The sequence below is a fragment of the Rhynchophorus ferrugineus genome, unplaced genomic scaffold (genome assembly GCF_030347505.1).
Source record: "Rhynchophorus ferrugineus isolate W39M unplaced genomic scaffold, kcgeb_rfMv2 rfM6, whole genome shotgun sequence".
Lineage (NCBI taxonomy): Eukaryota > Metazoa > Arthropoda > Insecta > Coleoptera > Curculionidae > Rhynchophorus > Rhynchophorus ferrugineus.
This window is the reverse complement of record NW_027472585.1, coordinates 13,195,274-13,267,362: the sequence shown is the minus strand read 5'-3', so window position 1 is coordinate 13,267,362 and position 72,089 is coordinate 13,195,274. Positions and strand designations below refer to the sequence as shown.

The 72,089-nt window shown below is 31.7% G+C and overlaps 1 non-coding gene across 1 annotated transcript; it reads right to left on the bottom strand.

Annotated features, from left to right (window-relative positions):
- Positions 1–1,500: 1,500 nt before the first annotated feature.
- LOC143199217 (U6 spliceosomal RNA) lies at positions 1,501–1,606 on the bottom strand. Its single transcript, XR_013006390.1, has one exon. It is a non-coding gene; the product is annotated as a U6 spliceosomal RNA (small nuclear RNA).
- Positions 1,607–72,089: the final 70,483 nt, after the last annotated feature.

Below are 72,089 nucleotides of genomic sequence, written 5' to 3'. Positions count from 1 at the left end.
ATAATAAGGCTCTGATATATTTTCAGTCATATATATATATATATATATATATATATATATATATATATATATATATATATATATATATAGCATTGGGAACTATCGACCGAAAACAGTTGAAACAGTCGATAGACAAAAAGATAGTAATTACTATTTTACGGACAAATGCACGGTTCGACTGTTTTTGTCAATTCGTGATGTCAGATGAAAATAACCCTTTCCTATATAAATTGAGAGAGAGAGGAAACGACGGAGATAATTGACGGATTGACTGAGACGGAGATGTACATATTAATTCACGTACCAACTTTAGAAAAGAAAAGGAAAAAATAATTACTGAATACTATTAACATGCAATTAATAATTTCATATTAAAAGAAATAGAATTACCTTTATATTTGAATGTTTTGTGGATGTAGAAAGCAATGGAATTCCTTATTTAATAAACTAGTATAACGGCCGCATTCTACGAATTTTTTAAATATTTTTCTGCAATAATGGAAAAATGGAGATTTTTCTAAGCAAACTGAATAAAAGCAAGTTTTTTTGTCCTTTGTTATATCTCACAGCAGCCAACAGACATCATTATTATTAAGTTGCTTTCGACTTCTGATATCAAAGAAGACAATAAATCTCGACAATGTATCGCAGCAATTGTTACAAAACTTTCTTATCGATTGCGAGGCAACTTTAAAAACTTTTTTCCCTACTACTTTGGAAAACTGTAATTGTATAAATTATAGTCGAAGTTTTGTCACGATTTTACTGAAAACTTTGGACCTTATTGATTAAACTGCTTAATCTGGCAGGGCAGGGGAAACAAAACGAGATAATTTTGATAGTCAATAGGGGCGATTGCCTCGCTGGTGGGGGTCGGGGAACTATTATTCAGATTGGAAAGAAAAAGCAACTTTTCCTGTTTGGGTATTTATGAGGGAGAATGTAGGTTGACGGAAATAAGGAAATTCCGTTCGCAACAATCAGGCCAAAAACCTTTGGGAATCCCGCCATATCATCGTCAGCTCATATTTCAGCATATACGATGTTTTTATCATGCTCGGTGTAACTGAGAACTTTTGCTAACTGAGATTTTTTGATTTCCATATTATTTTTCGCCCTCTATTTTGAATATTCTTCCACTGTGATTATTAATCTTTTATAAATAGAGGTAGAGAAATTGTAATAAGCCAAATGGCGTTTTCACATCTGCCGGCACCGACACGACACCGACACGGCACCGTATTTTGTTTTTATCATTGACAGCCTTGATTTAACTCTCAAGGAGCTCGCATATTTAATCAAAAGCAGTTTACGTCTGGTCTCCAGGGAAGGGGCTTCTATTTCGCAGAGTAAGCTGTCTACTGAACTAGTGTAAAAGGCTCCCAGGGCGATTCAAAGAGTTGTGGATTGGGTTCAATCTAGTTAAGTATGAGGGGGCAGCGGAGATGAAGCGTTGGCCGCCATACTCCAGTTTGCGTAGCGTCATTGCTTTATAAATATAAAAATGTGGAACGCTCCACGATTTTTCGGATCATCCTTGCGCAAAGGCCATGCTAATCTTCCCTGTATCGTTCCAATTTTAATATATGTACCGCCGTAGTAATACTTCTAATATGTCATAGTAGGTTTTAACTGAATAATTGAATAGTTTATATTTTTACATATCTCTTACATATGTGATGTAACTGGCGTTGTATACTAATTTCTGCGACTATTTTATATTTATAGACACTTGTCCCTTTAAAAAGAGCGAAACCTCAAGCAAATCCAAACAGTTAATGAGTCTATAAACGTTACACTTAAATATCTAACAATACGTAGTCAATGAAGCCATGCTGTGTTGGTAATTATAGTAAGTTTTTATGCTTTGACAATATTCATAAGATTATTTTCGTATTATTGTATATTATTTAAATAGTTTTTTTATTAAGTTTGATAGTATAAGTTTTCGTATTTAGATTAAAATGAAGTTTTAAATTGTTATATAACATTTCTAATATTTTAGTGTAATTATAGACCCTATTTGTTAGTTGGCTTGCTTGCTGTTATGTAATTAAATAATATTAGCAGTTGAGTTGATAGTTGCCATGTGAGATACAAAACAAAAGTAGCTATGAGTAGACAAATAAAAGCCATAGAAAACAAATTAAGGATGAGTTTCCTCAAAGACCGAGGATTCTAGAATGCTATATAAAAGATAGCTGCTTTAACTCAATGTTTAACGTAAATTTACTGGCACGGAAGAATATACAGGTACTATTATAAAGATCGAAGACCAAATTAAATAAGCAAAGAACGTATTGCTTTTAAATATATATTTTAAGTGAGAAATATATAGATAAAATATAAAGATTTTATGAATAAGTAAATAAAGTAATGAAAATACGCAGTTAAAATTAAACCAAAAATATAATTTGCATATATGGAACACATGACAAATAGAAGAAATCACTAACATTAATTAGGTAAACATTTTAAAGTGTTGATAAATATTAAAGGTCTTAATAATTAATAATCATTAATGCAATAAAATGTGACTATATGAAAATGGATTCTTTGAACTTTTTATCAATTATATTAATTACTGATTTTATAGACCTAAGCTTTGAAAACTCAGTAGTTCATTTGATTATTGAGTTTTCCATTACTGGGTTGAAAAAAATTATAATAATGCCTAATTGTTTTTATTATTGTTTTAATATATATGTTAGAGTCAAATAATAATTTTATAATTATTTTATTAATTTATTCCTGTTTTAGTATGCATGTATTAAAGCATTTATTACTCCAATTTATTTTTATAACACAAAAGTAAAGAAAACTCATATATACCTACAGCTCTGAAGTTGTTACAGTTCTGAAAATAATCTTACTTATGATACTTTGTTATAATGTTCCGTGGTGTAATAATTTACACTTACTTTGTTGATTATTGAAACTCCATGAAAATCATATTTAATTAAATGCCATTTGAAAATGTTTAGTGAGTGTTAGTTTTAGAGATAGTTTACATATATGTTAATATGTTTTAATATACAGACTTATACTTGTTTTGCTTTATAAATATTAAATATCTAATATATTTAAGATCTAATGTTAAAATATTGTCAAAACAAATTTTATTGGAAAACATATAATTTTTTAAATTACTTTGTTTACTCTATATGAGAAACATGATTAACTTGTGATCGAATTTCGACCAATGGGGGATCACTAGTATATATAAATATTGAATATTTTTGTTGTACTCGTACTGAAATCCTTGTGTTTTGTAAGCGTAATCTGAAATCGGTTATTTAATTTTCGTAAAAGATCAAAATTGGATACGATAACAGGTCAATTGAAAAGTCCCCGGCCTGACACATAGATGGCGCTACTAGAATTAAACCCATATGTTTTAGTTAGCCATAACCCTCAAAAGATACTCAAAACTTGACAGCTCTCGGATCATTAGTTTGTGAATTAAAGCATTTTGAGTAAAGCAACTTTTACTATTGTGAGAAACGCTCAACCAACCAACAACCAATGAAAATATTTTAAAAATCCACAAAGTGATTTTGGATTACCGTAAATTGAAATTATGTGAAATAGCAGACACTTTAAAAATAACAACTGAACGTGTACATCATATTATTCAGGAATATTTGGGTATGAAATAGCTCTATGCAAAGTGGATGCCGTGGGAGGTCACTTTTGACTAAAAAGAACGATGAGCTGATGATTCGGATCAGTGTTTGAAGATGATCAAGCGTAATAAACCCGAGTTTTTGCATGGATATGTGACAATGGATGAAACATGGCTCCACCATTACATTCTGAAGTCCATTCGACAGTTATCCGAGCGGATTGCACAGGACGAACCCGCTCCAAAGCGTAGGAAAACGCAACAGTAGGCTGGCAAGTTTATGGCGTCTGTGTTTTGGGATGCGCATAGAATAATTTTCATTGACAACCTTGAAAAAGAAAGGACCATCAACAGCGACTATTACATAGCCTTATTGGACTGTTAGAAGAACGAAGTCGCCGAAAAACGGCCGCATTTGAAGAAAAAGAAAGTGCTGCATCACCAAGACAATACACCGTGTCACAAGTCAGTGAAAACGATGGCAAACATCCATGAATTGGGCTTCCAGTTGCTTCCTCGTCCACCGTATTCTCCAGATCTGGCCCAGATCGGCTATTTCCTGTTCTCAGATATCAAAAGAAAGCTCGCTGGGAAGGAACTTTCGTCGAATGAAGAGGTGCTTGCCGAAACTGAGGCCTATTTTGAAGCAAAGGATAAATCGTACTACAAAAATGGCATAAAAAAATTTAAGGGTTGCTATAATCAGTGGATTTTGGCCACCCTTGAAGCGAATTATATTGAATTAAAGAAAAACAATTTTGCTAAAAAAATTTGATTTACTATAGTAGGCCGGTGACTTTTCAAATGACCTGTTATATAAAAATGAACATATCCAGTTATTTTTACATATTCATTCAATGAAAAACTTATTCAGTAAAAAATCAATGAAGTACTTTTGAAAACAGAGCAACGAACGACCAGTCGAAAAACTCAGACCGAGTGTGTCGAGGCGATATACATCGCCAACATAAAATTGTACAAGTTCATGCAGCGGCAACGGTATTATATTTCGGGAGCATAATTACATTATTCGGGAACACGTAGCCCTCTCCGGAGGATCGATTGGCAATTGTGTCGGTAGTCTGGTCGTTGTTGCACCCTCGCCGCTCCGGTCCCAGCGAGAGCCGTGCCGGTCTCTTCTCGCCTCTTTAGGGTCGCCTTGGGCCCTGCCCGTTGCCCACATTTGCGAATGTACGCAGGAATCTTGACGCGTTTTGTTTTGGCACGCACGCAGATTCGTGATTAGACGGGGCTGGGGACGGCCCGTGGAATAGTAAACGTCAGATGTGAATGGTTTAGTTATGTTCCTCGCTGATACGGGGTGGGTTTTATTCGAATATGTACAGGGTGGTGGAATAGAATGAATAATTTTTATATACATTGTAGGAATGTTCGTCGGGTCGGTCAGTCGGTCGAAATGTGTGGCTGCCGCTGCGATTATTTATCAGAACACTCACTACTATTTTTGGAAGGAATTTGCACGGAAACTAAAAACATTGGTTAAATCAAAGTTGTTTATTTTAACTTATGATTGATACATGTGGTCGATGGGAGAATTGACAGGATATTAGGTTAAGTAGAGGAAGTACGGTAGCGCTGTGGAAGTGGTACTGTTACAGGGGGAAGGTGATAAGAAAAGAGAGCGAGACGTCGACGTGATGGTCTTTTATACCCTGGAACTTGCATGGTACCAATCCACCGGCGTTGCCAACCTTTATAGTTGTTGATGGTGAATTGGTGGTGGCCTAAAGGGTCGTGGCGGTCGCCACATAACTCCCCTCCTAGTGGAACAGCCGTGGAACGTACCTATATGAGGTGCAAGTTCCGGAATGCACCCGCAATCACGCAAACAAACGCCCGGGGACTGCTGATGAGATAGGGATCCCAACCTGAGCGAGGAGTTTTACGGGATCAGCTGCCATCGGAGTTGTAGCAGGACGTCGTTCGTCTTGGGGCGTTTAGCTTTGTTTGAGAGGACCTATAAGTGGGTTACGTGTCCCGTTTCGCGATGCCAGGGTGTTCATGTGTTGCTGGTATACATGATGGGCTTCTGTGGTTTTCGTCCATCAGGCTAGTCTCGTGGGATGTCGTCGACCACGTGATGTTGATGGGTTCCGTTCCTCGTGCTATCCTTCCATGTATGTGTCAAGCACCTGTCGAGTGGCTTATGTTGAGTTGATTTACCTGTTAGGCACTTTGATCACGTCGGGGTCACCAATTGTAGGAATGTTCGTCCGGTCGGTCAGTCGGTCAAAATGCGTGGCTGCCGCTGCGATTATTTATCAGAACACTCACTACTATTTTTGGAAGGAATTTGCACGGGAACTAAAAACATTGGTTAAATCAAAGTTGTTTATTTTAACTTACGATTGATACATGTGGTCGATGGGAGAATTGGCAGGATATTAGGTTAAGTAGAGGAAGTACGGTAGCGCTGTGGAAGTGGTACTGTTACAGGGGGAAGGTGATAAGAAAAGAGAGCGAGACGTTGACGTGATGGTCTTTTATACCCTGGAACTTGCATGGTACCAATCCACCGGCGTTGCCAACCTTTGTAGTTGTTGATGGTGAATTGGTGGTGGCCTAAAGGGTCGTGGCGGTCGCCACAACATTATAGTTAGGAAATAGAGATTGCGAATATGTAGTAAAACTAACATTTGTAAAGCTAGGGCTAACATTAAACAATATTCACAAACAACAATATTTATTAGCTTTAGATTTTGTTACATAATCTATTTATTATTTTATATTACACATTGTTACTACAATCTTAATTCACAAACTAATTTATTTCTATTGCATTGTTATACTTTCTCTAGTAAACAAGCAATTCGAGTGCGGCATATCAGTATTCCCAAATTAAAATTAAATAATAACACTAAATATTAACATACACTACATAAAATCATGCAACATCGTACATTATACAAGTCTGTTTGATCTGAAGGTTTCCTGGCACTTCTTGGTTGGTTACGTAACAATAAATATTGATAATTACCGTTTATTTTATCTAAGGCCAATATTTTTTATTTATCTGAGCTGGGCTTTAAGTTTGTAATTTTGAATCTGATATGATCTACTTCTTGTCTGACATGATAATATAAAGATATTTATTGGTATTCACCTAAAATATTTAAGTATAACATAGCAATTAATTTAGTAATATTTATATTCTAAATTGTTCAAAAAAGGCCGCTCATGTAGTTTATGGTGCTTGAATATTTAAGAAATCAGTTTATTTTCGTAATATAATTATTCCATATTTTATATTTATACTTCTGATAATAATTATTAAATACAAAAAATGCAGAAAACCTCTTCAATAAGTAACGTCCTGTGTATAATGTCTTATTCTATTCTATATCTTACTATAAAGTATGTATCTGTCAACTGACCAGACTTTTCTTTCACTTCTACTTATAAATTATATGATATGTTTTCACACCCAATTTCATGTAACTAGTTTTATTCTTTAAAATGTTACTAAAGAAGTTAAGGTGCACCAACTGCTACACAAAACTTTTAAATTCATAGTTGTAACCATAATACCAAGACTTATAACTTAAAAGGAGCTAGTTTATTTATATTTTGACCGTTAAATAAAACAAACCGAAAATATCAACATGAAATAATCCTAAAATATATCTCTGAAACTAAAGCTACTGTATCCTTTTTTTGAGAAATAAAAATTTATTTACTGGGATATAGTAATGAAAAATAGTTATAATACTAAGAAGTTCAGTAATATTGGTATTAAAGAGGTTTCAAACGCTAAGAAAATAAATATCATTAAAAGCAATTATTCTTCAATGTCCGGTTCAACATTTGCTATTTCAACATATTCTAATTGGGTTCTTTTCTGACTCCAGTTACAATAAAATGTAAATGTAGCATACAGAGGGCTTTAAGTAAATCCATCAAATTTGAAGGAAGAATGAAATATATAGACAATTTATATTTCGTTAAATATTTAGTAGTTTTAAATATTCATAATTTTAAAACACACTATTTGTTTCGAATATGTATCAGCCTAATTAGATTATAATTAAATGAAGGCGATCTTTGTATTTAGATAATATTTTTTTAACCAAATAAATTATATGTAATTTTTTTATAGCCAATCAATATGTTAAAATACTTGTCGTAATGAGATATTGTCATAGTTATCATTAATCCATAAGCAGAATTAGGGAATAATTTCACCAGTGTTGATCAATCTTTATAGTTTTGACCGCTTTTAAAAACTTACGGTGATACAGCTTCATCATGTCCCAATTTTCGATTTTCATTTCAATATAATTAAAGTAATAACTTTATTGTAAATAATAAGGACTGACCTGGAGGAACAAACAAGTTTGACGACAATGAAATGCAAAACATATTTGATGAAAATCCAGCTGAATCTTTCGAAGAACTTTCAAATAGCAGAAGAGTGAATACATGATTTCCATAGGGCTAGTTTCATTGTTTTCTAGACCAAAAATGAAAAGATTTTTGTGGCGCATTGTGACTGGGGATGAAAAATGGATTAGTTATGACAACCTCAAGTGAAAAAACCATGGGTTAGCCCAGAAGATCCATCAAAATTGATACCAAAATGCAATAGTTATGGTCTGAAAATCTCGCTATATATATGGTAGGGTCAACAAGGTGTGTAGTATCCTATGAGGTATTAAAGCTGAATAGAAATGATATTGAAGATGTATATGGACGTCGATTCAACAAACTGCAGTAACAAACGCTATCATCCTTTTGCGGCTTGGCTTGACAGATATGCAGTGCAACATTAATTGATGATTGTATTGTTGTCAAAGCAACATCGTTCTTTCGATGATGGGCAAAAGTTGTAGAATATTACGGGCCAGTATTTCTCAATAAATGTCTTTTTAAAATGAAAAAAAATGTGAGAAATATAATATAATATATAAAATATTTTCAGTTCTGACAGATTTCTGTTTAAACAACTTGATCGGTAATTATGTACTAATATCAATTATTAGCACTGTTAAAATGAAATGATATTTGATAAATCGTCTCTTAATCTAATTTAAACCATCTCCCAGTAAATCTTATCGTATTTTAATCAACGCGGAGCGTTTAGCAAAAGCGTAAAAACATCATTCCCTTTGATAAATATTAACTCTTCAATTAAATTAACGTTTTCGAAAAAAAAATCGTCAAACACGAGACCTGTGAACCGAGCATTCATTAAATCTTCGGACGCCTTTTTTCAGCGTGGCACGGGCAAAACGAATGCTATTTTGCATGCGAAAAATTTAGGCTCGCACAACGGGAAAACTGTAAATGCTAACAGTGGGTTTTTATAAACTCATCGTAAAGTTAATGGCGGAAAAATGTCACGGCATTTTAAACGAAGCGACCGACAAAAATATATTTAATTATGTTTCATTTTTGGCCGCGATGGCGATGGCGACGATGGCCCCTAACATAAATGACATAATTGTCTCGTTAATTTTTTTGTTTGTATTCTATTTTATACTATCAATTACCCCTGGTCCGTCGCTTAATATGATGATATTATGTCGTTACTTTTATGTAATATTTTTTTCTATTTTTCATCCGATATTTTTTATTCTTAAATACTACTTTTATAAGCTCTTTTCTATGTAATTTGGAAAATAGCTAGTTTCTAGCTTTTCTAATAGTTTAATAAAATAAGACAGTAATTATATATGAGTATGATCAGGAGATTCAATTGACAAAATATATATGTATTTATATATATATAAAATATAACTACAATATTGTAATAATTTCCTTCTATTTTTCATCCGACATTTTTTATTCTTAAATATTACTTTTAAAAGGTCAGGAGATTCAATTGCCAAAATATTTATATAATTATATATAGACATAAAATTGCACATAAATTAGACATGCATGGCGAAGGAGACTACGAAAAATTTTGTAAGTGGATCTAGCTCTATGTCTACAAAATATTTACAAAAATAAACAACGTTGTTTTTCCACAAAATGTATCTCAAGTTGAAAACTAATCGGATATCAAAAGAATTAAATACATTATAAATGGTATAATGAAAGTTTTTGTTTTACATTGTGTTTATATTTCCATAGAATGTAAAAACAACAAACTGAAATGTTACAACCCTTTGTTGCTTCATCAGTTGATATGTTTGACTTTCCAGTAATATACCTGATAAAATTTTGGTACTGAGAGAGTTGCATACCCAACGAAAGCACCATACATGACCTGATTTTGATACTATTTCAACAAGAGATAGGAGGGCAGGAGTCGATCTAACACTTGGGTTACGAATGATCAAAAAAGTGCACCGAGCTGAAAAACACCAAAATTATTATTTGAAGTAAAATATTGTGTTAAGGACTTGCTTTTTAAAAGAAATATTATTATTTTATTATGTTCATGATCCGTATTTTAAACTTCGTTATCTGTAAACTAACTTTGTTGCTAACAAACAAACTTTTAAGGTTTTATGCAGTAATATGGATTACATGAAATCACATTAAATTATTTTTAGCAATACTATAATGAGTGTCGTAAAAATCAATATATACCTGTATGAGCAATGAGTCATGTTTAATAACGGTTATATAACTACTGTTGATTCTATAGTTTTAAACCATCCTAACAGGCTTTAAGTTTTACTTCTCTGCACTTTGCAGGTTTTTCTTAATGCGTTTTTGCTAATGCAACTAAAGTAACGCATTCACTGTTTCAATAACTGCACGTGTATTTTAAAATGTTAATATAAGTGGTGTTCAAATAGATTTTCTGTTTGTTTCGGCAACATTGACAATTTGTGTCTGCATAAACACAAATTTATTCAAAATATAACTTATATAGTTAATAGGGGCGATTTTGTATATCAGACTGTCTTAAATTAATTAATTAGTCAAGTCCTTTTTGTGCAAGGTCAAGGACGTAACACTATTATTTTTTAATGGGTTAAGCTGTATGACTTAATGCCACATATCCTGATTAAACATTATTAAACGTTATGACATACTTTTTTAGTCTAAATAAAACAAACAAAACTACGCTGGTATAATTCACAAAATTGAATAAACTAATCTGCAATGCTCGGATATCTGCATTATGCTATGGCTAGTTGTAATTGCAGCGATCGGTAACAGAGATGGGATATATCAAAGTTACACGGTTCAACTGTTTCAGCTTTATGCATGCTCGTTATAGTCTAATTTGTATTAGGCAGAAATCACCATTTGTAAACAATTCAGTATATATATATATATATATATATATATATATATATATATATATATATATATATATATACCATCATTTATGTTTCATAATGTTGTAGATCTCTAAAAATATTTTCATTTCTATGAACAAGAACTGGAAAATACCCAGAAAATTTAAGATAAACTATCTAATTATCCGATTTTAAAAGCTAATTATGAGCTGTTACTGTTACAATTATTTTAACAGGTTATTATTTTCCAATAGCATTACATATTAATGTAATAGTAATGTATTATTAATGTAAAGATAATATACATTAATTAAGAGAATATTTTCTGAAGTTATGAGCAACAATAAAAAACAATATTCTGTACCTATACAAGAACCAAAAATATTAAGTGAAAAATACAGTATTAACATATATAAGCATATAATTACAACAGTTACATCTATTGGTCACAATTCCAATATTCTTTCTTCACATAAATGCGCAATAATTCAATATATATACTTATAGATCCCTTATTTTAGACCATGATTTATATTTCATACAAATGTAGGTATTTTTTGACTGACTCATCTGTTCGGTAACGTAAATTGTTTAAAATAAAGATATATAAATCAAATAGGATATAATTATGTGCTTTTGGTTTTCGAATAGTATTCTAATAGCAAGAATAGGATTGAAATATGTAGTGAGTGTTTATTTATTAAAGAAATTTAGTGCGTTAGAGCTTTCTTTACATATCTATTAACAGTTGTAAGGAGAAAACCACTTCAATTAGTTCGTCAAAATCAGACTGACTTGTCATGAAATGCATAATCCTAGAATGCAACAAATCAGTACATCAAATACAACAGCGAGCACGATATACTGAAATTGAGCGATGATCCTAGAAGCACACACGCAATATGGGATATCGTGTCAAAAATTCAATCAGAATTGAGGAAATGGCGTTATAAATAATGGTAATATTGTAAGGCATTGAAGTGTATCTTTGGTGAGGTCATCAGTCACGTATGTTCCCAAATGTGCCTCCGAGGCTGGGTATTCAGATGAATGCAATGTTACCCATACCATATAGAAACTACCAAGGAAGATTAGGTAGAACTAATGCAATTCAGAAGATGATCAAAGAAAAACTGGTGGACGAAAATACAGTTGAACTTTCAGCCGCCACTTCATTCCCTTAAAATAAAACAATTCTCAATGCATTTAAAATTTTGCTTCAAGTTCTACTCGTTCTAACAAAACGAAGAAAGTAGTTTACGAATACACCGCGTATACCGGCAGCTATTTTACATTTTTAATGGCTTCGTTCTTAATTCCAATAAGGAATATTTTATATGGGGTATAAGGCATTTCCAATTTTAAGTTATTCATTACAGTGTCAGAAATAATTCCAAGGCGAATTTCTATCTGAAGGGTAGGTTTTTATTGCGCCGTTCCAGATTAACTTTTAAATCGAGCTTGGCAATAAATTCAAATTTGTAATTGGTGTGGATAACTAAAACATTCGTCAAGCTTTTTCTATTAAGTTGACCCTTCATGTTACATAAAGAAAGATATCTTTTGAATGCTCTCAAACTTGATCACCGGTCAAGCACTTCTGTCATTTTTATATCATATTATATAAATATATGACATACTGTGATTCTCAAAATATTTATATTTATAGTTATTTATACTGACTGTAGCTCTCTAAAGATCTTTTGAGTTTTACGAACAAGAACTGGAGAATAACCAGAAAATATAAGATAAACTATCTAACTTTCTTATTTGGAATGCTAATTTTGAGCTGTTAATGGTGACGTACGAACAATGATTTTAACAGGTTATTATTTATGAGCAACAAAACAAAAACAAAATTTTGTACCTATATAATAACCAAAAATATCAAGTGAATAATACAGTGTTAACATATATAGGTATATAATTACAACAGTTACTTCTATTGATCATAATTCCAATAGTCTTTCTTCACATATATGCACAACAATTGAAATTAAGGGTTTATTCAAAGGAAAATATTCAGATAACATACTACCCATAAGGTTGTCATTAAAAAAACCCTCAATACATCAAAATCCGCATATTGAACTTAGAACTTATTTAATATTCAGCGTACTCGCCAGATTTAAATTCCTGTGACTATTTCCTCTTCCTACACATCAACGTTTCTTCTAAGTTATTTTGTAGGCGTCTTACGTTACAATTATAGATAAAATGTAATTTATGGATACCATATTTTTTAAAATGCCTGCGCGGTGCATGTATAATATATATATATATATATATATATATATATATATATATATATATATATATATATATATATTTATATATTACTTATTTAATTAAAGACAACTGAAGTCAGAAAACGTAGGAAAACAAAAAAGAGAAACGCTGATCTAGACTAATTTCGTAAAATTCATGGGTAAAATGAAGTCGAAACGCGAATTTTAAAATTTCCCTCCCTGATTAGAAACGGAGTCGGAAAAACAAAGCTGTTATTCTCTTCGCTCTAACCGTCCCGCCGCGCCCCCGCGCGACCCCGACGCCATCTTCCTGCTGATTCATTGTAAGAGCTAATTCGTGCGATCGTTGCTAATGTAATTATCTTAAGCCAATAGAGCTTTCGTTTACCGAATAAATACTGACGAAAATCGGTGTTTGGTGCAACAGTTCCCCTCATCTCCCCGAAGTGTTTTAATAATTTTCGTTTATCCGTTCATCCATATATTAATTTGATTTAATCGGATATTTTTATGAGGTTCCAATTTAGATTTGCATTTCGTTTTAGTATTAGGTACACTATGTAATTTTCAACCAGTTTTCTATCTATCAGTTTCAACCAGTGGTCTTCTAATGAACATGGTCTATTGGATTTTCCAGATAAGCCTATCCCATTTTTTACAGATTATTACAGGACCAATATCTTAGAAATTAACTTATCGAAACGTTCCGAACTAATGTATACGTACTTCAGGTATTTTTGTTGTCATAACTAAACTTGATTTAAATATACTTGCCATACAAATACCGAACACAAATATATTAAACGCTTGAGTTGATTTCTAGTATATTTTTCTTTCATTTCTCTTTTCTGCTTTGCTATTCTCTATATCTACACTCCCTTTAAATATATCCAAGGGTCGGCTTAGTAGCCACAGTGGTCTAGGAAATAGTGACAAATCCAATGAGAATTAACCACTTGAGTTATGCCAGTAACCAGACTGGGTAATATCGAATGTATTTTAGAACTATGTCTAAGTTGGTAGACCGTAGACCAAAAATCCTTGGTCGGTTAAAGGAGACTAAGATAATATAAAAAATATATATCCAAGAATTCTTTTATTCTTTATATATTTAGAATGGTGATCCCGAATGGTAATAAATCTTTGGAAACATCTTCTTTATTATCTTCATCTTCTTCTTCTTATCTATTCATCTTCTTTATTCGTTGCAATACAACATTGAATGAAAGTAATCACATTATTTGATTGATTCTCTTACTCGAGTGTTATCCAAAATACTTCGGTTTTAACATCAGAGCGGAATCTTTCATAGAGTTCTTTCATCGGCTATCCTTAACTTAAGCGTACTATATTTGAAGTATCGCAGTGTCATTAACAAATTTATCCCTGGTGATAATTTTCGTTTGTAGTATATCGCATTTTTAAGCTAGGTACATTGTCAACCCCAATACGTCTCTTTGTGGCGCACCTGCTTTATTACCTTCTAATTTTTTTGTTGCTTGCTTCCTTTATTATACAGTAAATATCCTCTTTTCTATCTCGAAACATTCTAAAGATTCCGATTCTGCAAGAGTTCGGTTTGCTGTTTTGGATATTTGACTTTGAGAAGTTTGTGTATGAGTCTCTATCTTTAGACGTAGCCTAAAAGTAGTAGTAAAATAGTAGTCTAAGATTAAAAATATATTTGGACAGACTGTTTTTATTTTTTCAGTCATTTGAATAATATCTATGCACCTAGTTAACTGTTGAATGTATATTTCTAAAGCCAAACTGATGCACAAGTATAAGTAAACTGTAAAGAGAGTATGTTCTTTTTATAATAGATAATCTTATAATTTTAGTATATTTAGCTTACAACAGGATTTTGATAAATATCTTAGCAACTACTAGTAGCGGTGATACAGGTGTATTTCGCTTGATAATTTTTCAATTTTAGGTTTAAAAGGGTTAGTTAGTTAGTTAGTATTTTAGGGCACATTAAAATTTACATTCCACAATAAACTATTATTATGCAAGCAAAACCTGAACTTAGTGTGCAATTATGGGGTCACGAGAAAAAACAAAGTCATATTAGTGATCCAAACGTACCGAGCCAAAATATTGCGGTATTGTTATATGGCATGGTACATTAAAAATGATGGCATCCACAAAGTTCTAATGGTCAGTGAAAAAATTAAATTTCTGAAGAACCATCAAGGGAAATTGCATTATCAAAAAAAAAACTAAACAACTACTTGACAATCGTTGGCTTACTCGGAGGCTGAAGATAGAAAAACCTTTTAAACTAATATAGTTACGTGTGAAAACTCTACCGCGTTTCTGCAAAAATGCACCAGTATAGTTATACTATATATTAGATACACTACCATCCATCAACTGTTAATTAAGTTTAGGTCTGAAATCCTAGATCTGGATTTGAGCAAAATTATGAAGGAAAAATTTCTAGATAGTTATAGTTAATAATTAGTTGTAACACGTGTGCTTTTATGTAGTAAATGGGTGGAGCTCTAGGAACTTCTTGAATAACTTTAGTATGTATAGCATATTTATTAAGTTCCACGCTTAGAACTCAGCACAATAGCTCCCTATTTTTCTAGGGTAGCAATAACTAAACACACCGAATTCCGCTTGTTTAATTAAAACCTTACTGTCTATTATTTATTGGAGTGTTAGCGCAGATCCGCACCAAACATCGGCCATAGATTTACGAGCATCGCGCCAAATGCGGGTGAAAAACTTTCGAAACTGAAAAGATTTTTCATTACAATGGAGTTAAAACTTAGACTGGCACCCCCAACATCCAAATCCGATTATCCAAATAAATTACCGAACTGCAAACTTTTAAAGTGAACTACGCCATGTATAGGCGGTAACACGGTAAGTGCAACTCCAAACTCGGCGCCTTGAAATATTTATTCACGAGAGTTTTCGGAATAGCTCACGGCAATTTTCCTCCACGGCCCTTACTAATTCATCCCATTTAATTGGACCATTTTCGGACCGTTCTTCTCTAACCGGCTAACTGATGTGTGCAATTTTTCGTCGAACAAACGTACGGGCAGCCGATTTTTTTTTGTTTTACATTTCGGTTCACGGAAATTTGCATTTTTAACCATGGTGATTCCATTTTTGCAATTATTGTAAAATAGGGACGGTTTCTACGCTTCCCTGTTTCAGTTTCTAATTATTGTATCGAACTGTTTGGACACAACATATGATAACTGTAATTGTAATGTGTGAGGTGTGAAAAATTGTTAAATGTTGAATATATTTTATAGTTTTGGATGTGAAGCCGAATCAACAAAACGTGATTTTTCTATTGAAATAAATTAGTTTTTAATTTAATTAAAAGTTCCCATTAATCAATGCTTTTTGGGTAAATTTGACCTATTTAATAAAATGAACACATTAAAGAGATCTGCAAAAAAACTTCTTAGTGACGTAATCTTCATGTTTTTGTGTGTTACGAATCCGAAAATGGATTCCTTTTTGTTATAGAATAATGACGTTTTTGACAATTTGGAAATATATGTAAGCATGGAACTAAAGCTTGACAGGCTTATAGAATTATTTTGACGATTTGTTTGTAGTTAGGGCGTTTATTATTGGTTAAAGAAGTCTCGTTCTCCCAAATAACCTTCTTAATAGCAAACCACCATTTTTGATGAGGATCCATCATGGCCGTGATGAATTATGGGTGAGTCATAAGGCGTCTAATGCCCGGTCGATGAAAAACATCTTCAATCCCAACTTATTTGCAGTGGTTTCATTCAAATTTAAAAAGCAATACAATTTGGTTTGGCAGCTTGTCGCTCGGGCAACATGCACAAAATTTCAAAATTGTCGCACACCTGACAATCAAATTTTATCGCTTTCATCTTTATTCGGAAGGCAAATGTATTGACGTTTCTAGAGCTACAAAATCATTAACGAAAGGATATTGAAGTGAACTCTATAGGAATGTTAGTTAAAATGTTATGTCTTCTGCCATTACGTGAGAGAAACGTTAATCAAAAGCTGAAAGATGATTAATTTCACCGATCACTTGATTTAAACGTTCAAAATTCCCACTACCATTGTGATTACGCACAATGTTGGTTATTTGATTTTTAGCTCATTTTCGCTTTAACCATTGTGTTGTGTACACGTCCAAATTTTTTTATTATGGATAAATATACGCCACAAGAACAAGCAGAAATAAAGACAATATTTATTGAAAATAATCCTTCCATTATTGACACTCAGCAGAAATTGTGTCAAAAATATCCTAATCGTCCAGTGCCTCACAAAACCACAATTTATAGTTGACATGCGAATTTTCGACAGACTGTACGACAAATTTCTGAAAGACAACGGACGTCTCGTAACGCTGAAAATGTAGCTCTGGTGCGCAATAGTGTTGCAGAGTCTCCAGAAACATCAATTCGGAGACTCGGTTCCCAGCTACACATTTCTGCATGCACTTTAAGGCCAATTTTGAAAACTGATTTGAAAATGTTCCTGATCAACGAGTTGAGTACAGTAATGCAATCCTAAGGCTGTCTGGTGAAATTAAAGATTTTTTGTTGATAATGAGCGATGAAGCCCGTTTTCTTCTCTATCGCCACGTCAATAAACAGAACAGTCGGTTTTGGGAAACACAGAATCCTCAATTAATTCATGAAACATCATTGAATTCACTAAAAACAACTCTATGGTGTGGTATTCATGCTGGAAACATCATTAGTCCCTATTTTTTTGAAATTGACCAAGGTGTGGCCAAGTTATTGGGCCTGAAAAGGAAGAGCAAGGAATAGAGGACATGTGGTTTCAGCAAGATGGGGTCGCAGCACACACAGCTCGTCCAACAATTCAATTATTGAATGACATTTTTCCACGAAGACTAATTTCGCGAAGTGGCGATTTGGCATCGCCAGCCAGATTTCCGGATTTAACACCACCATGCTTTTCTTATAGGTTTTTTTTTTTAAATCAAAAGTTCTTATTCACATATAAGCTCCAAATTATTCAGTATCTTAAATACAGTATTCTCCACGAAATTGAAGAAATTCAGCCTCAGATGTTGCAGGATGTCATAAAAGTTTCATAACGAATCGCGGTCACCACTTAGCCGATATATTTTTTTCAGTCATAATGAAAAAAAGAACTTTTTGTGAAAATCAAACTTACTTATCTTTGGGTAAAGTTATAGACATTTAAAATAATAGCGGGACTTTTGCCCCACTTTTTATAGTTTACGTGACTTGCTGCGTAAACTGAACAACATATACGTCGAATTATTTATAGGGAAGCCGTGTAGCAATAATTTAACAAATAGTAATAATCAGACCAATTCTGGATTTATATAAGAAAGCTTTATATATTTAAAGTTCTTCTTAAAACTATTTAACTAATTCTTATTAACAGCCCTCAAACCACCCACACTCACACACACACATACTAAATTAACTTTCCGAAAATCAGACCGGATTGATAACCAATCGAGATCCGAAAGTGTTTCGGTTGCTTGTTTTTTTTCTGTTCCCGCCCGTTCAATCTCGCGATAAAAAAAGGTTAAATTTTTCCTTCAAATAAAATTTGTTTGTCTAGCAATTCGACGGACAAAAAGAGCCATTTCAGCGTACGGACGAACGAGCAAAATTAAATGGCTCATTTTATTTGCTCCGCATCGCTGTATCGTTCGATGTTCGAGATCTCTTGGCCAGGGGTTTCAACAGGAAAGGGAGTTTTCGCACGTGGGGCCGAACCGAGAAAAAAAAAGAGGATAGCGGTCGACGTAACAATGCATTATACATTTTGTGCCGTAATGGTTCAGACAAAAATAAAACAATCCTTTCGGAATGCACTTGTTTTCTTTTTGTTTTGTGATTTAAACATTAAATAAAAAGTATTGTTTTAAGGTATGGATTTTTCGATTCGCAAACTTTTAAAATAGCAAAAAGTTTACTTAGTGATGGTGTACTGACCAAAGCAAATTCTAGATATCTCATTTACTAGAATATTTGAGCTACAAATTTTTGGGAACAAATCATAAAAATATACGATTGTTGATGATTGCTTAAGATGTACACTTTTACTTATTTTTATATGTTTCGGTTAAACATATAAAAATAAAAAATTAGAAAAGGGATTCATAACAAGCATTTTATGGTAAAATTTGTTTGGGATATCACGCCGAAAATTTAAATATTCTTATATCTTAAATTCTATAAATACTTATGAACTATAGTCTATACAAAACAGCAGAGAATTCACGTCATCTGAATTGATGACGCAATGTTGCCGCATCAACTCTGAATTTTAATACATTTTGACTTTGACATATAACAAAATTCTAATCTAAATAAAAAAGTTAAATAAAAATGTTATTTAATATAATTTATTTTAACATTATAGTACATTTAATTCATATGTTACCAAAGAACTTAAAACTACAGTTAATGATACAGCCACAATAATTTATAGGTTAGAGTTGTTTTATTATATTTATATCGAACTCTTTTCCACACCACCCATGAATTGAATAGACTATATAATTGTAGTTCTATGTAAACAACAGGTAGCTAATAGCTAGAAAACTAAGCTTTTCCTATCTTAATTTTGACTTTTATTAGTCTCTATTGTGACTGTTTTTTTATTATTATTTTTTATTCTTACATTGTTCCAAATTTTTATGGTTTTGAAAAACTGTCACGTTTTCAGGCACATCCTTGAGATATATTCATTGGGAGTAATTTTTATTGCAATTTTATATAAATTAAAGACATCATATTTATTTATTTACATATTTATTTCATTACATATTAGTGCAAATTATTTTAAATATTTTGACTAAACTGACATTTCATACTAACACTAGATCTGTGAGTGAATTTTGAGACATTCATTACTTATCGAAACATTCTATATCGCATGGTATACTTCTACTCATAAAGTGTAATTTTTGTTAAAGGTTATAAAAATAATATACCATTATATGCTTGTTTTCACCAGAAATATTTAATCAAAATTGTGAATTGATTGCTAATATAACCCCGTAAATAGGGGTGGGGGGGTTGTGGTTTAAATTAGGAACATATATCAAATATAAAAACCTGGCGCCTGGTATTGTATAGCTGAACAGTGTGATTATACTAATAAATAAGAATAGAAAATCGATATTACTGAACAACTATCTACAGCATTAACAAATATAGTCCTATCATATTTATAAAAAAAGCTAAGTATTATTGTAGCAATTATTGTAAAAAACCGCGCACAGAAAATGTTGTATAATTAGAAAAAATAAATTAACCAGATCCAAGATTAGAATTTCAAACCCAATATAATTACGGTGGCTATACTATTTCAAACAGTTAGCTGCTGGATTACGGTTACTATACTAATTTATAACTGTAAAGCTTAAATGTAAAATATCAAAATATCAAGTAGAAAATCGGAATAAGACGATTGCTTTATAAAAAACGTAAATGTTCGTAAAAGTAATTAATATATCTCATGGGATATAGATTTGACATCGAAACTTAAAGAAACAAAATTAAGGCGCAAACTCAAGAACCAAAACATTTGATTTTATGGTACAGTGAAATGTGTGTAACGGAAAAACAGCACATGAATACAGGAACTTTATTACTGCAGTTATTAAGAAACGAAATAAGAGCTCTACTAGATGCAAACTTAGTTTTACCTTAACTTATGTTGCAAAAACATATAGGCGGCAACTTATAAAGAAAAAATTCAGGCAAAAAGCATTTTTGTTAAAATAATTCAGGACTTGCGTGTATGTTGCAATAATAACATTGCTATATTAATATCAAAGAGAATTGGAGTGAAATAAAAATATTAAGGTTTGGAGTCTGGAACAATTCATAAAACCGATAATATAATTTAACGTATGAAAGTCCGTTATTTATTGTGGAATAAAAATTTTATTTTGCACCAATAAACATCGATCCGATGTGGTGGGGAAAGGGGTCATCATAAACGGAGATAGCATCGTTCTCGACCATTGTTTTATTTATTGTGTTATAAACAAAATAATAGAGAGAAATGTTTTATATTTTGGGAGCGCTTCGGTGGGTGTAACTTTAATACGTTGTTGTGCATATTAACCATATTTAATTTATTACTCTATACAATACGTGTGCGCTTAAAAAGAATACCAATATTATTGGAATTATATATTACTAGCGACCCGCCCCGGCTTCGCACGGGTGCAATGCTGATACTAAATTAAATACACTACAGAAAAAATATGAACGTTGTATATAAAAACATAGCGGCCCGCTCCGACTTTGCACGGGCATAAAATATATATGCCTATGTCACTCAATGAAAACATGATTAAAATCGATCCAGTATTTTTGGTTCATTCATTACTGCCCTTGGCCTGCACGCATTAAATTTGGAGTAAAACAATTCCTCTTCCCCTATACTTACTATGAAGATTTCCTGCTATCTTTGGAATATCTAAATTCATACAATTTTTATTACATTACACATTTTTAAACGCAAATTTTAAATTTGTAATATCTCCGAAAATATTTGTTTAATTTACATGCTGTACGGAACCATATTGATCTATATTAATTGCACACTGTATTTAAGGTACTTAATTCGATAAGGATTAATGCCGTATTGCTTAAAATAGCTTCGTAAATAAGCCATTTTCTCACGTAAAAAGTAAACAATAAAAATGGTTAATGTGGGTTATCCCTAAAAGATAAACATATACCATCGCGGACTTTTTTGTAGACCTTTTTATGGTGTACAATACTGTAGTACATTAATTTGATCTAACTCGTAGGGTTAGGCAGCGTTTTTGCTAATTGCTAAATAAGCCTAAAAAAATAGGTTAATTTACGACATCACGTTAGAAACCTCTAAAATTAGCAATGTTGCCTTAGTATATTATGCATGTATTATACATATAAACCTTCCTCTTGAATCACTCTATCTATTGAAAAAAACCGCATCAAAATCCGTTGCGTAGTTTTAAAGATTTAAGCGCACATAGGGATATAGGGACAGAAAAGGCGACTTTGTTTTATACTATGTAGTGATAGGAGCTGACACTAGATATATTTTGTTCTATTGGTTTGAAAATCATTTGCGACATTCACTGTAACAAAAATGCTGATGTTGTTTTTGCATTTTGGTTCATTGTGCATGAACTTTAACTATTATAATATATTTTTTACTTAGCCTATAACAGCCATTACAGGTCCATGGAATTAAACTATTACAATCTGATCTCTTAAATAGATGGTTGAGAAATTTCGTTCCAACATAGAATATGTGATGTAGGACAACCTGCACAACACTCTGCTTTACACTAACACTTATGAGTCTTCTTGTTAGGTTTGCGATTTCCAGTAGATGGATGGCCTCGACGTCCTGGTTGAGTATCCTTTGTTCATATCTACTTGTAAATGTGGCTGCATTTTGATAATTATTATACCTATGAATGTTTCTGTTTCTTTGTTCGGAAGCAAGTAGACGCATTAAAAATATTTCTTAGTACTTTATTATGTAAACATTAGATCACTTGGTATGTTACTCTTGATGGAACAAAGTTAGAGTTGAATGCAATAAGTTCAAATGGTCCTCTGTATTTCTTTCAAGTATTGATAAAACATTGATAGCGATTTTAAATTATACAGTACATCTGTTCTTATAACAACGTCTATAGATTTAGCTTAACTAGTTATTAATTAGAAACAAAAAACAAATAAAGGTGATGAAGCTGTATGCGAAACCATATCCGTAATAAGTGAATTACAAGAGACTCAATTAGAAGCCAGAAATATGATCATGATGATAGCTTAAATAATATGTTTATATTAGAAATATTGAGGTGCTACATAATATTTTAGAAACAATGGAACGATGATTGCTAATATTTCTTGCGGTTCTTCTGGCGTATATTTATCCATAATAAAATTTTAACATCTACAAAACACAATTGTTAAAGCCAAACTGAGCTAAACGTTATATAATCAAGATGGCGAGCAATCAAAATGGAAGCAGGAATTTTGCCCCTCGTAAATTGTTGAAGCATCTGAAATTGGGAAGAAATGACAACCGATATGCAAGTTTAAATGACATGTACACTGAAGAAAAATTGCTGGAAATAATTATAAAACGTTATATACATATATGTACATATATATATATATATATATATATATATATATATATATATATATATATATATATATGTAAATATATATGTAAATAAATGTACCTTTAAATCTACCTTGAGTTAAATTACAGTCATTAAATTTTGATAAACTCGGATATCGGAATTATTGACCTGAACCGTTTGTTTTTTTCTATATTGATACTAAATCAATATCACCGGCAATCAGACACTGAATTATGTACAGCAATTAGGTTTTTATTAAGGTTATTTATTTTATATATCATTTATTGAGAACATTTCCCGTTCAGTTTCATGAGTAATATTAATAAAGATATTATTGTAGGTCAGTTTATGGGTATTATTAGAACTATAATTACATTGTATTAACGTGTTTTTTAAAACTTTTTCTCTTGTTGGGCTATATATGAATTACAATATAAAATTAAATATAGGATAATTATATTAAACCTTTCATACCATAAAAGAAACCATAAAAACCATAAATAGCTGAGACTTAAAGCTGCTACTAAAACATTACCTCACAGATTGTCATTTTATTTGTCGGAACAGATTGTTAAAAAGATTTTGTTTTTTTTTGACAAGTCGATGAATATACCGAATTACACGTCTAGTACTATATCTTCTGCACATAGCAGATATGACTTCATTAAAAATAACCGCTCTGGCAGCATATACAGACGACACAGCAGTCTTTCATGAAGATCCAACCATAGCATTAATTAACCTACAAACGCACCTAAATCAAATATAAATGTGAATGAAAATATGGCGTATAAAAGCCAACAAAACAAGATCTAGTCATATAACTTTTCTGCTCCAGCCTATATCAATAATTGTCAACTCCCGCAAGCAGAGGATACTAAATATCTTGGTATACACCTAGATAGACGTCTAACTTGAAAGAAGCACATTCTCGCATCCAAAAACAAGTTGGACTTAAACTGCAAATATATTGGCTTCAAATATATCAGGCGCAAATCCAAACAATCATCAGATAACAAGATATTGTTGTTTAAATTTATATTCAAGCCTATTTGGTCGTATTAACAGTCAAATGAAAACTCCTCGGCCTACCACAGCAAAGCACATTTTTTTGGCAAAATTAGTTTTTTTTATCCAATATAATTCCTTTCGATACCATTTTTGTAGTACGATTTGCCCTTTGCTTCAAAATAGGCCTCAGTTTCGGCGATCACCTATTCATTCGACGAAAATTTCTTTTCTTTCTTTCTTTCTTTCTTGATGAGGAACCAACTCAAAGCCCAATTCATGAATTTTCGCCATCGTTTTCACTGACTTGGACACGGTGCATTGTCTTGATGAAGCAGCACTTTCTTCCTCAAGACTTTCTTCTCAAGGTAGTCAATGAAAATTATTCCATGCGCATCCTAAAATACAGACGCCATAACCAGCCAGCTTTCTGATACCCAATTTTCTAAAGGCTGTGGATATACATATATATATATATATATATATATATATAAATCTTATATAAAATACTTTATGCCCTCTGGGCAGATTGTGGAACGACTAAGAGTAATAAAAAAAATTAAAGCAAGTATACTTCCTTAAGTTGGTTCTTCGGAGTTATAGCCATATCTAATATAATTTAGGATAAAATTATGTATTTATTACTTTTAACTGCAAGGAATATTTATAGGTGAAAATAACTTAAAACAAACTCAAAAAGTTAAGACATGTTTTTATCCGGGTGTCAAACAATTATTTCTAGATATCGACAAGTTCAAAAACAATTCCCCGCACACCCGACGAATGTTCCCGATGTATATTTTACAAGCGGCAGAATTTTTTCCCGCCCACTCGAATCTCGAAACAAAATGACGGATGATTCCACTCTAAAACACAAGAAAGGGCTTTTTGCAGGCAACATTCGCGCTTCTCACTAAACGACGCATTTTTCTTTCAGAAAATTACTGCTGTCTACGGCACACATTCTAGTTTTATATCACGAACCAGATAATAACACACTTGGTGAGAATTGGAATTTATATTTCCTCATTTGAATTGGATTTATTTTTTGTTCACTCAAAAAAATAAGAAACCATTTATAATTTGGACCGGTTTGATACATTATTATAATTTCAAATATCACCACCGAATTTTTCATGCAATTTCATACAGTTTCTGAGAACCGGTTAAGGAAGTAAATTAATATTTGTGTATATAACTGCTGATGAGTTGTCAATAATAAGAGCTACAAAACTGTTCAAGATGTAACAAAACAAATTTTTAACAAAAAAATTGAGCCGACTGCGAAAAATAAATAAGGACCTCACTAAAAATTAAATTATTATGTACATTATTTTTTAAATTTTTAGTGGGTTCCTTATTGATTTGTTGAAATCCGTTAAATTCTTTTTGTTAAAAATATATTATTTTTCTCTTTTTAGGGTTATATATTTACTCAATAAATTACGCAGTTATTTAAAATATTTAATATTATAATGGGTAATATTACTAAGGTGCTGCCGGTAGGAGCACAAATAGGAATAAAGAAACAATGATTGAAAATAAAGAGGGCTTCAAGCCTCGTGGTCCGCTACCTAGCCTAGGTGATTTGACAAATATTCTAACTAAACAACAACAAAAACTTATTGTTTCCGCCGGAAATCGAACCCGCGACCTCCGTTTGTGAGCTCAATTTTCTAACCATTACATCATGGAAGCAGTTATCTACAGTATTTCTACGAGGTCTTATATGCTATAGTTAGTGCTTAAAAAGCAAACTGAATGGTTTTGCACTGAGCGACTTCCGCTTTTCTAACAGCTCACCAATAACATTGTATCCAAATATCTGATTATTTTATATAAAGAATATGTGAAAACTTTGTACGTGCCTTTGATTTCCCCCGCTTCACCTCAACAGATCCTGATTTCAATGAGACCACCTCAGAAGAGCACTCTTTCGAATAAAAAAGAATTTTGAAAATCGGCCGACATTTGGCGGAGAAATCGGCTAACATACATTAAAAAATATATACTGCCGAAGATAGAACGTTCTCCTTTTTCGAAATCGGTTAGAAATAGTCTAGCATTGTGATATATTAAAAATGAGTTTGTTTTAAACTACAAGAGTGATTTCTAATGAAAAGCGCTCTGAAATAGTGACGTCTTGTTTGTTTGCGTCAAAAGTTTTGGGTGCGCTTCAATTTGGCTTATTTGACTTATGTTTCATCGATATAGGGGAATAGAAGAAGAATTGAGCATGATACTAGTAATATCAAGTCTTTGAAGGCGTATATACAACTTGATCTAATAAAAGGACACTGAAAATATGGGGAAGTTGGACAAGGTCAGGGAGGGGAATGAAATATTGAGCCGTGGTAATAGCAATTAAGATGGAATTAATTCAAATGAGAAATCAGACTGATTACATGTATGGAGAGAAAGGAAGATGTAATGAGCATATTCAAGGATATGCTGTGAAGACGGAAAATGACAACGAATTGAAGTATGACAAGAAGACTTAGGTCGCAAAAAATGCAGAAAAATTAGATTAACAATATAAAAAATAAGTATCTGATCTTGAGGAATAAGAATAAACTAGTTAAATAGAAGAAAATGTATTATCGATGGCATGTCTAAGGAATAGAGGCAAATACAAGGAAGATAACAAATATAGGAAGAGGAGAGGGATAAAAGACTAAAAATAAAACTGTGGATAGGAAATCATACATTAATAAATTATTGGGAAGATGTAGACATGGAACATGGAAATAGATGTGTAAGAGAGAAGAATTCAACAAGGTTAGAGAGAAGTAGTACACGAAGCGTGATAAACAGGGAACATTAGAAAAGTGTGCAGGATATGGATAATGTAGAACATGGTAGAACTGACGGGTAAGAAAGAACAACTTGAGGAAGGAGTACAAAATACTATTGGGCAAGAAAATGTAAGCTCATGCTATTTAAGGAGGACCAAATAATGGCAAGATCATCAGTTACGGATTGTAATTGGTATTATTGACATCGAGTATAACTAAAATATATCAAAATATTATGGATGGAAAACTTACCGAACAATGTAATGGTGATAATTAACAGTGATATCAAAACGTTACATTTTACATAATTTATAGTATTGGGTATTACAACAGAAAAAGTTTATATTAATGATAAATATTCTTAACTACTACTAACTATTGACAAATCTGCGAAAAGAAAATGTGTATCAGTTGTTGCACGAAGATATTTTCTAATATTTGTACAACTAAAATACACAAATTGTAATTTTAGGCTTACAGCAAATTTCAAGTGACTCGGTTTAATAGAATCGCTAGTTTAGACTTGCCGTTTAGATACCACCTCACTAACACAGCTATATCTAGAACAATTACGTAATTTTTAAAAATTCTCTAAGGGCATATTCTTAAAGGGTACCCTTGCATTGACTATTTTTATTTTTCGGTATTTAAAGAGAGTTCCTTTTAATGAACCGCATTACCTTTCGTCCCACTGGAGTCTCAATCCATCCGACAACCTTCAAAACTCCTTACGACCTAACCTGTTCGAACGTGATGGGAATTAGGAAGCTCATTAGCTTAACAATAGTCGAATTTAGAAAATATAGTAAGCCCAATACGATGGCACGATGATTGGTTTGTGATTCAATTCATTTTATTTTGGTTCGTGCTTCACTGGTGGTTAAGCGGTCGATACAAATTGCTGTTATGATGGCATTCCCAGTACATTAGAGCCGATTTCAGATCGATTTTCTTACTTTAAAATAATAAATCTATTTGCTTCTGTTAGTAAAGTCAGGCCTTGTAAAATAATTGTTTTTCTGTTTGTAGTTATATGCTGTTGTGTGCAAAAATACATTTAGAATTATTTCCTGTAATTTAAATAATCTTTTTTAACATAGCAAATTTTCGAATTACTTGGGTTGACCATTTGTCGAAAAAATCATGCAAAGGACTAATATTGTGTCGAAGGGCGCTTCTAGGATTTTCCTATATTTTATGTTGTAATTTTAACGGATAGCAAAACACAGTATTACTGTAACAGTGTACGCAGTGTTCTAATTATTGTAATAACCCCTTGTGTCGTCAAACTATTACAGATTTTTAATTCTTTTAGGTTTTATAATTCATGAAAATTAAAATGTCAAAAATTTATATACAATAACAAAACATTGGCAGTGGCTTCTTTGTTGCAGGACGTTTAATATTGTAATGATTTTATGACGAATTTAAAAGTTTTTTCGGGCTTTGGTCGAAAAGTATGGTATTGCGTGTTTCGATTGTCCAATTCTCCTACTAAAACTTTGAAATGTTCAGGGTCAAACATTTGAATCTTCATTGTGTCAGATCCGATTGTTTTTATTGTGTAATTATTACATACTATCTTGAGCAAGTCATGCAGAAGTTTAGAAACACCTGCCCTATATATTGTTACTGGGGGTGGTCAGGTAATTGCTTTTAATTCTGTCTCATCTCTCAGGGCACTGAAACTGTTGTTTGTTTGGATGGGTTTTGAAGCCAATAGTTGCTGATTTTCGTCTCTTTTCTGATGACTTGTTCTTCGGTACTTCCCAAGCGTTTTGTGTTTGTAACGATGTTCCATTCGTGCATTTGAGGGGTTTGAGATATTGGCAGTTGATCGTTATTTCGAATAGCGGATGATTTAGTTGATAAATCGACAGAAAGGTGTTGTGGATTAGCCCTTATCTATTGAAATTAACCGTACAGGTCCCTTAATTGTTATTAAATGTTTAATTTAAATTTTTTCATACGCGTGTCATACCATTGCGAAAATAAGAAAGAACATTCCTATGCTTATAAAAAATAAATTTTAAATTTCACGTTCAATAGGTCACGTTTTAAATCACGTTCTCGCCCTACCAAGGTTCAGACTAGGTTTTCACTTTTTATGACCGGCACTTCTATGACACCAATAGTAACTCAAATGTTTTTTTTCAACAGAGCGTTCTGAAAGGTACGTCTGGACTCCGCGGTGGTTTGATACAGATAAGCCTCTTGTATTACACTCACTAACTTTAATTATCATTTAGACCGATAGTCTGGTCCAAAAATTTCTTGTAAATAAGATATAAATATAAAATTTTAAACAAGTTTTTAGATTTTAAATATTACAGGTAATAAGATACAATTATCAACATAGATAATTTAATAACAAATATGACTGTGTATTCAAATAGGGGACATTGCGCGTATCCAAAATTCTAATTTTCACTATTAACAAGTTAATGAGCTTTATAATTCTCATCACGTTCAAACAGTTTGGGAATTACAATGAGATAAATAATGCGAAACGTACTTTATACGAGCATTGCTACAATCCAATTAGTAATCATTGTGTTTAACGAAATTGGGGCTTAGTATGTGTAGTTTCCAAATAGCATCACATATAGTTACTCTTTCTAACCGCGGCATTGTGAATTTGCCGATCCCGTTCCATAATTGACAAATTCATTGACAAAACAGAACTATTTCTAGTGTTGTTTCCAACGGCATCAGGACTCGACAGCTCTCTATTAGTTATTCTCGTATAGCACCACGTATTTAGATAGCACACGAAACGTTTTGAAATAAACGCGAAAGACTGGTACGTAAACGCGGAGTACGTCTGTAATTTTGGCTTAAATATTTCGACGTTGTTGTTATGACTGCAATGCAATTCCACGTATTTAATAGTGTTGTTAACTACATTTATGAAATGAGCTTAAATGCTGCGAAAGCTTTATAGTGTACTGTAGAGAATAAAATCAGTTTTCATTAATAATTTTATACAAATTCGTCTGTAAATGCCCTATAATAACATTTACTTTAATCCGTGTGTCATTACTAGTTTAAGTGTTATTAGTTTTACGTGTTTATGGAGGGTTTTTCATTAATTGCACGAGTGCAAAATTATTTCTAACAAAACAGTCCGTTCAAGGTTGGAGACTATTTTGGTTTCTAATGAATATTATTAGCTAGTACGTTGTGTAGTGCGTTGGTTACTGGTGACAAGGGTCATTTTCCTTGTCGGATTTTGCATTCTTGTTAAAGAACAATCACAAATATTAAACAATCACAAGCATTAATTTGTAATGATCATGCCCCAGCAGGATTCAAATCCGCGACTATCGAAACAGCAGGAGGGCTGTCAGGAGACTTATTGCCTTCAACTAACAGAGTATCTCTTGATCTAATCTTACACACGTATTTATATATATTTTTCTTTCTACTAATGCGTATCTTCCTTCTGTGCAGTCAGCTTATTCTTCTCTTAACATTATCGTCACAGTTGCTTTTATGTTCTTCATGCTCTTCTTGATAATTTTCAACTAATGAAGCTAGGCTTGAATCTTCTTCAAATGAGTTGATTTATTTTAACCCACTAGTGATCATCAGTTTGATATTGATTATTTTCCGGTTGAAATATATTTACTGTTCCATCATCATGTCTAGTAACACAAAAAAGTTCAAGTAAGGGAAATAAGGTTTCACTATTATCTGATTTATTTTGATTAACTCTTTCGACAGAAGATGTCGCATTTTGTCGGGAGTTTTTGATTTTTCAAGCTCTTAACGTCTCCCCCAAAGTTTATCAATAACATTCCGTACAAAATATGCCACCAGAAAACCAGTGAAGTTTAAAATTGTAATTTGTAATAAACGGTAATGTTATAGGTAAATAAAATCCTGCTCAGATTATTTGATCACATTTTATTGGTGTTTTTTAGATTCGAAATTATTCAACGTTTTAAAGTTACACAAATCTAGTACTTATCGACACGGATTAATTAATCTGATGACGTGATGACAATGAGGTTTAATGTTAAAATTTCAGTCAATTTGATTCCGAAAGGCTCTTGTTGAAGTGTGAAGTTTGACCAATCAATAAGAAGTTTTTTTCAGAACAGTTTTCACCAACCAGGAAATTGTTGTGAGAGGGATTATTTATATTGAAAAGTCTGATTAGCTCCCAAGTCTTTTTTTCTGCTGGATTGGTAGCTGCATTAATAGGGGCTAGAGCACGGCCCTTCTAGAGACTACTCTCTACTTAAACAAGAGAATAAAATCCAGATTCTAAGTTAGTCACTCATCAGTCAGTTGGCTTAATGGCAAAGACTGTGCTATGGACAAGAATCTACTTACACTACGACCTCCAATCCACCACATCACATACCATCTGTATATCCGACTTTTTCCTTCTTTGGTGATTATATTCTTATTGCCCCAAATTATATATTTAAAAGGATGAAAAGAAAATGGATGTATACTTAGAACGTCTTCTTCAATAACTTACACATCTGTAACAAAAATATCCCAATGATAAACTTTTATTAATGGTTTTGTCCTCAACAAAAACAAATTAAAAATACCCATAATAACCTGGTGAGAGTAGCTATAATAACAACATTAACCGCCAATAAACCTACAATATTTAATTGAAAATAAAGACATCCATCTTATAGCTTGAAATATCAGTTTTTTATTAGTCTGGCCATTAACTTCTCTTCGATTAATATTGTGTCAAATGTATCGCTTATTGTTTATTCAGTATCGCTTATTGTTCAGATAATTCATCATGAAGTGTTTCACTAATCGTTATATATTATTCAAAAGATCGTTAAATGCTTGATATGTAATAAATAATAAATAAAACATGGCATAAATAGCTAGAATGAATCGAAGAACCTCACCAGTTAATTTATTGGTAACTATGTACTACTATATTCAAAATTATTGTGAATCATGCTACTCTTCATTAAAAACTTGCTTCACCAAGAAATAATATTTCAGTATTGTATCTTTTGGATTTTGTTTTATTGGAAATTTAGTTTTTTTTTCATCATGATATTATGACTTATACTTCGTGACTTATCTGTGTCACGTTTCTGTCCTATAGACTGTTGGTTTTGAACTGTGTGGGTGAAATAAATTTGGAAAAAAAGACCGATTGAGTTTTATTCTAATAGGCTTAACTGACATATTATTCAATAGGCCATTTAAAAAAAAGAGTAAAATGTCATCTTTACAATATTCGGTGGAGGAATAAATATATAACGGTTTTACTGGCCAAAATTGGTTGAAAATATATTTATTGACCACGATTAAATGTTAATACTATTTGTGCGCTTGCTTCTGCAATATCGTGCCCTATATTTCCTTTAAAATTCAGCGGGTATTTAGGCTTTAAAGCATAAATGTAGTTAATGATGCTTTGTTACCCGAGTAGTATTGAATAGGCGAGGTTCCTCTAGTCATAACAACAGTGTATATATACTTAAGCGAAATTTACTATAGCACTTCGAAATAATATAGTAGCTGTTTACAGCTATTTTAATATCACACATGCAATTTAATACAACAGTTAATTAAGCGGAAATAAATGTTCAGCTTTGGTAACATGTTAAGTGTATTAACCACAATTTACTATATATTTTTTGCTATTTTTATTTCTTACGATATCACTATCATAAAGCATGAAATATATGCATTTTAAAATCATAGTATGTATATATAGTCCATTAATTTTTTTTGTGTATGCATCATCAAGATGTTTAATATATTTCTTGCCGCAATTTATGAATTAGTTTTTAGAATCAGACAATATTTTCCTTCTTATTTTATTCTAGTTAAAAAGAGACACGATGTTGTCTGATCAGTTCGACCACGTAAACAAATGATCCTGTCAAAGTCCTCCAGTTTTCAGACGTTTGCAAAATTCTCGAAAGCAATAGTGATAATAGGTTATAACTCTAACCTATAAACTATTGTGGCTGTATAGTTAACTGTAGTTTTTAGAAGTACCATACTGTTAAAATAAATTATACTTGATAACATTTTTGTTCAATTATTTTATTTAAATTACAATATTGTTGTATGTCAAAGACCAACCGAACAAAAACTCAGAGTTTATGCGGCAACATTAGGACGTTTTGATGTCACAAATTTAAATGACGTATGTACAAAATAACTTTTAACAGATTATAGCTTATGTCTTTGCAAAAGTTTCAATGGAATTCTTTATCTAAATAGTTTAATGATCTTTAGTTTTTACCTATATAAAATATATGGGAAATCTGGCCTTAAGGAATAATTATAGTAGTATTTAGAGAGCTAGTTAGTTGAAGGAGAGGACACATATTTTCGTTGCCATTTTTGCAATATAAATGATATTTTGTACTGGACTGATTCTCTACCTACTTCTTCTTCTATTCCTGGTTCAATTCATATTGGAAATTTGAGGTTATTATTTGTTTTTGTAATTTATCTTGATGTGCACTTAATACTTTAGGATTACTGGTAAAACCCTATGAGAATAAACATGTTTTCACCAATTTCTCCTAATGCATTATTGGCAGCATATCATCTGTAAAAGAGTTGTTATCCATCAGGTCTTCATATATTCCAAGAACATGCTCATATATAGTCTCAACAATTACACACACATTTAACATTATTTTAACAATATCCTGTATTAATTATATACCCATCTTTAGTTGTTTCCGCTCTCATCATTGTCTTGGTAATTGTCACCATTGGGAATACATAGGTTGAACTGATTAGAGACGTAATCTATTCCTAACTCATACTAACAGCCAAGAGGCTTTGGCATGTTCACAAAGAGTAGTCACAAATGTAAATTAGTGATTTGGAATGTATCAAAACAAGAAAAGTACCAAAACAATGTTTGCGTTTTGCATTCTTTCAAGAAATTGACGGACATTAGACCGCCACACGAATTATATAGACTGTTTCGGTGACATGTTGGGACGCATCAGTCAGCATTATCCATATTTTGAACTGGAATAAAACGAGAATGAAAAATTCTATCTGATTTTAAAACAAATTTAAAAACTACAATAAGCAGTAAATTCGATGTTTGCCCGCGTGGTGGTGCAGTGGTAAATGCGATGGGACGGTCCTCCTACTCTTGCGATAGCCGCGGGTTCGATCTTGCTGGGGCATGGTCGTAAATTTATGTTTGTGATTGTTTAAAATTTGGGAATATTCTAGGCAAGAGTGTAAAATCCGACAAGGAAAATGAATATAGTCACGCCAGTAACTATAAAGTGTCTTCTGGAATGTTTTCTAAAGTTGGTCACTCGCCAGTCGGTAGGCGTAATGCTGTTCGGAGCCCAAGTTAAACTTTAGGCCCAGTCCAGATAAACCCTTAGTTCGTAAAAGGAGATTTCAGTAATTTATCTAATTTTGCTCTTAAGTCTTCAGAACTGTTGATACACATGGACGGAATATTGACGTTTTTTTAACGCGATTAATTTTCTTTTTTGAAGTTCCTTGTACTCAATCTCCTTAGTCATCATAATCTCAACATTAATCTTCATATTCCTTGTACTAAATGAAGTCCTCAAAGCTTCATTACAATTTTTAATAGACTATATTTTTGAAAAACTACCTTATTATTCCTTATTATATAAGAAAAATTGACGTTTAAAATTGTGACATTTTAAATGCATGTTTTGATCGCATTGGATGGATTGTATGGCCTTATTTATACATTATTTTAATAATTTTGTATTATAATTGGTTATTATAAGATTTACACATCGGTAAAAACTCCAAACAACTTGTGTAATTTCGTTCCAAGGCAGAAAATTGTTATGATAACTTAGATCTAGATATATAACTAGTAGGACCCATCGGCTCTATCTCAGTATCTGGTGAAATAATATTTATACATGTCACAATATATGCACCTCACTACACAACACAAAGATCAGATGATTTGATCCTTTTGAGTCTGTGTCCTATTCTGGAGGTATCTAGAAGCTGCAATACTTCAATATTCTCATGAGAATATAGTGTCTCCTCATGCCCCTTGCAATTCTCTTGATTCTTGACTGACTGTGGGTATTTGAAGGTCTCGACGTGATACCTCTCAGGACTTTGTTCTGAAAAATTTGTATTTTGTTTATGTTACTCTTTGCAGAACATCCCCAAATTGAACTCCGTATATCCATAGGGATTTTAGTATTTGCTTATATAATAGTAACTTATTATGTACTGATAATTGTGATTTTCTTTCAATTAGCCGCCAGTACATTTTCCTATATTGTAATTCCAGTTCTTTCCTTTTCTTCTTTATATGTTCCTTCCGGCGAAGTTTTGCATCAAGATCCATTCTGAGATATTTAGTGTTGTTGTTCTATGGAATGATAGTATTATTTAATGTTATTGGTGCTTGTACGGTCTGATTGTAGGTGAACTGCATAACTAGAGATTTACTCGTGAATTTTTAATTGTAATCCTAGTTTTAATTTTAAAACATATATAGCTTTAATAACCTCTCTACAGTATATTACCATTATTATAAATCAATATATTTGTGATTGTTTATTATAGTCGTCTAGCTTATTGTTAATCAAGCCGAATTATCCTTATTATATTATATGTTATATTTTCGCAATTTTCCGGTCGCTTCCCAGCCCTAAGAAATAAAACCGATATTTTACAAGAAATAATTCCGTGGGAAAACAGTGTATCTACATCATTTTTTATTTGGACCATTTGCGAAGTTACCGGTTCCAAACTTTGGCCATAATTTATGAATTAAGCTCCCCGTTTTTGAGCAATCAAAAAGCAATTAAGATACTGTTTTTCGCCCTCTCGGTTTAACGTGTTTTATTTTGTTTTATCGCTTAAAAATTAAAAACCTATTTTTCTTTATTCGCGCGTTTGTTTTTCTCTTTTGTTTCTCGAAATCGAGAATATATTTTTCAAGGTATCAATTTCCAGATTACTTCAAATGATATGAAGGCATAGATAGGTGCAGTAAGTTGAAATAGGAGTTTTATATGAGAAATAACCGTTTAAATTATATCATAGCCTTATAAATCGACAGGATGAAAAATTGACGGAAAAAAATTAATATGAATAGTATTCTGAAGCTTCGTCCGTTGTAAAACTATTTGATATGAAGACGAGGTTGTGACAATACACAAGAAGTTATTAAAAAATTACTTTTAAAACAAGTAATTCGACTGCTGTTGAAGTTGTTTTGCAGAAAGGGGAAATATACCAGTTTTATGATGTTTTTCTTTAAGAGCCAAGTGAATTAAATTATGAAGTCTACAGTACTGTTGAGTAAGGGGAATGTTTTATAGATCCCCAGAGAAATATGTGTGGTAATTTTAATACAAAATACAAAAACGTTTTCTTACTTTCCAACAGTATCGAATAAATGTTAAAGTTGTATTCCAGATACTATAGGAAATATAATCTTGACATATAGACTAAAAATTATTAGAATACATACGTGATTATTTCCATATTCATGTTTGTTAGAAAGAATTATCAGTTTTAATTAAATTGAATTATATAAGAATAAATCCATGTTCAAAAAATTATAGATTAAAAAATGCGTTTATTATATAAATTATTCAGGAGGTTTTTAAAGTTTGTGAGTCTAGTAAAGCCATGTCATTCTCACGACTTAATGTTTTCTTTCTATTCATTACTTCTATATGTTAGATGATTATTTGAAAATTTTTTATAGACATTTAATGGTGCGGAAAGCTATAACTGTCTTTTATTTCATTTTCAACAATTCATCATAGCAACAACATTCATTTAAAACATTATTCATTAAAAATTTACTTTATGAAGAAGTACTCTATTAATACAACATGAAGCTAAATTCAAAGAACATGTTTTAGTGCATACATCTATTGTGATTGTTACTAGGCTATTAAGCTCTTTGAAATCATTTTGTTTTTTTGGTTAGGATTTACAATTTTAGGATATTATGTATGTATTCTGACCACTTAGTTTAGACATTTTGGATCGAGTATATACGTCCAGAAAGAGTTGATTTATCAAGAGCTAAGTTCTATATCTGAAAGTTCTATCGGCATTTGTAATTTTAAGTTACTAAAGAGTTTTTCTACAGCAAGATTTGCAATTCACTGTTGTCGAACTATTTTGATCCCCCAGACCATTCTTTGTATTTTTTTCAACAACTCTAAATAATTGTCTCTTCATATCGTTTATAATCTCTGGATTTAAAATGTCCGACCAAATCTTTTTTAGTGTTTGTTTTGATGCTAGTACCCACCGATGCACCCCATATAGTTTTAAATCATGGTATAATTAACTATATTATTTAAAAAGATTTTTGGTTCTTCAAAGTTCGGATGTTGTCAATCTGTTATAGTAATTTAACGTTCTTTCAATCTCTCTTTTTATTATTTTTGCACACTGTGATTTCTTTGATGACTCTGCCTGGATTTTTACCAATGTCCTCGACTTTGATTTGTTATATGTAGATTTTTGTTTAATATTGCTGAATAAATTTCCTGTTCTTCAGATCTTTTCTCAATTTAATCCATATTAAGCGTATCTCATTAGTTGTCGATTGTTTAATTTTAAATCCAAATTGGCGAATGCGAATAAATTATTTGTTTTCTCATTAGTTTTAGACGTTTTAAGGAAAACCTCTGGAATAATTTGATATAGTGATATATTGATTAATATGATATTTTGCCACTGGAAGGTTTATCTGGCTTAAGCATCATAATATTGTCGGCAATCTTCCATTACATACGTGAATACGGCAATCGAAATGTAGGATTAAATAGATGTACATGTTTTCATGTACAAGATTTATAATGGGAACATTTTCTGAATTTCGCTGACAATTTTCCTTCAAGCTATTGGGTTCGGTTGAGTTAATCGTTCACATCCGTCAGCAGGGTAAGGAAAGTAACTAAACCATTTGGGTTAGTTTGACGTATCAAAGCGATAACTTTCCTCTCACTAGAAAATTATCTTTTTTTTTCTATGTTGGTAGTTACAGAAACTGAGGTTAGGGCACGGCTCTTCTGCTATTATAGTCGTGGCGGGTTTGAATCCTAGTGGGATATAGTTGTTCTTTCTAACTATGCCCGTCCTTATAAAAGAGAGTCAATTCCGACAAGAAAATAACCTAGATCATCTAGTAGGAATGTATTGGTCTCTAATTTGGTCATTTATTAGTCAATAGGTTTAATGTCAAAAACTCTGCTGTGAACTAAAAATCAATCTCTATCTATATTCCTATTTTTTCCTGCTTTGGTGATGGTAATAGATCAATTGAATAGTCCCCGGCCTACCATAGTAAAACAAATATTTTTGAATTTTTGGTGATACACTGATTATAACCACCCTCCAAATTTTCGATACGATTTCTGTAGTACGATTTGTCCTTTGCTTCAAGATAGGTTTCAGTTTCGGAAATCACCTCTTCATTCGAAAATTTCTTTCCAGCGAACATTCCTTTGAGATCTGAGAAGAGGAAATAGTCGCTGGGGGCCACATATGGAGAATATGGTGGATGAGGAAGCAATTCGAAGCCCAATTCATGGATGTTTGAAATCGTATTCATTGATCTGTGATACGGTGCATTGTCTTGTTGAAGCCGCACTTTCTTGTTGTTCAAATGCTGCAGTTTTTCGGCGTTTTTGTCTTTCATATGTTCGTGAATGATATGATGAACACCTTCAGTTGATATGTTTAGAATGTCTGCTATTTCACTCAATTTCAATTTACGGTCATTCAAAATAATTTTGTGTTTTTTTTAATGTTTTCGTCGCTAACTACCTTTTTGGGCGTCCACTGCGCTCACCGTCTTCGGCTCTCATTTTACCACGTTTAAACTTAGCATACCAATCCTTGATGGTTGATTTTCCTGGGGCAGTTCACGGAAACTCGCCATCTAGCCAAGTTTTCGTTTCAACTGTATTTTTCCCTTCAAAAGACAATATTTTATCAACAGGCGAAATCCTTTTTATCTATTTTTGTCACAATAACAAAAGTTGCTTCACTAAAAATGCTATAATTCACAAACTAATGATCCGACTGAACGAAATCGACCAAAAAACATATGGATTTAATTCTAGTAGCGCCATCTAGGTGTGAGGCCGGGAACTTTTCAATTAACCTGTTATTCTCTTAAATAACGTATATATCTATAACAAGAATTGCTCACTGACCGAGTTTAATTAATGTTAATGTCTACAGCGAAATCCAATTATAAATACTCGTATAAACCTAAAATGTATTATTAAAAATAGAGACATCTATCCTGTAACTAAAAATATTAACTTCTAGTTTATCATTTTATATTATGTTTCCATTTCCGGTAAAAATACTTAGTTTCTTATTTCTTGTAAACCTTAGTTGTGATTTTAGTCTTCGTAAAATTTGTTAGTCTAGATATTTTTAGTCAACGTCCTTAATATATTCAGAGGGTATTTCATTTTTCGTAATAAGCAATTTCTGTTTGATTTGCTTGCGAAAAATGTTTCATTGACATAAACATTGACATTTTTTATATTTTATATACTTTTACGTCGATACTTGTAGCTGATTAAAATATATGCAAGTAGCTAGTGCTTAATGATTGCGAGAATTAAACTTTATCTAAAAGGCGAACCAACAAAGCATAACCGTAGTTCCCTAAAAAGCCCGACAAAAGATCCGTTCAACTCATAACTTTTGCATCCCCGACGACTTAATGAACGGCATAAATAAAATTTCACCCAGTCTCGTTACCGACGAAATATTTCGACCGATCAAAAGCGGAACAAATTCGCCAACCGACGGTCAAAACCTCAAAGACGAAATTCGACTTTTATGTCGGGCACTATTTTAAATATACAGGCAGTTAAACTCGGCACATTTTCCGGCCGTTTTCCCGCCGCCTTCGCGCCCCTCCTACACCCCACGCCCCTCTCGGCGCGGCAGCCTCGGCAACGAGCCGACCCGCATCTTGTTAAATTAGATTTGCAGCCGCCAGAGTTCGCGACCTGCCCACGTTTTGCTTTCGACCCTCAGACGTTACCGAAAACTGAATATTACGCGCCTACTAAATTGATGATATTCAATAACCGGCTTATGTATTGGGTTATTAATGGGTAAGTGTTAATGGAATTTGCTGGAAGAAACTTACAGAGAAATGTAATCGCAATATTTTTATCGTTTTGCTTATTTTTCTGGGACAAGCAGAATATCATCAAACAAGAACAGGATTATCAGCGATGCTACCTGCTACCAGTGGACATCCCTTTCGGAGCCAAATCCTTTAAAGTTTAAAATATTATTATAGATTTGCTATATAGAAAAGATAAAATGTATATTTTCTAAAAAAAATTATGTCCATTTCAATGGAAAAAGTTACTCTAATTAAAGCGTGGAGTTCAACAGCGAAAATAAAACAAAAAACTTAAACAACCAAGATATTTATTATGAGATTTTAAAAACCAGTTTATGCCTTTTACTATAGATCAATGTATATTACATTTGATGCAAACACTGTGGATTTTTTTGTTGTAGCCTTCCAGTTTACAACGTTCAGCTTCTTTTTTCTTTATCAAATTCGGCAAAATGACTATAACCATCGAATGTGTATTCGCTCAGCTGTAGTACCTCAATGTCAGCTCTCTTTGCTCATCTATTCACTACCAGAGATGGCCGTCTACATTTTGGAGGTTCATTGTGCATGAAGATATTCAACAACTTTCTGTCGAAATGCTCGATGATCCATGTCAATTTTTTTGATCTCCAAGGGGTTAGTTTTATTTTTTATAGTCCATCCAAGGATCAACCAAAGCTACATCAAGAGCATGTATTTTCATGCGTAATGTTCACTTTGTTAATCTTACATGGGATCGATACAAGCTGACTAGAAAACTTATCGGCCAGCCTTTCGCAAACATTTTCTGGTTCCCAACGATCATCATCATCATTTGCAGTAGTTGCTCGTCAGTCAAAAGAGTTTATATCGAAGTCATCTTGCGGTAAAAGCAAAATAAATGTATCGAAAAGTAAAACCTAAAAAATATTTTCTCTCCGTCTCAATGGATATTAAAAGAATCGATTGTGTCCTGGAGGCACGGCACATTGTAGCTAATTTATATATATATATATATATATATATATATATATATATATATATATATATATATTCATTCAATTACGGAACGTGCGTCACTATGTCGAGCGGGAATAATCAAAGGTATCACTAACTATATCAATGTACTTATTACGAGTCTATCTATGTAGATAACTAGATTTCTATCGAAAGCAAATTACAGGGAGTAATTAAGCTCTATTCATCGTTTCCACTGTAGTGGACGCTGTGCCCTAGAAAGGTTTACTAACGAATTGCAATAATTTTGTTTCATAGATATATATATATATATATATATATATATATATATATATATATATATATTTCTTATAGCCCTAAAGTTGCAATAGAGATTTTGCAATGATGCGGTGCGGAGGTTACACTTCTGGAGGTTGCAAATCAACCCACAGAAAATTTAGGCCATCTCCTTCCACAAGAAATATTTTGCACCGAGAATTATTATTCCCGTCTTATAATTGAGAACACCAAAATACCATGGTCAGCAGAAGCCACCTATCTCGGTCCCCATTTTCACCAAAACTTTATGTACAATTCTCAAATTCAAACGTACCTCCAGAGAGGACTAGTGTTGGTCAATCTGCCGTTCCTTCTTATCAATCGAGTCAGCTAGCTTCCACTTTGAATAATATCTCTCCTGCACAAAATGCTACCAGATACTATAGTGTCTCTTTTAATCATGTTACACGTCACTAGGTAGAAAGTTCAAGACTTTTGGAATAAAATTATCAGGAGAATACTCAACGCCTCCTGGTTCAGCAATCCGATTCACAGAGAAAAAAATATCTCCCAAATTCACGACTTTCAACTATTCCTTCACTCTCTGTCTGTCGGATAATAGATGTATTATTGATCTGGTCGATACTTTAGGCCATTATCTAATCCCGCTTTTTGCTGCGTTATCATAGCAGCCGTGACCTGTCGACCTCTTACTCCCAATAGTCTGGACCTAGTGGCTCAGGTACCGCGGGCGGTATGGTGTAGTAACGACGCTATGCCCTCGCCTGGGTCCCGTGCCTCTTAACAGCGTTACTGGTCACGGGCACCTTCCTCCAATAGTATGAAATAGCAGTTGGGGCCATGGGATCAACTGATAGGATGATGTTTAGTGGATAGCCCAAAGGCAGTCTCCACATAACCAGTCCAACTCACTTATTAGGATTCCCCTTCCTGTTTCCAAGCCGAAAACATAGAAATGTTCAGTAATGGCGGGTCGATGTTAGCAGCCTGTGGCGGTTATATAGTATTGGTAATGCGAGACAACCACGATAAGCTAAAAGAATGAGCAGCATCCTAAATGGTATGATTTTATTGTAAATAAGGGTGCTCATTAGTGTTTACTGGACGAGGCATATTGAAAAATGGAATTGATGTCTTCAATATGATTTTGAGCATCAAATTAGGCTAGAAATAAGTATTTTAACAAAGGATAAAAAGTGTACATGTCTCAAAATATCGATTCATAGAAAGTATGAAATATCTGCGCCGCTACATATTGGTTCCACCTTCGTAATGGATCCAGTTGTATGAGAAATCCAAATTGTTTCAAGTGAACCCTAAACCATCCCGGTTGCTCTCCGAAAAACGTTAATGGTTGTAATTATGCACAATAAAAAACGGCAATAGCTGTAGCACCTGGATGGTCTCAAGCCCTGATTAATGCAGGTTTTCTATAATGTGCAAAGTATGTAAAGACATAATTGCGCTGTTGTAATCCATGCCCATTTGAATGAAGGAAACAGCGACAAGGAATTGCCAGAGAATAATCTAAACCGAACTATGAGAAACAAATTGTAAACGACATATATGCTAAAAGGGATATACAAGATGTCATCAATAAAAAAATAAATAGTTCATAAATATTATTATAAGAGGCAGATTCAAACCCTTACTAATAGTAGAACAGAGCAGTAGAGATATTAAGTTAATTAACGCGTGCAATGAACTTCATTCTAACAGGTCAATTGAAAAGTCCCTGGCCCACCATAAAACAATATATTTTTTTGGCAAAATTAGTTTTTTTTATTCAGCAGTCTTCGGTGCTCATTTCACCACGCCTAAACTTAGCATACCAATACTTGATGGTTGATTTTCCTGGGGCAGGGTCGAAAATTGTCATCAAGCCAAGTTTTTGCTTCAACTGTATTTTTTCCTTTCAAAAAGCAATAATTTATCAACACGCGAATCTCCTTTTTATCCATTTTTTCACATATCACAATAAGAAATGTTGCTTCACTCAAAATACTATAATTCAAAAACTAATGATCTGACAGCTGTCAAATTCATACACGCATCTTAAGGCTAAGTTAAGGTTAAGGTTAAGGCTAACTAAAAACATATAGATTTAATTCTAGTAGCGCCATCTATGTGTCAGACCAGGGACTTTTGAATTGACCCGTTATTTGTTTGAATTTTTTACTCAGTTTAGTTATATCTTATACAGTAATATTTAGTTTAGAAAATTCATTAATGATTACTACCGTATTCATTGTCCCATTATGTTGTAATTCAGCATATTCTTAAATTTAATCTAAATTTCAACTTTAGGCGATATTTTGAAACATTGAATATTCACATCTTTATAAATTATATAAAGTTATATATATGTTTTTTTTCTCAACAATCGTAAACTATATTTTGAATAATGTGTAATTTATTTAGTTGTACAGTCATTTTGAGGATATTTTAATATGGATATAATGTAATACAGTACTTGCAATTCAATAATTAAAAAATAGAATGATGTATTCAATCGCCAAAATTATCGAATATTAAATATATTCTAAGCCCATTATTTCATGAAGTATTATGTATATGTATTTAATATTATACAATATATTTAACGATTCCATATAATTTACTTGTTGTGGCTCCCCTTCATCTATATTTTCTATTACTATTAGAAGCGTAACAAATCATCTAATAAAATGGCGATCGATAAAAATCCTAGGGGAAAAACAAACAAGTTTTCGCAGAATTTACGGAAGTGTATAGTGGCTATCAGAAAACAAATTCATCACTGCTGCTCTGGCACTTTTTTCCTGCAGATATGCAGCCCATTTAGAGCTGATTCAGAGCGTACGGAAAGCTGACTGGAATAAAATCGTTCATTTTGCCTTTCCCGCTTTCATTTTGGACGAAGCTTTTCCCAATCATTGGCGTACAGACGTATCAAGATACTAATGAGAAGAAATCTATAGTATCCAAATGAATTTACAATTTTGGGTTTTTATGCTTAATTAAGAAAAAGCTTAATTAAGAATCTTATATGAAGTTCCAGATCACTTAGTTTTGGTATATTGCATTATCATAAAGATCTATTTTTGATTCAGTAAAGCTTTCTGTATTATTTGTCAATTTTTCAACATCAAATTATTAAAATTAGCAGATTTTCTATAGGTACATTGAAATTCGCAAGAACGGACAGTAATAACTGATTTGATTTGTGCTAAATCTCTCTAGAACTTCTAGAAATATCTATTTATGTTTCACATTTCTCGAAAAATAGCAAAATTGAGTCTATATTTTCAATATTTGACTGGAATTATATGAAATTTCCGTATCGTCTCACTTAAATCAGTTAAAAATCACATTGACATACAAACATCAGAATGAGGACATGTTATGACTACAGGGTAAATGTATATAGATAATTAGTACATTGTAGGCTATGAAGGATATATAACTAGAATAAGAATAATAACATTCCTAGTAAAACATAAAAAAAATCAGTTATATTTATTTAGAGAAATTTTTGAAAAATGTTGATGTTTTGGCTTGAACATATGATGTTTTTGATATTCATTTATGATAATAATAATTTTGAATATACTTAAATGGTTTTGTTGAAAATGTTAGTTTCAGAATATTACCTATGTATAATTTAATTTATATCTGTATGTATATACGTATAAATGTATAAATGGAACATTTAAAGACCCAACTGATACGACGCTGGTTTTTAGATCAATATTACCCTTTTCTAAGTTGGCATTTTACTTGTTGCCGTAGTAAAATATTTTAGGGTACTTTGTGGCCATTTTCTGCGTATATTTTTATACAGTAATTTAAGAATATTCGAATTTTAGTTTTATACCCTGCAGGAGATTTCTGCATTTTTTGTCAGTTATTGGATTTTTTGAGGGGTCGTATTTAAATATGTTCTTTGTAATGTTATCAATGGAATATTTGATGTTTTCGTATATTTTTACCTTAAAAAAACCATACATTTTTTTTTGAAAACTGCGAACTTTAAAATTATAATTTTTAAGGTTTTTTTATTAAACTTTAGGCACTTAAATAAACAGTATTTGACTCATGTCAAGATAATTTGACTCATGTCAAGATAAAATGGATCATAGAATTGAAAAGAGGTAAGTGGTAACATATTCATAAAGGTAATAATTATTAATATATTTGTATTAAAAATAAAGTCATGTTTATTATTATGTGAATAATAGTTCATTTATATTTATACTCAGTATATTTCTATTTTGCAAAAGGCAATTATCAAAAACGTTTGTATCGTTACAATTTCAAAACGTTAAATGAGTATATAAAAATATATTTTTTTAAAATTTTTTATTAAATTGAAGGGAATTACATTTGATTATACACTCCATAGGATAAAACTTGTGAAATAATATGGGAAAACTATTTCACAACTGGTGAGGGAAAATATGTCTAACATTAATCTTATATATAAAGCATAAAACAATTATTAATAACATAAAGAATTAAGTTTGCCAAGGGTTGTTGGAATATAATTATTAAATATATTATTGTTCGCAACATATATGAAAGTTGTGCAAATACTAGAGACAGCAATTGAGATACCGTTAAAAAATACAATAATGTGATATTGGTAGTATTTTTTTTAATTCATAGAACAATGTAAATATTTTAAAATATAACAAAAACATCAACGTGCACCTGAGTGGTTATTTCAATCATTAACTTCACTATAATTGGACACTATACATGGTCAAGGGGAGAGAACGGACCATGCTATTCGTTCATGTTGTTTTACAAATGAAATCATCCAGAATTAAGAGACAAAGACTTCAATGTATTGAATGAATTGTAAACGAATTTCTCAAAGACGTCTGTGGTCAAATCGACTTTTTAGATAGAAGACTAAGCGAACAGGACCGACAAAGACTTGGACCAAAATTGAGAGCAATCTAAAACCAGCGGACTGAGCGCTAGATATGGGACTGATGAGGACTTGTTATTAGTCACAATATTATTGTATAATTAGTCACAAGCAATTTAAATTAAAATATAGCTACATAGAATGAAGTCTAAATATATGTTAAAGAAGAAATGAACACCCTAATAGAGCTCACTGTGAAAAGTTGATGCTCACAATAAATTAATCTGGTGAATCTGGCAAATTAGAGATACGTGTTTGATGAAAAATAAAGCCATATTGTTCAGACAAAACACTCAGAGGCTTTATATAATACTTTACATGATTAATATAACAATAATTAATACTCTTAGTAACAATAAGTGAATCGAAAAGTGACTGGATAGGGCATCAATTCTCTTGAAAATTTGGGTAACTGTATTAAAGGAGTTGTTACATTGAGACAAAAGAGAACTGAATTTAGAACTTTATTAGGGGGTACCATTAGGATGTTATATTCACCATATTTTTAGCTCAGGGAGCGATCAAGTTTTCTTGACTATTGCAGTGATTTTCTCATTCTTTGCTATCCGATAGATACAAGAAACAAAGGAATTTGGTAAAAATGTTTAGGAATCTCAACGGAAAGGAACCTAATTTGTGATATATACTAATTGGCTGTTCGATCATGGGGATAACATCTACTTTAAACCATAATCAAGCAAATTTTATTATTTAATATGGCTATATACTTAAAAAGAGAAATGAGTACCATAGTAGAACATGTTATGAACACCTGATATTCATAATAAATTAATCCGGTAAATCTGACAAATCACAGATATATGTTTAATGGAGAAGAAGGATATATATTCAGAACCAAACATCGAGAGCCTTTACGTAGTACTTTGCATGACTACTATTGGAATAATGCCTATTTTTAGACGCAATTATTCTGTATATTTAGAATGAAACACTTTTTTTAAATTTTCATATGAAAAGAAGCTTTGCTTTTAATAACAGTGCTTTTAATTATGACGAAGGGTGATAGAGCGAAATGAAATCCGCCACTATGCGATGTTTTAATTGAAATAAGATATTTTTTCGGCGATCCGGCGCGAAATTAGACGCGTAATATTTGCGGCGCGCAAATAAGGCAGTTTAGAATTTTTTCCGACAGAATAACTCCTGGTCCGTCCTAAGCACACATTTTAGTATTCCCTTTCTCTGCGGACCGATTGCTATTCCTGCTACGTAGCGGCGGCATTTGTTCGTGACGTGATTCGTACCGCAGAGAGGCGACATCGAAGATTTCCTCCAGAAAAGAGAGACCGCCGTAGTGTCGCATCGCCTCCTGGATATTGGCTTTAGTGGCTAAATAATGAAAGACGATATTTTAGAATGTTCTACTTTTCAATGATTTATTGAAATCCCCCGGGGAGCATATTTGTTTTATTATCTTTTCAATTTTGATATAATTTTAATCAGTTTTGAACACGCTAAGCCCGTTGTAAACGTTATTTTTGATTTCCAATGTGATAGAAACTTATTATCCAGTAATACTTGGAGTTATATGCAAAATTGTACCTTTGCCAATATATTAATAACTCACTCTCACTTTATATAGCTTATATAGATGTCATTTAATATGAATCAATGGAACATTTAATTGAGACATATTATAAAATTGTCAAATTTTGTGGACTTTATTTGCCTTTTTATATTAAAAGAATCAGCATAATTGTCTACTAATATATCTAATATTAGACTCAAATTCGACGTATCCTAGAAGATAAAAATGAGACATTTTTGGTCAAATAAAATTGCTCAATATTTGATAGCATACAGAAATTGTTGAATTGGACTATAATGTAATAATTTATCGTTGTCACTTCACTTCATATTCTTGATAAATCAAATAAAACATTCATTAGGATCAGTAGTTCCATCTTGCCTAATTAATTACTAAATCTAATGAATTATTTAAGATGTACTAAATCTCATTAATATATCAATTTTCGGTAATGTGTTGTAGATAAGTACAGTGAAATGATCAATAAAAAATCAAAAACTGTTCATTTGCATTGAAAAATAGATGTCATTAAAAAAGCCTAAGGAGATAAAAAGTATGCTTAGCATATTATTTCATGCGCCACAAGCCTCTGATAAAATTTGACATGGACGGCTTCATTCATCAAGAAGATGCAGAAAATGTTACCGAAGTAACACATTAAACGACCAAACAGGAGGAAGCCCATTCTACAATTAAAGAACCTAAATCGGGTGTACCACAAAGATAAACTTCCTTGTGGCTAAATATTTACCTACTTTACAAATGTGATATACCACAAATAGAATAGGACAATCACTATGGCTACATTTGCTCATCCTACTGCAATATTTTCTGTCGGAACAGCAAAGAAACAACCCGGAGATTATAATAGGCTAGAGATAATTTAATTAATTGGACCCAAACCTTGAAAGTATTAACCGAAGACAATCATAATATTGTTCAACAACAACACTAAGTATCTCGAATTACTCTTGATATAAAACTTTGCTGAAAGAGCATATGAGAAAGAGGAAGAGAGAAGAAATAGTTAAAATATAAGAAAATGTGTAAAATACTTACTCCGAGATCTTCAGGTACCTGAAAACTGTCATTCAATTAAGTTAATTAATTATTAATAATTAATGTCACTCTTGCATATCAGCAGAACAGGATACATTTGAGTCAGAGAGTTAAACTGTTTGATCTCTTGTAGTTGTACAATTAGGTACACTTAATTGAAAAACTGCAGTTTTAGTACATAAACATTATTATACTAGCGACTAAGATAGGGCCGATGGGTCCTCCTAGACATATACCGAGATTTAAGATAATGTAAAGACAAGTTGTAAGTTAGTTAGCAAGAACTATTAACAATGTATTATATAATATAAATTTAAAAAATTTCAACGCCATAGTAACATATTCTTCCACATTGTGTTTTATCTTTAACGTCTGTTTTTGCCTTTGAAACTGCCAGTTAGTTTTACTTAAGAAAAAATGAATAAAATGCTTTGAAGCATTTGATGTTAATGCCAAACTGCGAAGTCCAGCCGAAGCTTATCGTCCCTATACGTATTTTCCTCCAAATTTCTCGTGTATGCAAGAAACGAGAGGATTATTATACGAGAAAATACTTCTATGGTCTTATCATGTTTTCTCTGTTTTCCTATTGTAGTAGATGGGTATTGGATCTTATTGGTCATTGAGCAACATTAACTTTAAGCTGAATACATTTTCAGGAAAAAGGAAGACGTTGTCTCTAAGTTCATTCTCTAATGAACCGGCATGTTAGCGCAGTGGTTAAGGTGACAGGACGGCCGTCCTACCTCTGCATACCTATGGAAATTGTAAATATATTTATAAACGGCAGTGAAAAATCCGATAAAAAATAACCATCCCAGTCACGTCAGTAAAAAGGCTGGGTAAGACTGGATGTCTTCTGGGATAGTCTATATGTTGGTCACTAGCTAGTCAGAAGGCTTAATATCGATGACCGTGGTTCGGAGCCCACATTAAACAGTAGGCCTAGTCCAGGTAAATCATCGTTGATAAAAGGATTCTTCAAAAATATATCAAATAAATATTCTCAAAGAAATCTGGTTGTGATTCCTATCAGATAAGGAATTCAAGACGGATATATTTTGGGATGGGTGCTGGTGTGACATAGTCTGATATCCTAGTCAACTATTGCCCATTGATTATGGAGTTATTTTTGTTATCCCGCTAGTTCCAGTGAATTAGGATTTGGGTGTCGCCTAAATATCTAATTCAGGAAGAATATTTAGTGGGTTACTAGCAATTTCCTTTTTCCAAATCATTTCATAAACATATTCGTTATAACAACGAATGGTGGAGTCCATAACGAAATAGAACTTATGCTGATAGAAATGTTCTTCGAAGTTCTTGAACACTTTATTCGTAAATTTAATAAATAAATAAAAACAACTTTGCGTAATTATATAAATTTGTTTTGTCTTGATAAAATCTTATTTTGGTCGCTTAACCAATACTCCCAACTATGGCATAAAAAAATCTAAAATCACCATGGAACAGAACATATCAAATTAGTTCTTTTATTTTTTCGCTGTCGCTGCGCGTTCGTGATTAATAAATTTCCCCCTTCGGGGTTATAAAAATCCTACACGTTAAATATATTTTTTTATTCTTATCGTATATACAGGTGGTTGGTACAAAGGGTGCCCATTTCTACGTGCCCAGTTTAAAAATCACGCAACGTTTGCACGAAAGCTTGTTGAATACCTGGGCTTCGGCCCGGTGGCATGTTCCTGCCCCATACATAAAAATATTTCATTTTTAAGACCTGTATCGGGAGTAGCGGATATCCCCCCCGTGAAAAAATACAGGAGCCGACGGTAATGCTATTTGGTTCTGTGTGGTTTATTTTAGCGGGATTTCAATCAAGCGCGGCCAGAACAAAAATATCTACGATCAAGCGGCTCATAATTTATTTTGTACCTGGATTAATATCTGATTGAACGTTCTTCGTACACGACTATTAACACGTTCCTAGTTAATGATGCAATTAAGAGGCATGCTATTCAGGTTTGATAAATTTCTTTATAATGCCGGGGAATGGTATTTGTTTTATTAATTTTCGTTATGAATTGTTGCTTGTTTGGCGACTTATTTAATCATTGCATTAGGTTTATTATTAAGTTATCTCATGTTGGTGAAATAATGGAATGTTATCTTTTTAAATCGATATTAATAAAAATTCAAAGGTCGATTTTAACCTATGATAAGCCGATTTCGTAGTTACTATGGTGAAGGTAACTGGAAGGATCTCCTCTTGCTGCGATAGTTGTGAGTTGGAATCACACCGAACCATAGTTTTTTCTAGCTTAAATTTTGCCTGGGTAAGTATTTGGAATATAACCATCAGAATCATTCACACCACTAGCAAGGCTGTTTGCGTCAAATTGGATGACTGCTAGGATGATTTCTAGTTTGTTATCCGACACTATGTAGGCTAAAATGGAATTTATTATACTCTCTCTATTCTTTTTCTTGGAATTAATGTGTTTTAGTTATCGAATTAGTTCTTATGGTGATTATAGGTCAAACCGAGGAATAATGGAGATATGTGAGGGGTACTCGTTGAAGTAGGGTAGATGGACGCAGAGCAGCAATTGGGGTATTAAATTGCGGCTATATCTTCTTTAAGAATATTTAACTCTCTGAGAAAGGACCCCAAACTTTGAGGGCATTTAAAAGTGGTAATAGTTGAAAGATATAACACCAGATATACGCTAATTTAAACATGTCTGCAAATTTCATTAGCGTGCATTGCTAATAGCAATAATAAATTAAATATACGCTGTGAATGTACCTGACATGATAGCTATTATATGAATAATGGATACCAATCATAATTTAGAGATATTATTATTCATCAAATATGGAACAAACTGGGAAAAGTTGATACAAGTTCTATACACCATTCAACTCATCATTTTAATTTGATTTTGCATCTGTATTTGGGAAACTCTTATGTATGATTGAAATATAGATGGCATTTACACTAATTATATGAGAAGATTATTATTTTGGTTGAATTTTCGATTGTCAGAAATAGGAGTAATCTCTATATATTCTCTCTATAGACTCTATATGATCGATAGAATCTCTATATAAACAAAAGCTGCTCCATGTTATTCACGTACAAATATTTTGATTCTAATAATTGTATAAAATGTGGTTCCTTTCTAGACCAATTTTTAGCATTGAATTGAAACAGTTAAGGTTATAGTCATATTTATATTATATAGAAAACCAAAAAAAAAACATATATATATATATAATTAGTTTTGAAAATTCAATGGTTTATTATAAAAATTATATACATTATTCTGTTTTGTCGTTAATCACTATTTTGCCATTAAAATCCACATATCTTAATCGAGTTAATTATTTTTCTACATTTTAACTAGATTTTTATGTACTATAAATATTTTGAAGTAATTTCACAATATGGACATCATAATATTCCTATTAAAAATAGACCCTCAAAATAAATTTGTTATATATAGTTGTTCAACAATCATTATTCAACCATCTAATGTATACTCCCCAATATTATTATATTTATTGCATCAATTTCTATACACGATAATGTAGATAATATCCCACCAATTTCTATAATTCTAATTATACATTTCTGGAAAAAAATCTATGATCTATGATATATAATTGTACATTTTTTTCTTGTGGTAATAATCTGAAAGATCCCTCTGAAACGTCTAACCATAGTCTGATATAATTGCTCCATTATAGGTCATAAGCCATCTAATGTCTGGTCCGAGGAAAATACCATCTGTAGCTACATATTTCTAAGAGGCCTGAAAACTTTTAAACTATGTATTTGAAGCAATGTCCCTCTTTGCTAAGAGAGTTTACATATTGATTTATCAATCATAACTTTATGTGAAGTGGTGGCAAAATTACTATATCTGGAGGTACCAATGGGATGCTACTTTCACCAAGTCTAAGCCCCTTCCGCGGCCAACACATTTTGAGGATTGCAGTGATTTGCTCAGTCCGATAAATAAAAAATCAAATAACTGCTAAACTCAGCTTGTTTCCTCAGCAACATGCACAAATTTTTAAAATCACCACATACTTTCCAGCCATGGTCTTCATATTTAATTTTCAAGGAATCAATTGCAAGTTTTGTTGAGATTTATGGAACGAGTTAGAGAAAAAGAAGCATATAAAACACTGTTGTCGATCAAAACCTTTTTAAGGCTTCATTTTGAGGAATTCTGTTAAGAATATCCTAAATACCGACGCCATGGACTTTTTCCATATTATTATCGTTAACAATATATATTCGCTGTAGTATGTTCATGCATAATCAAGTAAATTCCATTATTTAATATGGCTATAATTGTTAAAATCCATTTTCCTTTCGTTATATTCTGTAAAATTTATATGATAGTTTTTCTCTAAACATCTAAACTTCATATTATATTAATTTTCTTAAGTTTTAAACTATCTATAGAGTGCATATAGTATATAGTAGTATATAGTATCTATAGAGAGTCTATTTATATACGTGAAAACTATTATAGGCCAATGAACTGTCGATTATATCTTAATAAATTGAGAAATACAATATATAACTTTCGACCATAACAATACAACTGACTTCAAACTATTAATTACCGTATTGATGCAATTCCATTTACAAATTCCTTTATTTTATATAATATAATATATAATAATATATAATTGTTGATATTTTTCATTGATGATACTTTCCAAAAATGATATGATTTCTTTTCTCGTTTTTCTTCGAGTTTTTCTCAAAGTATATAATTTTAAACTCTAACCTTCACTTACATACATATTAAACTATTACGAGTATTTTTATATAGGTGGATATTATTTTTGGCCAATGAACTGTGGATTACACATTATTAAAATGACACCTAAATAAGTCTTAATGACAGGGTCTCGGCTAATCTTTAATTTGGGAAATATCCGATAGGATATGACATATTTTAGACTGTCTGATTTAAATCCATTAGAAGATATGTATGGGAAATTCAATACATGGTAATCGTACTGTTCATGTACGAAATAACAAAAAACCAAACGCCGACACAGACTAGGCGAGAAAGAAACGTGTAGCGCTCGTTTATATTGAGTAATTAAAGTGGGAGAAACGACGGACGGAACAAAAGAGAGAAGGAGAAAATCACAAATAAGAAAACAAGAAATATCTGCCGTATCTGTAACACCGCAGCATCGGCCGTCGAGTCCTTATCCTTGTAAGGCGGTTGTAAGGGCGTCGTAATCCTTGGGTGTTTTTGACGCCAGCAAATTAAGATAGAAACGTCGGAAATAAGAAAAACATCGTGAGACGACAGCCCGGGCATTATCTTAAGAATAACGAGAGAAATTTATGACTATAAGTGCTTGTGTTGCTGTTATGCTGTTGAATTTTGAGGAAATGGTTTGATGGGAAAGTATATTTTATGGGACTAGACGATTATTACTTTTTTCGGGCGTTAGAAAGAGCCCGGATTATCTTAGATTTAAATAGCATTTTACCAAATCTCGCTTAAATTTTTCTTTTTATATGTGATAATATATTTTAATCATGTCATATTTTTTCTGTTGAATATATTAAAACGCAAAATTGTTCATATATCATGCCTTCTTTTAACAACAAAACTTCAAGATACTTTTAAACCCTTATTATAGGAATTTAGATATTAACTGCAGATATAATAGTTCTGACAGACTTATAATATCCTCATTTATCTGGAAATCTACATTTAAGTTTAATATTTCTCATAATAGTCCTACTTACAATTACTAATTATTGGGTTATATAATTATACTCACTAAACTCTTAATATAATTGTATGGTATTTCCTATTATTGCATTATTTTATATTTTAATTTATAGTGTTTGAACATTATTCATCAATTGTTATTTCTCAAATTAACAATAAAGTAATTTAAAGTAAATTACCCAATATCTCTTATATAATAAAAGAGCCAAAAATCATACTAAGACTATATAACCCTTTTTATTCTTCAGTTTTTTGAAATAATATTAAAAATGTATTTGTAAAAATCTTCTTTTCCAGTGGTTTATATATTTCATTTATTTATTTATTACATTGTTACTATTCGTTGTCGATTAACCTACAATTAGTCTTCACAATAATTTAGTGTTACAGCTTGTCAGCCTTATTAGTCTCTGGTGTAATAATCTTTATCTAATAACACTGCCGTTTTTCCATTAAATTCACCTCACTACACTACATTACACAACATTAAGCGGTTTGACTTTTTTGTGTCTGTGTCCTGTAACTTTGATATTGACATGATAATGGGGTCTGTCGTCATGTCTCATTGCAATTCTCTTGCTTTGCTACATGACAGTCGTTAACTGAAGGCCTCAGTGTAAAATTGGTCCTATAGTAATTTACTTTAATATAAAAGGTAAGTTCAATAAACTATTTTAAGATATTTAACGATTACCATTAGCACGGTATTTTGCTCTTAAATATATTAAAACGCAAAATCATTAAGATGTCATTACTTCTTTTGACAACTAAATTTAAATTTATCTTAACATCATATCGAGAGGGACTCGGCGTAGACTGGATTAATTAGATTGCTGTCTTATGATTACTTAATGAAATCAGATATTGACTGCAGATATGATAATTCTGACTGAATTATTAAGTTCCTCATTTGGGTAGATATCAAAATCTAGTTTTGAATGTTTCTCATTTTAATCCTGTTTGAGTATACATATAGCTTTTTTCTAGGACTTCCATTATGAAGCGGATTACTAATTATTGGTATATATGTATTAGTGTATAATTTTTCATCAATTATCGTTCCTTAATATCGGAAATTAAAATCGATAAAATTATGTTGCCGATAACTTTTTGTAAAGAAAAAGCCAAATTTAGACAAGAAATTAAGATTATATAATCTTTTTTAAGGGTTCTATTTATTAATTATTAATATTTTATTTTTCATAAATCACTTGGATGTGATTGACCGCTCCTCTTTACTTGGTTAATATTAAATGAAAGTTTAATAATATGCAAAAAGTAAATAATTAGCCACTTTTATCCATTTTAAATAACCAACATAAGTTATAAAAAGTGAAAGGGTTCTGAAAACACTCACTTCTCATTTACTTTAAGTAAACTATTTTATTTAACGAAAATAAGAGGCGACATATAGTTTTAGATATCTCACTCAATCTTTCAAATCATAGTGCAGTGTATTACTGGTCGTATATAATATCTAACGTTTAAGCTAACGTGCTACGTAGGTATTTAGCACAACGAAAAGAATGTGTTAAGATAATTTAATATTTCAGTTACCACTGTAGAACAGTTTCGACAATGAAACAAGTCCTCCATCCCTGGCTGAAACCAGATAATTTTCAGCTTACATATATTATATATTATATGGTGGAAGTAATAACGTTGCATGTAGTATGAAAAAATTTATAAATAAAACCACGTATGCCATATAAGAATCAGTTGGGGGATGGAGTAAAAAACCATAAATGAATCCGCCAAGAGAAAATTTATATCCCATCCTTGAAAGGAAAACAAAATATATTTGCCCCGTTATGAGTATTATAAAACCACATTTATACAGCTGAGAATCATAAAAAATGTATTCTGTATGTCCGTCTGTATCAGTTAGTTTTATGGAAAATATTTATGATTGTGTTGCGAAACATTTTTGAATCTGTCTGTACATTATTTAAATCGCCAAATACTCACTAAATAGGTTATCTGGAATGAGAATATAAAACAAAAATATATTAATTAAAGTGAGTAAATATTTAGTATCTTAAATTTTAGTGCTTTAACAACAATTCGGTTGATTGGTCTTTAGATTTCGTATTTTGGAAAAAATCTCATAATCGTCACAGACTAAAACATCCCAACTTCATCTAGAAACACAGATTTCAAACAAATATAATCTGTGCATTTTTCTCGACGGTCAACTGATTATTCATATACTTTAATTATTTTTAAATAACCAGCATGTCACAACAAAAATTAATTGACAACAATTTCTAATTTTCTCTAGTAGTGACAATGGTACAGGAAAATAAACTGGTTTCAATTTTGGGTTTCTATAAAATTTGGTAATATAATTTTTGGTTTCTTTATTAATTTTTTACTTATAATTACTACTTCTTTAATATAATTAATTATATTAAATATAATTGTTTGATTCTCTATTCTGTAGAGATAAGTTCATTCGAAATAATTTTAAATTGGCAAGTGGCAGTGAAGAAAAGAATGGAATAGTGATTCAAAATATGTTTTACTTTAATATTTTGAAATTAACAATAACATAATATAATACAGGTTAATGGTTTATTTCGACTTCATTATAATATTCCTAGGAACATTTTTTATAAGTTAAACGGAGATATATGTATTCCTTTTCAAACATTCCGTGGGAAAGAAAAAATTTAAAAGAATTCCGGATTTTGTTACGTCCAAAACAACAGTTTCATTTGGAAACATGTAAAATAGTGTAACTTTATATTTTAACCCTAATTTTTTTATTTTTAAACAGAATAACTACTACTAATTATTTGTATAATATTTTTTCAATGAATCCTTATCAACCATTTAAGTATCGCACCTCTTTAAAGAATACATTAATAATATTATTTATATTTATATGTATTATTTATATAGGAATATTATGAGATTAGTGTTCGTCTAAACTTCAATCTTTAATATTCAAAATACTTTAAGGAAAAGTCTGAGGCAAAAGCAAAAAAGATCTAATAGTTGCCAAGATGCCATAAATGCAGTTAAAATTATTTTACTATTTATCAATAAAAATGTTCTTTTTATTCTATTACATTAATAAATAATCTTGAAATATCAAGATACAAAATGCAAAAATATATTATGTACGGAATAAAAAAATCATACTGCATAAAAAGCGTATATATTACATATACATCTAAGTAGGTACAAATTTAGTATATCATTTTCAAGAACTGCAAAGCAAGGAAGTTAAAAACCAATCGTATGCAACTAGTCGGACCGAAAATAACGACTGAAACAGTCCACACTATAAGTAGTCAATTGACAGTTTATTCTCACTTTCAGACGATGGTTCCCAGTACTATTAATTGCAATTAGGAGAATTATATAGAAGTTAATAAATATAAGCATATCTATACCTCCGTCTTTTAAAAATATTAACAAATTATTTTTCATAATTTCCTTGAGTATGATTCGCATTTAGTTTTAATATTGTTTAGTAACGGATATATGCTGAGGTATTATATTATAAGCTTCTTCGAGAAACAATTGGAATTTAATTAGGAATTTAAAATAATTCAGCGCTGTAGTTTTAATACGGTTATATTTGAAAAATACAGTAAATTAAAAACATTATATTCATATGTTTTACACCATCCCCGTGGGAATATTTTTACTTTAAAAACGAAAAGAATATTAAATATAATAGTATAAACAATAGTTTGGAAAAACAAAATCCATTAGAAATATATTGGCATTACTATTGAGATTAAAGATAATTTTATATAGTTAGATATTCATAGAGAAAAACTCACTGCTTCTACTCGATATATTTGTTGTTCCCCCAATGAAGCTCAATTGACCAAAAAAATTGAACGAATGATCCGTGGAATCGCCTTAATCCCACGCCACTAATAAATTTCGAGCATTTTTTGGACATCCAGAAACCCTTACACCTCCCCTAAAATTTACTTATGGTTAATTACAATACCCCCATAAATCGGGATTCGAATCAAAAGCCTCGTTCACCTCTACATTCGTTAATTGTCGTATGCACTCGGCCATAGCCATGTCCCCATTAATTTTGGCCTATTATGGCGAAATGAATTGTGCGCCCCATTATTCTTGCACCATTCAATGCCCCGACAGTAATTGGAAAGTCGGCAAAAACATTGGAGGGGGTAGTTTAATGTTGATCGAATATTCAAAATACGAAAAATGTCTGTTTTTAACTATCCGCAAATATTGATTCAAACTGGCTCATTTAAAACGTGCCCATGGAAAATCTATTATATTAAATTTGAGTGAAAGGTTTTGACATATCTAGTGAATATATTAATTTAACGGGCAATAAGCAATCAAATTTTATTTAATAATATTTAAAAAACTATTATCGATTTAAATCAGTAAAAACAATATCCTCAATGAGGACTAGTTAAAAATTGGACGGGACTAAATCGGGTGAACAGAACGATTTAAGAAACATTTTGTGAAGAAGCAAATATATCTGAGAAAATGTGTTACACTTATAAAACAACAAATTTTGGCCCATAATTACCATCTACTATAAGAAATAACCCAGAAAGCTTAAATAACAGTTCATAGCAAGTCACTGGCAGGTATGTTTCATATTGTTTCATGAATTCGTAACAATAAGAAAATTACTTTTAGATTATTAGTTTTAAATTACTGCAGAATATTATAATGAATTTAGGTTTTCTACATGGAATCATCTTCATTTTGTCGCAGAAAGAGTTTTTTTTAATTACTTGGAAGAATTTTTAATTGTTGGTATATAGAAAAAGACGTGACCCAGACTTGCTTGTATGTATCATCTTGGTATATGGCAGTGTTTGGTAACAATATGCTAAACATTAGCAAGAATTTCAAAAAATAACAGTATCAGCTGAATGCCACGACATTGGCTTTTTAAAAGGCTTCTTTTTGTTTGGTTTTCCGTAATCAAATCCGCCTGCTTTTTGAAAATAATACAAACGATAATTCATCATGCATCTAGATTTTATGAGCGCTGCACCACTACTTTCGCAGCTTAAAAACGACAAAAGTTTTATATAAGTTCATAAAGGGTTCCATGAATGTTATTTTATGGAAATCTACCGTACCGTTTATGACGAAACAGTATTATTCAAATGAGTTTGTTCTGCTGTTACTTTTGCCTCGGTAGATTTATAGTCACAAATATTTTTAATTAGCGTTAGTCTCTGTCAGTTCACTTTGGGTTTCGCACATTATTTTAGCTCACCGATGATGCTTTACCATGTTTTGTGTATATTGCGATTATAGTAGATACAGTCGTTTATGAAAACTTTCACGAATTCGAAAACAGCTGCAAAACAAACCGCGTTATATACTGAAATATATCGTACAAAATTTTGCCTGTAAACTGAGGATTTCTTACGCGTCGAATCAGTATTGCCAACATATAACAAGATGTACTATGATGCAGGAAGTTCCTGTTGTTTTGCCTATTCCCTGTAATGCTATCCAAAGGAAATATTAACATATTCATGTTAAGTTAAGATGTTGAGAGCTGCCAAAATATATTAGTGTGCAGAGCAGGATACATAACAATGAATACAACAATTCCAATTCGTCATGCATCAATACCATATTGGAATTATTTAAGTGTTACTCAATTTTACGCTCCTAAAATTATTAAATAGTAATTGGTAAATTTATAACATGTCCATGGTGAGACATACTTCAAGCACAACAAACGTGATGTTTGGGGAACATTCCTTCATAACTACTTCTTAAAATAGATTATTTCTCTCGTATCTCTCTGGTGAAATGCTCTCATATAAGACACTTATCATCATATAAAGCTCACCGCACAAGACTTTTTGAATTCTCTTGGAATTCGTTAGCTATTAGCAGAAATTCACATAGACAACTAGAATTCAAGGATTTTTTAACTGAAGATTCATACAATTTTCACAACGGCTGAAACTTAATGGCTATCGCTAGAGCAGTATATTTCATTAAAAAAAAATGAAAGTTAAGTACGTGAAGCCTTGGGGTAATATTTTAAATCCTTCCTTCAGCAAATCAACAAAATTTTTAGGTTTATATGAAATATACGTTCGATTAAAAGCTAAATATTAAAAATATAATATATCTGGTGCTACTATTGAAGATTTGTATAGAACGTGGTAAGTATTTTATATTACCTTGACGTCAGACATTAACAAGCATTTTTAATTTGAGCGATATTTTCTTTTCTTTTGGGTAAGGTGATTTTCAGTTCTTCAAAATCTTTAAAAGACCAAGCATTAGATGGTGAGTGGCAGTCACATGCTATGCTGGATTTAATCAACATGAATTTGAAACTCATTAATATAACATTGGCGGTGAATGCCACTGATATTCTCACTGCTGATACTGTTGTTTTCTAAAGTATCGGTGGAAAGGAAATTTAGTATCCCTAAAAATTTAATAGCACAGAATCGCAATCTACTAAATACATATACTGTAGTGTGTTTAATGACAACAAATTGGGAAGAGATTAACAAATTGGGCAGCAGTGTCAAGTTCAAACTATCAAGCGTAAGCTTGCAAGAACAATATGGAGGAAAGCGTAACTCTTAATTTACATTTAACATTACACTTTATTTTATATTATGAGAAAGTAAATATTGAATATTATTTAACGATTGAGACTTGTTTCACTAAATTTTTATAAATTTGATAAACTGGCATTTGCAGTACTGATTATGTATGAATATTTATAAACCATAAAAGCAGAAACAATATCGAAAAAAATCTACATAAACCCACGAAAAACCAAAGTACAGTCCAGTAATTTATCTATAAATAGATTCCATTCAAGCGACTGACTTTAAATGGGACCTTTTTCGCAGCTGTCCCGAAACAAACTTCGAAAGTAGAAAATCAAAATGACAATCTAAGAAAATCGTCGGTAACAAAGAAGCCACTTTGAACTTCTTCTATAAACTAATCAATGTTTTGAAAGGACACGGCCGTCCCGATTTTCTTACCGCAATGGCGGAAACTTTTTCTAATTTTAACGGGACCAAAAGAAACTTTTCCATAAAATTAAATTTTTCAAATTGATGGCGCATTCTGCGACTCCGCCAGAGATTCGGAGGTTCACTGTGAATCATTTTCAATTAGTTCAGGAATTGGTTTCTTAAACAGGTTGGGAATAGCATCATCCTTTATTTTTATATGCAAGTTTTTTATTTAGTTTCATAAAATAGACTTAAGATGGTAAAATATGTTGTTTGGTTTTATTAATATTTTAAGTTTCACGCTGAGTATCAATACTAAGTTTTTAATATCTTTGTGCCAATGTCGCAATGTAGCAATGTCTTTGACTTTTTTAGGATTTCATTTTCGAATTCATTGAGATAACTATGACTGCTTGTTCTTGGTACAGCTTTATAATTGGAAATCCTGTTGCAACTTTTATATTTTCATTATTGTAATGTATAACTGGCTACAGTTACTCTATTTATTTTAATTTACTAAATCAAAATTCATTCACATAGATAAATAGAACACATGAGCGTTATATGAATGATGATGAGTTAATGAATCTACAAAATATATATGTAATTCTGTTTTGAATGAGCCACGTTTTCTTATTAGTCAAATTAAATAGCATATACTTTGCTGAAACATCTACTGTATACGATACAATCTTTTTACAGTACCGTATTCGCCAATATGCTCAAGATATATATCTACATTAAAGAACAAACAAAATCGTAATCATTAAGTACATTTCAATACATATAAATCATATAATGTTGAATATGAAGAGTGGTTGATGGTTGAAATGCCAAAATGATTAATTTATCTTTGTGCTAGTGAACTCGCGTAAAACTGACAAATTCAGCCAGCATAAAATTGTATTATATCTAATTTGATCTAATATATCACTCAATAAGTCTCTAGTTTAAGAAAACATTATTTTAGTGATCAACTTTATTTATCGACACACTGCTCTTCTATGGTGTGAAATTTCATCACTTTCTTCATTATTCGATGCCTGTTTTGTAAAATAATTGTTTTGGCCGCATATCCTTTCAATTGAAATATGTAATAGTTGGAACATTTCAAGTAGCAGGTATAGCAAAAGTTCCGCTACCACCTTGATTGTGCGCTATCTTTATTATGTAACGTTTAGCTTAGTTTTGCTTTAACCATTGTGTTGTGTGGATGTCTAAGAACGAGCAGAAATAGTGACAATATTTATTGAATATAATCATTCCATTATTGCCACTCAGCGGAAATTGTGTCAAAATCACAAAATAAGTGCATCACAAAACCATAATTTATCGTTTACATGGCAATTTTAGACAGTACGATAAGACAGCAGACAGGCCACGTTCTGGAAGACAACGGATCTCTCGTAACCCTGAAAATATGGCTCTGGTTCACGATAGTAGTGTTGTAGGGTCTCCAAGAACATCAATTCGGGTAGACGCGGTTCCCAGTTACACATTTCTGCACGCAGATTAAGGCAAATTTTGAAAATTAATTTGAAAATGTTCCCGTGCAAAATTCAATTAATTCAAAAATTGCTAATAAGAGATCCTGGTCAACGAGTTGAGTACAGTAATGCAATTATAATGCTGTCTGATGGAATTGAAGATATTTGGTCTAAACTGATAATAAGCGATGAAGTACATTTACATCTCAGTGGCTTTTCACGTCAATAAACAGAACAGTCTGTTTTGGAGAACACAGAATCGTCAATTAATTTACGAAAAATCATTGCATCCACCAAAAACAACTTTATGGTGTGGCATTCATGCTGGAGGCATCATTGGTCCCTATTTTTTTTTTGAAAATTACCAAGGTGTTGCAGTTGCTGTTACTGCTGAACGGTACCAAGACATGATTCGATATATTCTTGTTCCTGAAATGGAAGAGCAAGGACTAGCGGAGATTTGGTTTAAGCAAAATTGGGCCACATCACACACAACTTGTTCGACAATCCAATTATTGAATAACGCTTTTCCACGAAGACTAATTTTGCGAAGTGGCGATTTAGCATGGCCGGTCAGATCTCCGAATTTAACAGCACGAGACTTTACTTATGGGGTTTTTTAATATCATAAGTTTATGTGAATAATCCCCAAATAACTCAATATCTTAAAGACATTATTCGTCACGAAGAAAGAAATCAGAAAAGATTTCAAGAAATTCAGCCTCTGATGTTACAGGTTGTCATGATAAAAAGGCCTTAAAAAGAACCAAAAGTTTCATAGCGAATCGCGGTCACCATTTAGTCTATATAATTTTTCAATCATAACAAAAGAAAAACGTAAGGACCACATTCAATATTAAATATATATGATCTAAATAATCGTTTTTCTATTGATTTAGAATTTTAATATATTACATTTGTTATATTTTCAATTAGCAATATTTTTATATACAATAATATTGAATTGCTAAAATGTTAATTTAATATTTTTTGTGCACACCTGTAATAATAAACTATCAAGTTGATATTCCATTACCTCTAATATCATTTCTTTATATTTTTGTCCTGATTATAAATTCATCTCATTATATAGATCATTCGCTATTAGTAGATCGGAAGACGAGGGACCCACTGGAGGTGGAAAACAAGTTTGTCCCATTAAGAACATCTTTCAGAGCATCTTTTCTTCTACTACTTCTTTAAAAAATATATATCTACATGTAAATTTAAACAAGCTGCTCAGCGGTTCTTGGCAATTTAGCCATTCTTTACCAATTGTGAGGAAAAAATGTCAGTCTCCTGTATATTCACTAAATACAGAAACGTATCAACTACCAGAAGAAGTCACCTGTGCAATTTATTTGTTTTCCTTAAATAAATCGATATTTAAAAATCTAGTTTTATCTTAGCTTCATTTTAAAATAACTTTTATCTATGAACTATACATCTATACTATCCTGTAATAAATATAATTTTGTCTTATTGAAAATGTATCGAACCTCGGTAATTCTTATATGAATGTGAAAAGCCAGAAGCCAATTATCATCAATGTTACAAAATAACGTTTAATTCTATACATGAGAATTTTAATTTTCATTAAAGCCTTCCCTGTTTCGGGGCCTTTTCTATTTAGTAATTTGAAAAGTATATTGAATACCGGATATTGGAGGAAATTTACCAAATACCATTAATATCCACGCCAATATTGTATATTACAAATTCATATTAACAATATATCAAAGCTTATCTATTAAATTAACTGGTCACAGTAATAGGCATCGATTTATTACTATATAATACGCCATTTTACTTCGAGTTACACCATTATTCCATGCCGGTTTGAATAACTTTTTGGGGGGTGGAATCAATAGCGTCCAATGTTTGCTTTCTAAATTTGAACATTTTGTTAACTATATAGTTTTCGGTTAACGCTAAATATAATGCAAACCCCTTTATTGAATCTAGTCAGTTTATTTGGTTCTCGTAATGCATTCTCTTTATTGTCAGTGAATGAATTTCGAAATAATTAATCAATTATTTTGAAAATTGATGGGTTTTTTCAACATAATCATGATATAACACTTATTAACTTAGAATATTTAAAACATGCAGCTCAAATATTTTAGAAGTATTAATAATATGTATCAATTGATTGGATTTCTGGACTGGTATTTTTTATTTGCTCTTAATCACAATAATATGCCTTATGTGCTGATTTCATCTTATTCGCCTTAGTCCCTAACTTCGCAAAATAAAACATACCAAGAAGAAAACATGTTTTGGACAATTCTTGGTGGACATTAGGTTCGAAATTCTGAATATAAAATTAAAAAATAGCTCGAAAACTGAAACAAAACTGAGCTTTGGCTGAATTAAAAAAATTAATACTAAGGAGTTGCAAAAAGTTGAAAAATAAATAATATAGACGTGGGCATTTATTTCTATAGTCTTTTCGAAAGTGACTTTTTGAGTGATATGACAATATTAATTGCTAAAATTATCAATAAATTATAAGCAATAAAATTCTCAAGTTCAATCTTATAAAATTGAGTAAACTTATATTACGCTTTATCAATTAGAAAAACGTTATATCATAAATAAATCATTATACTGCCGTTGTGTTATTTAAATAAAGTTAAAATTGATCCTTTGAAAATGATATTCAATTTTTGGGACGAGTAGCAGAACACATAAAGTAACATGACGGAATTGTGTGAAAAACTTGTTTTTTGTGACCGTGACATGATATTATACTTTATATCCTCGGGCTGTGTGAATGATATGTTTTTATTATTATTGAACCACTAAAAGTAATAAAAAAAAGTATTAAATATATTGATTTTAATTAGATTTATAATTTAATTGCCTCTTTATCATGTGAATTAAAAATAAATAACAATCTGTTAAGGTTTGCCTTTAGTGAATCCTCACGACAATTGAAGGTCCTAATAGAAGAATTGGAAAACGAGAATCTGCAATTTAGTCTCAAATATCTGACACATACTAGTGCCACAAACTATGCTATATGGAAATATGCCGAAAAACTCAAGCGACCAAAACAACAGATTACATAAATAAAAACACAAAAGCGGACCTGAGTTCACTCCAAGCGTGAAGAAACTAACACCTATGCTAATCACAAAAACTGCCTGCATAAAGATTTTGATCTACTTTTTAGCAACAATCAACATTTAGCTATGAAATGGGCAAATATCTGAGCTCTGCAAATGTGTCTATCTGTAACACATTTATCACTATATTAACTGAGATAGGAAATCCTCAAATTTCAAGAACGTAACGCCATGGTTACGATCTTATTGATGCAACACTTTCGAAGCATCTCCTATAAAAACGGTTACTGCTCATACTTGTTATCATGTATTTATAAGATTGTCTTTCTTCCAAGTCAGTGGAAAATAAAATAATAGAATATACATAATAAATATAATAATGTTATTAAAACCAGACTAACAAGCTCCAAATGTGGCATCACACAGACCTATTAGTCTCCTTAATATAAAATTATACTAAATACAATGTGAAAACATCTAGCAGAGATACTCATTAGTTTGGATTTAAAGAGAGCCAATCAAGAGGAGAGAAGAGAGGCATCAAGTAAGTGCTTTGCTTGGTTGAGGTGATTGATGGAGCGTTGAAAAACAAACAATATTTTTGCGCAGCCTTCCTTAACAAGTCAAGCATTCCACAAGGTGTGACATAATGAGCTACTTTACACAATTAAAAAAAACACGTTACCTGACTATTTTTTTCCCATTCACAAAATCATAAAACAACAATACTAACATTAAATATTAACCTATAGTAACAAATTAAAATTTTCCATATCCTTTGAAATATCGTAGAAATAATATTTCTTTACCCATCACCCTGATATATTCATATACATCGTAATATCCGAGATTTTCCTTTAATTTTCGTGTCGCGAATTGAAAAACCTGTCGGTTGCATACAAACCGTGCCGATCTCCGAACCACTATCCGTATAGAAAGCGCAAACTACTGCAATAGACTAGAAAGGTCATCTATCAGTTGGTAATGGCTTTTGGCTACGGGCGACAGGTGGCAGCCAGCCCACATTTCTTTCCAGTAAAGAGGGAGTCTGGCTGCCAAATGCAATGAGGGCTTAAAGAATAGATAGGAAGCAGCAAGAAAAAGTCTAGGGGATTATATCTAACAGAGGAATTAAAGGTGACCTATTGCTCAATGTTCGATAAAGCTGTCCTCAGTAATATCGTGGAAAGAGATTTAGAGCGTCTTATAACTACTTCTTTTTCAATTTCGGATCATAACAAGCGATAATGCGGATTAAATAAAATTAAATTAGATTAAATTTGTTCACGATTCCACCATTTGTCAGTTCCTTTCCCACCAAAAGTGAACTAAAATTAATAACAATATGTGAAAACTAAATATTCTAGAATATAATATGACAAATAAATAAAACATAATTGGTTTGTAAGAAAAATAAGCAGTTATCACCTAAATATCGATATAAAAACACCTAACTAAACAAAAAAATAGCGTCAAAATTAATAGCTAAATATAATAACCAAGTTAATAGCATGAAATATGGGACTAAAAAATATATTAAGAAACGAGAATCCTCATTTTTCCGTATTGTATTGATATAAATACGAGATAAAGACTACATGATAAAACTAACCTCGTTAAATGAACCTTAAACTAACTTGTAAGGTATAAATTCCGCAAATACTTTATAATTAAGAGTCCATTAAAATTTGTGTCTTTCCTGAAAAGTTGTTTTGCGAGATAAAACCGAATAGAAGTATAACTCCGACTGTAAAAACTTTAGCACAAGAAGTATAAAGTTTTATGAGTTATACAAGCTTTATATATTTCGCTGTCGAATTCATTTTAGGGGTTTTTCCTCCAACTATGGCCGTATATCTGTTCTGAAAGACTATTACTTTTGTTCAACAGTTTGCCAAAAGTATAAATTCGGCTCTCGTCTTAAGAGCAGGGTCACAAAAAAATCGGCGAATATTTTCTTTTTGTTTTATTTTCGGAGGGTAAAGAATAGAGGATTTGCATTTTTGCAAGGATTATGTTACCAGGTTATCATTAAAAAGCTTGTAGGTATCATTTTTATTGCGGACTATAAATATGTGATTAAAATAATATAAGATATAAAATATTTGATTTGTATATAGTAGGGTCACATTATTTTTTAATATTTAGTAGAAATTTTATTATGATATTTTGAATATCAAAATTAAGAATACAGGGAATAAGCACGGAAAGTTAAATGAATACTTGAATATGTTTTACCACAATTTGTTTCACTATAGTTTTGCACATTTAAATGCAAATAATATTTTAGAAGGCCATGAATAATTGTCGGTTAACACCAAATATGTGGTCTATTATTAGACTCTGAAAATATCTAAGCCTACTGATATCTATGGTTCATAAAAGAAAAAAAAAAGAAATTTGGGTACGTGAGATAGGACACATATCCCATATTGCTGAACATAATAAGATTATTTAAAAGAAGATACTTGGCAGAAAATATCTAAATTTTTCTTCTTTCTTTCATACTAATATAGTTATTTATACTTGTTGATAATATATAGAATGGAACATAATAAGTTGTTTTAAATATGCACGATGATTGTATGCACACAAAAAAAAATTATTAAATGAAAGTAACACAATACAGAATCATATTTGAAGAGATACAATATAAATGCTAGACATGATAGTAAATTTTAATGTTTAAAATCAACATATATTTATTATATTAATATTAATATTTAAAATATTTGAGTTAAAAATCACGTAGATAATTTGATAGAGTCTATGTCATAGGTGTATGTGATTCAAGAAAATTTTGTTTATTAAATATATACTTAAAATTTAAACTTCGCCATGTAGGAGTATAAATTCATAGAGTAGTAATTGTTTTGACTATTTGATGGGCTTTGTTACTAATAGCCCAATAAAATATATTTCAAGTCCTTAGTGGCGTTTTTCCATATTTACATAAATTTTCATTTGAATATTAATTGAGTTGAAAATAAAGTGTTAATGCATCGTATTATTATTTGCATTTAAAAACAAACATATGTTTTTAATCAAAAGTTTTGCAGCCGGCTTGGTGCCGCAGTACTAAAAGCGATGGGGCGGTCCTCCTACTGTTGCGATAGCCGTGGGTCCGAATACTGCTGGGGCATGGTCGTAAATTTATGTTTGTGATTGTTTAAAATTTGTGAATGTTCTAGGCAAGAGTGTGAAATCCGACAAGGAACATGATCCCAGTCACGCCAGTAACCAGGCTGGGTAAGACCGGATGTCTTCTGGGATGAATGGGCTTAATGCTGAGGACCGTGGTTCGGGGCCCATGTTAAACTTTAGGCCCAGTCCAGATAAACCCATAGTTGGTAAAAGGAGACTTTAAAATATATTTTTAAATAAAACAAAGTTTTGCAAGTAAAATTATTTAAAACTTTTAGTGAAGCAAGTGAGTTACAGTTAAAGATAATGATCATCAAAAAATAATAAATATATTACAAGTTAACTTATTTAACAGTTTATTAAAGTTTTCCTATTTACTTATTAGTTTCGAAAATAAATAATTTGATTTACCGAGAAAAAAAATTGTGAATTTCTACAAAAACATCAATGCTTCTAACAGATTATATTCTTGTTATTCTTTGTTAAGTTCTTTGATCTCCATGTTTCTTTTTATAGCCTCGAGTGTTAACGAAGTGGACGTATTATTGGACCATTAGTTGTAATCACATTAACGATTTTGAATAAGAGTATATTCGAGTTACTTGGTTTATTTTTTTTTGTTATTACTAGTTATTTTACAGCGTTTTACAAAAAAAATAGCGTAAGTAACACAGTAATCCTTCGTGGCCTCCTATATATTCCTCATATAATAGCAATGAATTTATTTTCATTTTTACATTTACTTAAATAAATAAGAAATTATAAATATAACTACCTTATATATCAAATGTATTCAAGAAACTACTTACTAATAAAATTTAATCTAACAACAATAAACACGAATAATGTCGGTCAACCAACAGAGCCCGTAGATGAAAATTTGGAGAAATTACTGATCGAAAAATTGCGTCAGACATATTTATATAATTTAATGATGCGATCATCTATCTGTAAACTGTTCTATTTGGTTGAGAACAAATCTATTGTCCTACCAGAATAATAGCTAACTAATATCATCACGACGTAACATATATTGCATATTATAGTTTGTAAATTCGTTTTAGAATCAGACCTTAATTTTTATTTTCATTTTATTCTGGCTAGAAGAGGTATAATACTATGTGATTCGCCCAAACATGTAATTAAGTCATCCTAGAAAATTCGGTTGGATGTTAAATGTTCGAAAAGAAGATGAAATTGGTACAATTATACAAGTGTACAGAAATAGTAACAAAAGAAAATAAGAAGAAATACAGTGTTATCAAAATTACTTGAAAAGGACACGTGAGATGGAAATACAGCAACAAAGGTATCAATAACTAAACGTAAAAAGGTAATTATAATTTCCAATGGACCATTCCAACTATAGTATTCCCTCGATAATATATGCATTGTATGTGCTATGTGAGTATTTCATCTACCTCAGAAACTTTTTATATATTATAGCCAAAATAAACTTAAATTGAGAGCTGATGCAGCAAGAGTTTAACCTTGTGACGTCACAAATTTTGAAGATGTGAGCTTACTATTATTACGAAAGGACTGTCATTTCCACTGGGTAATAATAATTGAATATAAAACAATGCCAGATTGAAATGTAAAAACCTTCCATTGTGTTAATCCCCTAACCACCGGAAAGTTGATATATGTAAACGTTAGGCGTTGTCGTGGGCTTTTTTTTGTTTCCTTGGTGTTATATAACCCGCTAAAAACGTCTGCTTTTGCTAAAATTTATTATCATTTAAAACAGGGCCGCCATCACCGTGGCGGCGGCGACGGCGGCTGAAATTCAAATGCGAAACCGGGCACAATTCGGGTGTTACCAAATAAACTGCATGTTTTTAAAAACGACGTTGCACATGCAAATTTTAAATGACAATCAAGCTTTTGTCAGCCGCTCCTGGCGCTATCGGGCCGTACATTTAATGGTATAATCGTATGCGGTGCTACGAAAATTTATTTGGGCTTGGCCGAGCTCACAACGAACATTATTTAAGGATTGTTTAATTAGGCGCTTGAAAAAAATATTAAACGTTTTATATATTTTACTGCATACTATGATGTTCAGCAAGCCTCTGGAAATGAACAAGAGCTATCGTGATCATTTAATAACAATTTAAATTTTTTATACTTTTTTGAGGTGCGAGTAGTCAAAATGATGCCAAAGTGACCTGTATCTTATCAAGAATAATAAGAAACTTCGCATTTATCTAAAAAGCACTTTATTACATATTACAACTAGCTATTCACTATGTAAGAGGTCAATAGAAAAGTCCTCGTTTTAATATAGTAAAATACATTTTTTGGCAAAATTAGATTCAACATAATTACCTTCCAGGGTGATACACTGATTATAGCGACCGATATAATTTTTGTAGTACGATTTGTCGTTTGCTTCAAAATAGACCTCAGTTTCTTTTCAATCGGCGATCTAAGAACAGGAAATAGTCACTGAGGGCCACATCTTCAAAATACGGTAGATAAGGAAGCAATTCGAAGTCCAATTTATAGATTTTTGCCATCGTTTTCACTGGACTTGTGACACGGTGCATTGTATTGGTGAAGCAGCACTTCCTTTTTCTTCATATGCGGCCGTCTTTCTGAGATTTCGTTCGTCAAGCGGTCCAGTAATGCTATGTAATAGTCGTTGTTGATGGTCCTTCCATTTTGAAGGTTATTATTCTATGAAAATTATTGCATGCGCATCCCAAAATACAGACACCATAACTTTGCCAGCCGACTG